Source organism: Phaseolus vulgaris, chromosome 1 (assembly GCF_000499845.2).
Source record: "Phaseolus vulgaris cultivar G19833 chromosome 1, P. vulgaris v2.0, whole genome shotgun sequence".
Lineage (NCBI taxonomy): Eukaryota > Viridiplantae > Streptophyta > Magnoliopsida > Fabales > Fabaceae > Phaseolus > Phaseolus vulgaris.
The window spans coordinates 4,730,800-4,802,888 of record NC_023759.2 but is presented as its reverse complement, the minus strand read 5'-3'; the positions used below and the strand labels follow the sequence as shown (position 1 = coordinate 4,802,888).

At 31.3% G+C, this 72,089-nt stretch overlaps 4 protein-coding genes and 1 long non-coding RNA gene across 7 annotated transcripts; 2 read left to right on the top strand and 3 right to left on the bottom strand.

Moving 5' to 3' along the window:
* Positions 1-4,422: 4,422 nt before the first annotated feature.
* LOC137816745 (two-component response regulator ARR12) lies at positions 4,423-8,942 on the top strand. Its single transcript, XM_068620025.1, is given in 8 exon segments — positions 4,423-4,495; positions 4,750-4,885; positions 5,545-5,697; positions 6,319-6,714; positions 7,049-7,125; positions 7,213-8,212; positions 8,215-8,351; positions 8,672-8,942. Coding segments are annotated over 7 exon segments (1,965 nt in total). The 5' UTR covers positions 4,423-4,495; positions 4,750-4,752; the 3' UTR covers positions 8,741-8,942.
* A 5,358-nt stretch (positions 8,943-14,300) lies between these two features.
* LOC137816744 (brassinosteroid-related acyltransferase 1) lies at positions 14,301-21,166 on the bottom strand. Its single transcript, XM_068620024.1, has 3 exons — positions 20,451-21,166; positions 18,951-19,427; positions 14,301-15,043 (listed from the first exon to the last, which is right to left on the bottom strand). Exons 1-3 carry the CDS (start codon positions 20,907-20,909, stop codon positions 14,543-14,545), a joined length of 1,437 nt encoding a protein of 478 aa, XP_068476125.1. The 5' UTR covers positions 20,910-21,166; the 3' UTR covers positions 14,301-14,542.
* A 13,628-nt stretch (positions 21,167-34,794) lies between these two features.
* Positions 34,795-39,277, top strand: LOC137815410 (uncharacterized). 2 transcript variants are annotated; one of them, XR_011081733.1, is made up of 6 exons: positions 34,795-34,935; positions 35,052-35,198; positions 35,517-35,587; positions 37,340-37,413; positions 37,658-37,737; positions 39,085-39,277. It is a non-coding gene; the product is annotated as an uncharacterized lncRNA (long non-coding RNA). The 2 variants fall into 2 exon arrangements; XR_011081732.1 differs by having other exon boundaries at positions 34,836-35,198.
* A 759-nt stretch (positions 39,278-40,036) lies between these two features.
* LOC137816743 (CHD3-type chromatin-remodeling factor PICKLE-like) lies at positions 40,037-59,846 on the bottom strand. 2 transcript variants are annotated; one of them, XM_068620022.1, is made up of 41 exons: positions 59,240-59,846; positions 59,001-59,138; positions 58,761-58,918; positions 58,298-58,459; positions 57,960-58,171; positions 57,757-57,852; positions 57,533-57,669; positions 57,268-57,444; positions 57,036-57,146; positions 52,392-52,523; positions 52,019-52,162; positions 51,706-51,855; positions 50,347-50,484; positions 50,107-50,264; positions 49,625-49,786; positions 49,253-49,497; positions 49,060-49,155; positions 48,837-48,973; positions 48,536-48,748; positions 48,300-48,407; positions 47,578-47,628; positions 47,404-47,503; positions 47,147-47,289; positions 46,921-47,024; positions 46,414-46,552; positions 46,083-46,252; positions 45,682-45,748; positions 45,487-45,609; positions 45,102-45,211; positions 44,938-45,022; positions 44,601-44,801; positions 44,096-44,249; positions 43,903-44,008; positions 43,735-43,809; positions 43,336-43,397; positions 42,800-42,876; positions 42,180-42,310; positions 41,504-41,885; positions 40,841-40,973; positions 40,598-40,671; positions 40,037-40,476 (listed from the first exon to the last, which is right to left on the bottom strand). In XM_068620022.1, exons 1-41 carry the CDS (start codon positions 59,297-59,299, stop codon positions 40,327-40,329), a joined length of 5,571 nt encoding a protein of 1,856 aa, XP_068476123.1. In that variant the 5' UTR covers positions 59,300-59,846; the 3' UTR covers positions 40,037-40,326. The 2 variants fall into 2 exon arrangements, with proteins under 2 accessions (XP_068476123.1, XP_068476124.1); XM_068620023.1 differs by having other exon boundaries at positions 40,223-40,476; positions 43,903-44,005.
* An 11,091-nt stretch (positions 59,847-70,937) lies between these two features.
* LOC137815356 (uncharacterized) lies at positions 70,938-71,963 on the bottom strand. Its single transcript, XM_068618500.1, has 3 exons — positions 71,863-71,963; positions 71,546-71,781; positions 70,938-71,299 (listed from the first exon to the last, which is right to left on the bottom strand). Exons 1-3 carry the CDS (start codon positions 71,961-71,963, stop codon positions 70,938-70,940), a joined length of 699 nt encoding a protein of 232 aa, XP_068474601.1.
* Between the last annotated feature and the right edge of the window lie 126 nt (positions 71,964-72,089).

Sequence of the window (72,089 nt, the reverse complement as noted above, 5' to 3'; positions counted from 1 at the left end):
TCTTATTTCACATTTAAGATCAGATTTTTTTTTTTTATAATGATTGAGTTTTTTTATCAACAAAAAGAAATATAATAGAAGTATTTCAGAGATACCTCAATCCTTGTACTCGTAAGCCAACTTGAGGCTTCAAAATCTTTAGCTCATAAGACAAAGTTTCAAATCAAAACAACCACCCAAGTCTTCCACTACCCTACCTAATACTTTTTGATACATGAACGACTCAAAACACCAGTCAGAATAAGAAAAACTAGATAGACGAACTTTGTAGAAAACCCACAACCATACCTTCAATTGCACTATTGTGAAGATTTCAATGTGATTTATCCTTCCATCCCTAAAAATCTTATGATTTTTTGTCTCCACAATTCACTAACAACTGTTATTCACACACAACCCCAAATTTAATTCACAACCTCATTGACCCCTCTGATCTTAAAATTTGACAAGTATTTTTTTTGGCTCTCGATGGTTTGGCGAAGCTAACCTACCCACTCATAACACTTAGACCACACTCACCAAGCTACTCTACATGTACATAAAAGATATGATGTTGTTTCCTCTACCTCGCCACATGACCACATGTATTGCTTTCCAAACTTATTCCCCTTCTCTCCAGATTCGCTTTAGTTGCAATCTTATCTTCCATGACCTTCCATGTTGTGAAATGAGATGATGGTTGTGCTTTTATCCTCCAAAAACATTCATACGTAGCTACCTCACCCCATGAGCTTCCTATTTAAGTATTATGTAAGCACATTTAACTGTGAAGTCCTTCATTTGTCTCGCTTTCTTTCCAAACTCATTCGTCCACCTTATCCACTTTTAAACTATACTCTTCCAGAAGACGAACCAACTGCTGCTCCTGATTCCTCTCCCATTCAAACAGACTCCTCCTCCATCCTATCTTCCAGGACCACTCTTGATTATTATTCCACTTCCCTCCTTGCCACAATTTGACTTCCTTATCAGAGTAAATTGAGAAAAGCCTCGAAAAATTGTCCTTGAGACTCACGTCTCCCACCTATAAGTCCTCCCATAAACTTATGTCCCTCCCATTCCCGATCCCCCATTTAAAATTATCCTCAAACTTGCCTTTCCTACCCTCAAGCTTCCATACTTCCTTTAAATCTCTCCACCAAAGTGAATCTGTCCTATTATGTCTGAGTCCTGAGATCCCTCCAACCTTTGTACTTCGATTCTAACACTTCTTTCCACAAACACATCTTGTCATTACCCAACCACCATATCCATTTTCCTAAAATTGCCACATTGAACAGTCTCAACTCTATCATGCCAAGCCCTCCCTCTTCCTTTGTCTCACAAACCTTTTTTTTCACGATACCCACACTATCTTCCTTCCTTCTGAGTCCTATCCCCACAGGAAATTCCTCTGCAGCTTTACAACCTCCTTCACTACCATGGCTGACATTCTATACAACAACAAATAGAGTAAGGGGAAAGATGATAACACTGGTTTTATCAAACAAAATCTCTCTACCATCGAAATAAACTTTCCTTTCCACCTTCCTAGCATGTTCCTCACTCTTTCCACTACCACGTCCCAAAACTTACTCCTTTTATTACTCCCCCTACTAGCATACCTAAATACTTAAAACAAAGTTGGCATGATCTTGCAATTCAAAATGGCCGCAAAACTCTGTATTATATGTTGCTCCCCACCCCTCCATTACTACTCTTCTGAAAATTAACTTTTAATCCTGATGCTAATAAATTTAATTCAATTTTGTTGAACAAAAAATCCGTTTAACAATTATATTTCACTTATTTTTAAGTAACTCATTTTGTAAAGTTAACCTATATGGTCATTGGATTTTGCAAGTCAAGTATTAAAAGTCAACATTTATATTGTTTAAAATGGTTAAGTGATAACAATATATAACAAAAAGAAAAGAATTTTCAAAGAAAGATATTGATGAATTAAATATGTTTTAAATTTCTATAAATGTGGTTATGTTTTTGTAAAACTTTTTATTACTTTTAAAACCTCAACATTTTATTAGTATCTTCTTTTAATATTTGCCATTGGTTATAGTTAGTTTTCTGTTAAATAAAAAGTAGCAATTAAATTGTTAACAAAATAAAAAAATATTAAGATAATTGGATTTTGTTTAGTATGTAATTTAATGAAGTAATGCATTTATTATTTTCTATAAGATAAATATATAATTTACTTCTAAATTTTTTAATATATTATGAAAAATATTTTTATATTTAATTATTTTAAATAATAATTAATTTTGTTAAAATTATTACTTTTTGTTAGAATTATTATTAAATTAATTACATATAATTTTTATTTTTGTATTACATTAAAACGTATATGTATTATTCATTTTATACATAAAGAAATATTATTATTAAATTATAATATAAATCAAAAATAAATTTTCAATTGTATAAGGTTATAAAAGTAAAAGAGTATAGATTATTATTTTGATATGAATATAATTTTTAATACATTATAATCCATTATTCTAAAATAAAAAGAAGCACATATAACTATTTTATTATTTATCTTTGGAAATAAAATCACTGTGATATATTAAAAATATATTATAATCATTTTATAATTATAACATAAAATATAATAGATTAAAAGTGGTTAAGTAAATTATAACTTTTAAAGACATAAAATGAGAAGCAAATTATTAAATAAAAAAGTAAAAATATTATTACAAAACTGTTCACAATTAACTAAAACTGAAAATAATTGTATGTAACTATCTTGTTTATATGAAATAAAAAATAAGTTATATACTTAAAAAATAATATAATATTTTTAACTTATACTAATTTTTATTACTATAATTATCTTATATAATATTTTCTATTTTTTAATATTACACTAATTATAATTAGTGGTAAGGATTAAAAAAGTACTAACAAAATGTTAAATGTATAAAAATAAAAAATAAACATTTTATGAAACTAGACCTAAACAAGATTATATTTGTATGGTTTTAAAACCTATTCAAAGTTTAAATTAATTAAAATATACTTTAAGGAGTAAAATATTTGTATGTTGCATAAAGTTTATGAAATGAAAACATTTGATGAATTGAATTTATAGCTATATTCATATAAAAATACATATTATGTGCCTATCTAACCCTATAATCTCAAATTGGAAATCGAATTTATTATTCCCAATTAATTTGTTCTGATTCTTTGAAACGTCAGCTTCCAAACATTCTGATTGGTTTTCCGTTTTTTGTGGAAACAAAAGGAACACATTTAGGCCAAAGAATATTTGTTTTCTTCTTTGGAATGATTTCCATCAAATCTCAAATAAATTGTAAATTCACAATTTAAAACAAATATTTATTGACATTTAAGAAAACGGAAGATAAAAACTAAATTATGTAAAGTACAATAATAACAGATATCACCTATGCATAAACTTTTCTCAATAAAATACATTTTGATTACCATTGAGTTTCTCACAAATTTGGCAATCAATAAAACCACTTAAATGATAGGAAAAATAAATAAAAAATTTCCTTTTTTTTGTGAAAAATAAGAAAGAATTTGTGTGTGTGTTTTATTGATTTGGTCAAATACAATAAGTTTCTTCTTGAAAAACATTTTTAAACTAGTGATGAAGTCAACTTTTTAATCCTAAATAAATGAGAAAGAAAGCAAAATTGTGAGAAAGATTATATATTGTAATATTAATTAATATTATGTGATTACTAACTTATTATTAGTTATATATTTAGGTTTACAATTTTATATAACTAATATTTGGTCTTCTACTTTTGGCATATTAGTCTTATTATTACTTCTATATATACGAGTATGTTTTTCTTAACATGATGTACCTAGTATATCATATATTTTACTGACTAAAACATGATGAATTCACTTTTTAAAGAAAAAAAATTGTTTTCTTTATAAAAAAACATATTAAATTCCTTTTTATTATTATACACTTAATTTTTTTAAAAATATTATTATAATCTTTCAAAACATCATTACTATAAAAAGTAATAACTTGCCATAAATAATATAATTTATAATTTAGAATAGTAACTTAATAATAATTTAAAATTTAGAGTAAATTACGACAATATTTACTTTTGGCGTAACATTTTTCTCAGACAACAAAATAATGCCATAAAAGATATAATGTATGTGAGATAATTAAGGAAATTTGTTAGTAGGTAATAAAAGGACATAGGTATCATGAAAAATTTGGAAAAACATATGTGTAATTTGTTCTAAACTGTAGAAGGAAAGTTTCAGAGGTTTCTGTGTACTGAAGGCTTGAATTTTCCCTGAAATTTTTGAATAAGTGCTTCTTCTTCTTCTTCCCGGTATCCAAGGAGAAAGGAAGGTCCATCACTATCTTCTATAATATAATTCGGTCAATGTTTCATGTCTTTTAATCAACTTTAACTGTGCACACACCACACATTTAGTTCAAGATTCTGTATCTTTCTCATTCAACAACTGTTGCACACACTCTCATGTAACACATCACATAACCTCAAAAACAAGCTCACCAACTTTTTAATTGTTCTCTCTTTCTTTCCCTTCATCACTCCTACCTTTTCTTTTCTGTCATCGATATTCTTCCATAAAATCTTCTTTTCTCTCTTTTGGGTTACTGTGTTTCATAGATTCTGTTATGGGGTTCTGGCTTCTGGTTTCAGACATATATATAAAAGAGAAAAATCTCTTAAAGTTTCAAGTTAATTAATAGTTGAAGACCCTTTTTTGCAGAAAATGACTGTGGTGGAGGATAGAATGGATGAACTCAGAGATGAGTTTCCCATAGGAATGCGTGTTCTTGCTGTTGATGATGACTCAACATGTCTCATGATTCTGGAGACTATGCTTCGAAGGTGCCAATATCATGGTCAGCATCTTCTACCCTTTATTTAGATTTTCTTTATATTTTTTCATTGCATTATTAATTGTATGTGAATTATACTCTGCTTCTTTTTCCGTCTAGACATTGTTATTTATTTGATTAATAAAAGAATTTGTTTTTAAATCTTAATTTTTTCAAAATTGAGTTTGTAATTTTGATTTGTTTGGGTTTTCATTTGACAGATCTTATAGTGATATGACCTGAGTCTTCCAGATATGTATATTTGTCTGTTAGCTGTTTGAAATTATTGTGAATGGAGTTTACTCCTATTTTTTCATCTGATATCAGTTTTTCTTCTCTATGGACTTTCAATGATTTTGTAAATTAGTCCATTAAACTAATATCTCTCATTTGTCTTTGATACTGTTTCTGAAAGGTTCAGATCAACTAGTTTCTCAATGTTAACAGAGTGTTCTTGTAGTGATTTAAGAATTTGCATATTGAATATCATCATTTTCAATGTTTCCGTGATTGGTTTCATCTGACTTTTTTGTTGTTTATTTAGTTTCAAATATTTGCTCGCATATGAAGTATTGGTTTCATTGGATGCAACACTTTTCCATTGAATTTGGTTCTGCTTGTATCTGATAGTGTGCAATTTTGTCTTTTTATAATGATATTTACTTTAGCTATGGATTTTGCAGTAACTACCACTAAAAATGCAAAAACTGCATTGACTCTGTTGAGAGGAAACGAAAACAGGTTTGACCTGGTAATCAGCGATGTACAAATGCCAGACATGGATGGATTTAAGCTGCTTGAACTTGTGGGACTTGAGATGGACCTACCTGTCATAAGTAAGAAGTGATGATCTTGTTTTCAATCTTCAACAGTTCATTTCTTATTAATATATAATTATTAGTAGTTAGATAGTTAATATTTGTGGATATTTCTCGAATTCGAGTTCTAGTCTTCAGATGCTCTTTTTTATATACTTTAAATATGTACTGTTTACTTCATCATTATCAAAGATCTTCAGTATTTTTGGTCTTGTTTTAGAGCATAAATGGAATTGTTTGCAATGTATTTGATTTGGAATGATACCAATGCATATTGTTGATTGATCACACAATTTAAAGTCTTCTGCAATTCATCACATGATGCACCGTTTTAGATTTGAGAATTATGCTCTTCTAATAACTACGTTTACAATTGATTGATAAATATGAAACTTCAGTGCACATTAAAGGCAAACAACTATTTAAAGTCATTCACGTATCACGTAATATAATGGCTTTTTGAATTCTCACATGATACAAATTTTAAACTTATTAAATCATGTGATTCTAACACCTATGTTCACAATTGATTGATATATATGAAATTTGGTATGGTCGGGAAGATTATCTTTTGATGTGTTGCAGCTTCATTTGGATGTTTGATGAGGCTTTGACAATGTTAAATATTTTTTATACCAGTGATGTCTGTAAATGATGACCCTAAGATGGTGATGAAGGGAATTACACATGGAGCTTGTGATTATCTTCTGAAACCTGTTAGACTTAAGGAGGTACAGAACATTTGGCAGCATGTTGTGAGAAGGAGGACGAGTGATTCGAAGGAGCGGAGCAAAAGCAGCAACCAAGACAAGGCTAATACTGATAGCAATGAAAGAGGTTCTGTAGCAACAGGAAATTCAGATCAAAATGTAAAGTCTTCCAGAAAGAGGAAGGATGAGTCTGACTATGATAACGATGAACAAGAGAATGGCCATGACAATGAGGAGTCATCATGTCATAAGAAAGCTCGAGTTGTTTGGACTGTGGACCTGCACCAAAAGTTTGTTAATGCTGTTGATCAATTAGGCTTTGACAGTATGTTCTTTAATCTACCTATTACTCCAAATCGTGTTATTACATTTCCCAGAGTAAATTACTCCCTCTTGTTTCGGAATTCACATAATACCCTTGCCTCTGGTTTCCACTATTAATAGTTTGAAATACATTACAGTGCCATCTCATGTTAACATTGATATTGTGTGAATACTGAAGAACCACAATAATTGTTAGTAAAATTTACTCTATTTGTTAGGCATTAGAGCTTAATCATCTAAGGCTTTTGATCATTACTAATGCTTTACATCTTTCCTTGGAGTGTTCTAGTACTGAATTTTGCAACACATGATAATGTTAACTATTTTTGTTGCAGAAGCTGTGCCTAAAAAGATTCTTGACTTGATGAATGTTGAAAAGCTTACAAGGGAGAATGTGGCCAGCCACCTTCAGGCATTTTTCCTAATCCTTCTTCTTTAGTTTAATGTAACATAATCCAATTGATATAGGGAATCTCACTGTATCTTTCTATGGGTGCAGAAATTTAGGCTTTATCTGAAAAGAAGGAGCTGTGCGGTGAACCGAGAAGCTAATATGGCGGCAGCCTTAGGCACTACAGATTCATCCTTTTTGACAATGGGTTCTCTGAGTGGGGTTGGACATTTGCAGTCACTAACTGGTGCTCAACATTTTCATAACAATACTTTCAGACCCTTTGGATCTGGGGGGATGGCTGGTAGATTGAACACTTCTTTTGGTGTGAATTTGCATGGATTGCCTACTTCAGAAATTCTTCATTTGGGCCATGCACATAATTTTCACAAATCTATTCATGAACCACTTAAGTTCCAACAAGCCATAATTGGTGGTAATCAGAATGTTATTCAGGGAATGCCAATGTCTACAGGTCTTGATCAATTTCAACGTAAGGGTGTGAACATTGGTGTTAGACCGATTCAAAGCATTTCCCCTTTTCTTGATGTTCAACCAAATTTTTCCTTGTCAAATAAACTCCCAGATCTGATGCCAAAATCAACAATGGGTTGCTCAGCCTCTCCAGTTTTGGACGTCTCAAACAATGCTTTGGTATTGAAAGCTGATGGTGAAAACACACAAGGGGGTGGATTGATATTTGGTCAAACTTCATTAGCCTCTCAGAATTCACAATTCTCAATGCCTTTGTTGGATCAGGGTAGGTGTAGTGATATTTGGTCAAATACTGTTCAGTCATCTGGGACAAATTCTTACCCTCCAACTGAAACTTTTCAATGGAGGAATCTGAGTGGTGCTTCATCCATTACTTCACTGTCTAACCAATCCCTTGATTCACTAAAAGATATGCATTCTCAAGGAGTTCTTTTTGCAAATAATTCAGGACAAATAAGCAATAGTGTGGTGCCATTTCAAGGGTGGGATGACAACAATGATGATAGTTCTTTCCCTTCAACTATTTTTGGTAACTCAGTAGACTCTCTGATTGATACAGATGGCCACACTTCTATTAACTCAATCTACAACAAAAACACGGACTTCAGTTTCTTTGAATTACGGGATTGAGTGAAGAAAACACATTGAAACAACAACAGGGCTACATCATGAACCATAACAAGTCTCAAAACAATAGTGCCGCTAATAATCTTGGTTCTCTGGATGAATTTGTTAGTTCAATGATGAAACAGGTAATCATTATTTTGCAATTTGAAGAGTTCACAATAGATTTTTCCTCATTGTCGTGGTTTTTTTATGTTCTGACTAGTCTACCTATTTATGCATCTGTGTGGTAGTTTTTATTTCTGTGTGATTATATCTGCAACCCTCTTGGTGTATATACATTACTTGTGATAAATAGTTACATACTCTGGATTAAGGTCCTGTTAATTTCCCTTGTTGAACATGGTCATTTTTTTTTTTGACTGTTTAATTGGTTACCCTTTTGTATTTTGCACCTGAGGTTTTCCTCCAATCACAGATATCTCACAATAACTGTTATGTAATGCAGAAACAAGAAGTGAAATTATTAGAAGGATACTTGTGCGACAACAATTACTCTGACGGGACATCCATCTGACACCAAGTTTGGCAGTATATTTAAGCATCATGTCATGCTTGTTGATGAATTTTGTGGCGTGTCAAGTCTTCTTAGTTTACCTTTTTTTCACAGTTTTGTCATTTTGGCAATTTTTCTAGCTATAGAGTATTACTTTGAGCAAGAGTTTTTCTTATATTGTGAAAATGATTTGTTTATGGATGGCCTCTGCATTATAGAGAAACTCTTTGATGGTAATTTGTTAGTGGTCCATAAGCAAGAATAACTATTTTTAGTCACAATAATCTCGGTGTAACTTTTTATGATGAATGCAAATAATTCCCCACGCATTAATATTCGTTTACTATTTCACCAATATATGCGTATTCTTGAATTCCTAGTGTATACGATGAGGGTAACTTGTATGAGATCTTAATATTTAACCCATCATTAGTTATTTGTACAATAATGAACACTGTTCATCGTTGAATTGACTAGAACTGTAAGGGAAAAGATTACTTTGACGCAGAAGAAAAAGTAAACTTGTGTTTTTAAAACTTTAAAGAGACCTCGTGTCTGTGATTCATAAGCATTTTCAATATGCTTTGATAAGATACATCAATTCAAAAAAATTAAATTTCAAACCAGGTACCTTAGTTTTCTCTATATCTAATTAATATATATATATATATATAATTAATACAAAATATTAAAATATATTAAATTGTAACAACTTAATAACTTCTAATTTTTGTAATGCTATATTTTAATTATATATTGTCATGAATATTTATGTTAAAATTTGTAAAAATTGAACAATAATAAAAAATGCTTAATAATTTGCATTTTAGTATATTTGAAAAAATGTGTTATTTGTTTATCTATATGAAAATAAAGTTTTTGTTTATATAATGCATCTATGTAAAAAGATTTTTTTTTATTCCTTTCCTATTTTCCTTTTTCATTGTGACTATGTTGTAAAGAATCATTCTTTACATTTAGATTACAAACTTTATCTTGATTTATAGTGAACTATTCAGTCTTTTGTTTTTACCAAGGAGGATATCCATGTTTAGAATAACATTCATCCATTGTGTGGTTCAATTTATTGCAATAAGAGAATTGTTTAACTTTGCTTATTTGATCTACCTCTACCTTTACCTTGACCACACCAATCATTTCCTCTTCCTTGTGGTTTCTAAATTTTTTTATTCTAATTCTAAGGTTTCCAGGAACCTTGTTCTTGTTATTTCTAGTTACCTTGTTTATCATTGATATTAAGGAGAACCTTTATCTCTAAAGTGGCACTTGCAAGTTGCCTTTATTGTTGAATCACCAAATACAACTCTATTTATGTTAGATAAAGCTCCACAAGGAGGATTTGTGTTTTAACAGTGTTATAAATCTCACTAAGGATTGTTAGAAAACACATAACATATTCAGATTCTCTATATTGAACAAAGATTTTAAACAAAGCACTACTACAAGGAATGTTACATATACAACTAGGTATAAGTCTTAGATTCAAGTTCCTTCCAGAGAATTTTCATATCAGTAAAAAATTTTAGTTACATTTCTTTCTCCTTGATTGATAGAATGAACTTCTTGAAGCAAATCTAAGATCCAAAAAATGGTCACCCTTTGAAAGTATTTCTTTCAAGACCTTCCAAAGACTTTTAGCAATATAAATGCACACAATACTCTCAACAATTTGAGGCGTTAGAGTTCTTGTAATCCATGAAAGAACCATGATATTACATCTTTCCCAAGTCTCGAAAATAGGATCATTATTACCTGGTTTACAAATATTCCCATCAATAAACCTTAATTTGTTCTTGGATAAAAGATTCCTCTTCATATTTCTACTCCAAGTATGATAGTTAGTTTCATTAAAGGGTGGGGAAACAAGAATCATTCCTGAATTTTCTCCAAGATGCAAATAATAGGGACTAGTAGAATCTAGGCACTTATTATCTATAAGAAGAGATTTTGTTAATGATGAATCCATTGACCTTTGAAAAATATTATAAGAAAATAACAAGAAAAAACAACGACAACAACAACAGAAGTATAACAAGCCTTAACCTATTGTGATATCATCTAGAAGATGGCAACCCATTAAAGGAGGGTAAAAACATAAAAGAGATGAAGGGAAAAACCCTAAAAGCCACAACGTTTTTGAAAAGTAGAAGAATCAGAGAAGAAAGAAGCCTCTCGAAGATTTCTATTCGTGCAAAATGAAAGGTTCAATCAAGACCCATGGAGAGGGATATGTTGTTACTGTAGAAGAAGAAGAACACCATGGTCTAGGTAAGAAAACAAAAGCTATTATTTATGTTATTGAAAGATTTTACAGACTAAAAACTTGAACTGAATTACAATGCAAAACTTTTTTATATTGGTTTTGAAAATCCCAATAGAAACAAAATGAAACAGGTAAAGAAATAGTTTCATCTTTTAGGTGTAAGACATTTTCGTCTTGGATATGTTAGACAATCCTCATCTAATTTATGTTAGACAATCTTTGTCTATTGTTAGACGATCCTCGTCTTCTACTATTATAGATGGTCTGATTTTTCTACACACTAGACGATCATCACTTAAACCATGTTAGACGGTCCTCGTCTCGATCCTCATCTTTTATTGTTAAATGATCTCATTTTTTATACATTAGACGAGAGGATCGTCTGGTATATATCAGAACACATAGACTTGTATTCTATCATATTGATTGTTAGACTTATAACTAGCAATCTAGCAAGGATAATTAGAAGAAATTAATATAATTACATGTATTAGGGATAGATAACCAATAATGAGGTCTACTAAGTTAAACTAGAGAAATTTTGTTTACCTTTGTATTACCTTTCTATTTTATTTTATTTATAAGAAAAGAATTAATAAATATAAAGAGGAGACACTTCGGAGATTTCTCAACCCGTATACAAAACTAAGAAAAAGTCTAAAGTTAATACCCTTTCTTTCAAGGAAATTCTTTCGCCTAAACTCAAATGTATTACCTTTCTACGCTGGTGGTGAATTAACAAAGCAATAATATAAAAGGAAACTATTAACCAAACTATGAGGAAGTAATTGGGGAAATGAAATCAAAGGCTATATATAGTGCAGTGCGTGAGTAGTTAGAAATCATATACAAGCATTGCTATGCATATTACCACCAACGTAGACACTATAATACGTATTGTGAGAGGGATAACTTATTGGGCTCCTTGGAAGCCCACACAAGGAGCTAATAGTTAGAGTGCTTCTTCTTGCACCTCCATCCCTTCTTCAACCACCTCCATACACTTTTAAAATTCTAAAATTGTCCTTCAGTAAAAAAGATAAAAATAGAAAATTTGTTTTACTTCGTCGCATAGTGAAAACGAAGGTGCTTGGTCCTTGGTGCTTGGTACTTGTTGTTGCAGTAGTGGTGGTGATAGTGGTCCTTGTGGTGGTAGTGCCAGTAGTAACCGTGGTGGTGGTGCCAGCAGTGTTGTTGTGGTGGTGGTCTTCACGGCTCGTCATTCTCAGGTAAGTCTTCAATCGGTGCTTTAAACACTTATTTCCGGATTGGTTAATCCACTAGATAATCCGTAACAATTTATGCAAAGCAATGAACTTCATGTTCTACACCACTATAATCCGAAATTTTTTTCCAATCCGTAAGACAATATTAAAGTGGTCTGGATTAGTTAATCTGGAGGTCTACCAGATCCGGAACGAACATACTCACTTTTTTGGATTGAGTAATCCGGTACAAAATGAACTATGAATTACATAATCTGGAAGTCATTTTAGAACTTCAAATATGGCTTATGGATTATGTAATCCGAAATGCAATTTGTTGTTATAATTTGACTTACGAAATACACAATCCGGAAGTCACTTTAAAGTTGTCAAATGCATTACGGATTATCTAATCTGGAAGGTATTATTTGACTTATGGATTACACAATTCCTCTACCAAGAACTACAATCAAGAATCCGGAACTAACCACTTTGAATGTTTGTCTTGAATGAAGAGTGATTTGGAGTTTAGAATGGAAGTGAGTGGTGCTGCTTTGAAAGGGAGGGTGAGGGCTCCTGGGAGATGGTGAACGTTTGTTGGTGCTTTGAAGGAAAGAAGGTGAACGTTGTTGGTGCTCTGAAGGAGAGTGGGTGGGTGCCACCACTTGTGCTGGTGTTGGTGCTGGGGTGAATGGCAAAGTGTTAAAGCAATAAAAGTGAAAAGTTAAAATTGGATTTACTTTTAATTTTTTAATATTATTTACTGAAGGGCATAGCAAAATCAAGTTTACTATGGAGTGGTTGAAGAAGGGATAAAGGTGCAGGAAGAATTACTCCAATAGTTAACATGAAAGAATTATTAAATAAAAATTAATTTTAGACATAAAAAGTAATTAGTTATTATATTGAATAAATTATATACTATTTTAGAGATTAAATAATTATTGATATTTAAATTAGTTTTTATTATTGATAAATACTTTCTAAATTAGTATTTAATTAGCTATCAAGGTCTCAGATACCAACTTTATAATCTAAACAATTAATAGTTTAAAACCTAGGTAACTAATTAGATACCAATTTTGAAAATATTTATCAATAATAAAAATTAATTTAGATACCAATAATTTTTTTAGTTTCTAAATTAGTATATAATTTAGTCATAATAACAACTAATTATTTTTTATTTCTAAAAATAATTTTCATTTAATAATTTTTTAGTTTTGGTATTTGTGTTTAATGACACAAATACTTGATAATCACAGCCCGTAAATATATTGATTATGCATATTACTTGAAGTATATTAAGGGTTTTGCATGTAATGTTTTTCTTTTCAAATAAAAAAACCATAAAACACTCAACTCAATATATATAATTTTTTTGTCAAGAAAAAAGTTAGTTTAATCAACACTAAAATATTTTAATTAAAAATTAATTTAAGAATTAGCATTGGTTTAGCCAATTTTAATTGGAATAAAAAATTTACATAGTGAATTAGCTTTCATAATTTTAGAATCATTAAGTCTACAAATCTTGATTTTTTATCAGCAACAAAACGAACGAATAAATATGTGGTATTTCAGAAATACTTAAATTTTTATTAAAAAAAACTATCTATTTTCTAGAAAAATTGAAAATTATTGGCTCAAGACATCAATCTGAATACTACGAATGTTATGTAAATACTAAATGCTATTTGAATCTCTAAAGTAAAAAAGAAAATAAAAAGGGTAGTTTGGTTTGAAAATTATTTTTTATTTCAATTTTTCGATATACTTTTAATTATTAAAATATAGTTTTATTCTCATTTTCTTCTTTTTTTTAAGAAAAAGTTTGTATAAGAAAGAATTAAATATAAATAGAAAGAAAACAAAATGTTATTTTCACTGTTTATATACATAAAACCAATTAAAATAAAAAAAATAGAGATTAATTTCGTGCAATTAGCATAAAATTTCATATCATCATTGAATTAGAATCCATGCAGGTTTTATAAATTTAATACAAAAATAAGATGATTATTATAATATACACATCAATTGTGATCACTCCTACATGAATTATTTATTAAAAAGAGAAAAACAGAAAAGCTATTCAAATAAAACCAATTAGCATATAAACTAAAGTAATGTGAAATCCAATAAAGTGAGAATAACATGGGTATCACATAATAAGATCAAAGTATAAGGATATTATTTATTGACCTAAAAGTAACAGTAGTGTGTTCTAGCTTCTCCCATTCATCTTCCACGAGACACCATGAATGATGAAGTGTTCTCCTACGAGACCTCAGCAACACAATTATTATGATTAGTATGTAAAAGACGTTTGCATCACGCCATGCTTAAAAAGCAGTGACTAAAAGCACTTATATTTTCAGCTTCCAAGCCAATTCTGACGTCAACGCCCATGCTGTCAGTAGGGCTCTGCATGAAGTATGCGACCTGTGGGATGGGAGTGGCAAGAGGGCATGCATAGGTTGCTTTTCCATGGAAAAACTCGATGTTGTGAAAGGGCATTCTTGTCCAATCAGAAACCAGAGTTAGCTCCTGAAGTGGAGGGAGAGAAGAACCTTGCTGTGCTCCTTCTAGTGCCTCAACATAGCTTCTCACATACTCATGATTCACCTTCTTCTTCGCCTCTCTTATTTTCTCAATGATGCGTTCATGGCTTGCGTCTTCCAATTCTCCCATTGGCATCATGATGGAGGCAAGAACATATGCATTTCCACTGAAGCATTTTGGCAATGGGGGTCTCATCTTGTTCCTTATGTCCACTGCGAATTGGAGGCATACTTGTTTTTCCCTTTTCACCCCTAAGGCTTTGCTCCTTGCCTATACTCAAAGTCAAACAATGTGGAAAATAAAACCTCAATTATAACCTCAAATAAAACCTTTGAATAGAGTTTACTCTCTCATTACACAACAACAAGAGAGACAAGTTTTTGGTGATCAATCCAAGGTAATGATTGCTACTAGCAAAGGAGGTTATAATAACAATATTACGACCTATGGCATGGATGGTGGATATGGAAGAGGAAACTATGGAGGAGGATATACTTCTAAAATTTGTAGTTATTGTGGAAAGACAGGGCATACCATTGATACATGCTATAAAAAGCGTGGTTTCCACCTCATTTCAAATTTAAAAATCAAAACCATCATCAAAGTCATGCAGCCTTTCACAATACAAATTTTAACAATAATGAGCAAAATGATGAAGGTTCAAAGTTAGAAGTGAAGTCTCAACAAATTGGTTTTATTCCTGAGCAGTATCAAACATTGTTAGCTCTTTTACAACAGGTCAAATCCAGTGACAATATTTCTAGTCAAGTCTCTGTTGTTCCTTCCAACAAGACAACAATAAAAATAACAAGAAAAGAGAGATATTCATTCTCATATCTTTTACCTTCCTTTTACTCTTTTGTTCTCTTTTATTCATCTCTGTTCTATTTTGTAATAAAGTGCAAACCTCAACCCTATGAGCCAGTTTTATGGGGTTGAGTTAGGCTTAAAGTCCACTTCGTAATAATTTTTTTAAAATAAATTTCGGATAAATTTTAATATCATTTTAAAATTTGGATATGGATTAATTATTTTTGTGTGTTGGAACAAAATCAATTAATATTAAGGGTTAAACTTGATAAAGGTAATTATTCCCACCAAATAATTGTTTTATAGTTTAAATAGTTTTTAGTCATATAAATATCATTATGTATGTAGTCTTTATTATTGTATCTTTAGTCCAAACATTGGCGTGGACGGGTTATTAATGAAAAGATTTCAACAAGAACAAACTTGGTTAGAAGAGGGGTACAACTAAACACTGAAATTTACCTTTTATCTAGAACACCCAAAAATCGTCCAACATTTATTCCTATCTTGCTGACATAGTATTTAAAATTTAGGCTATTGTGGTAAGTGGATAGGGGTCCAAAGTGTTTATCATGGTAATTTAATGACACATTTTCTATAGTTTCATCTTTTAAATCTAAATAAGAAATAAAATCTTATATGGAAAAGCCTCTCGATTGAAATATTTTGGAGCATATGGTAGTATTATCAATGTAGTTTTAGGGTTTATGATTTATGGTTTAGGATAAATGTAGGAAAGATCTTCTATATTGCTCAATTGAAAAACAATTTCCATAGCTTTAATTACTCTTTCACTTATTGACATCTTTGTCCCCTTCTTTGCTTAAAAAGTATTTAATTGTCTTCAAAGAGAGGTTTTTTTATGGGAGGGTTAGAGGTAAGTTAAGGATGTCATAGAAGAATATAACTGGTCATTTGCTAAGGAAAGGAGGGAAATATTTTCTTTGTTTTGCAGGGATAATGTATGGAGGAGGAATGACAAAATCTGAATTCATATGCAGGACTTTAGAGGATCAAGAGATGGATGTTATTTAGAGGATACTTAACAGAAATTGGAAGTTGCAAGTGGGATTTGTAGTTAAACAACCTTGATGACAAAAGTGGGGGTAAGTTGTGGAGAAATGTAGAGTCAATCTTAATAGGGAGGTTCCCTCTAGTACGGTGATTTAATATTTTTTGGCGAATTTATACGTGGAGAACACATTGTGTGAGTTGATTAGGGTCATACTGTGTTGATTATGACTTAGAACTAAATTTTTCTTTTTACACCTTTGACTCTTAGATTAATTATGAATTTAGGTGTCCTGCACAACTGTATAGGGACTGCTGGTTTTTGTCCTGCAGATACTAATTGTTTGAGTTATGTATATTCATAATTGGGTCAGAACATCCTAAAATACTTCATGTTTATTTATTATTTTGCTGATAAAAAAAAAATTGTATGATCATTAAATAATATACCAGCTTAAATTCTTTTTCTTCATGTGATATAGATGCTTTTGATTTTAGTTATTTTAATTTTGTTTAAATAATGTTTTCAATATTTATTTTTCTGTATTAATCCTTACAATTACCCAACCGTTAATCCCTCCTACCGCCCATGTAACAACACATTATTTTATTCAATTTCAAGTTCAGTTTCTCCAATATATTTCTTTTTTATTTGTCTTCCTCTAAATATATATTTTTTAATTTAGTCTTACCCACTTAACAATTAAATAACAATAAACACTAATACATAAAACTATTTAATTAAAGTTCACATGTATAAATTAGATATAATCTTAACCTCTCCCTAAGCTGATTATTCCATCATATATCATAAAATTGAATATATAGGAATTATGTTAAGCATATTTTAAACAGAATAAAATAAAAAAATTTGATACTCACTAGAAATATATTTACACTACAAGAAAATCATGAAATAGAAACCAATTTTTAGTAACCAAAACCATTTTAGAAACTAAAAAAAAATTGGTTTTTAAATTAGTTTCTATTATTTTCTATTATTGTTAAATAGTTTCTAAATTGATATCTAATTAGCAACTAAGGTTTTAACTACCAATTATTTAGTTTCTAAATTTGGTAGCAAAAACTTTGATTGCTAATTAGATACCAATTTAAAAACTATTTAACAATAATAGAAAATAATAGAAACTAATTTAGAAACTAAATTTCTTTTTAGTTTCTAAAATGGTATCTAATTTAGTTACTATTGCAACTAATTATTTTGGTTTCTACAAATTAGTTTTTATTTCATGATTTTCTTATAGTATTATAATATTATTATAATATCAAATCTAATATTAATCGTTAAAATTTAGTATTTATATATAATTATTTTACCAAATATAACCAAGTGTGTAATTATTTTACAAAATTTAGCTAACTAAGTATCTGACTCATTCGATATTTATCACATTTTTTTATATACTATGGAAAAATAAATGATTATTTCTGTTTTAAATTGAATATTGTCTATCAAATTCAAATAGCACGATGAGTTAGTTTGGTATTGTATAAAAAAAGTTTGTCAATTGGTGTAAGAATAAAAGTTTGACATTGGTCTGAATGATTATGTCCTTATATATACCCATCTCTCTTTCTTCCCTCCCTCTCTCTCTCTATATATATATATTATCATATCTAACTATATGATAATAAAAAAAATTATAGACATTAATGGTTTTGATATTTATGAATAATTGAATGAGTTTTTATTTAATAATCTATTTTTCTTTCATTATCCTGTATACTAAAATCATTTAATATTGGTTCAAAAATATATGCAGTAACCCTTGTGACTTTCTTTAGGTATCATGTAGCTCTTCAAATGTTAACCAATATTGGATCAGGTTTATTAACAATCAAGATTAAAACAAATACTTATATAAATTTTATAAAATATTAATAAGCGATTGGAAGACTTAAAATCTCAATTATTTACGATTACATAAAACACATTTGTTTTTCTCATTCTTACAATATTATATTTCTTTTAAGTTTGACATTTGTTATATATAGTTGATAGGCAAACTAATGCATTATTTTGAGAATCATCACACTATATGGGACTAATTCGTTCACTACAACTATTAAATTTTGAAGCCAATTTGACTAAATTTAAATCAAATCTAGTGAGAGTATGTTTGGACAACTTTTTTCTGAGAAAATTATAGAAAAAAATTGGCTCAAACAACAGTGTGTGCTTTAGTGTACTTGTTCTCATGTATGGTGGCATAAGTTATGGCCGAAACAAAAAGATCTGTGTCAGGTTGTCATATCTATCTTTGTCACATATAATGAACCAAAAAAAGCACACAGTACTGAACAAGGAAAAGAGAAAATTGAGATATGAACTTACCTTCCAAAGGTGAGCCGCAAGAACCTCAAAGGTTGAGAAAGGAAATGAACCTCTTTGCATGGGCAAGTGTTTCCTTTTCAAGTTTTCTGTCATTACACCTGAAAGATGATAGGTTTTAAGAACACACTTCTTTGAACTAGAGGGTGTTCCAATTTGCAGAGGAAAACCCTTTTGTGAACTAGCTGTTTGCATTATAAGATGATATAAGTGATCTATTGCCATGGCCCTTCCTTCCTTAGCATTTGAACTTGAATCTGATAGGAGTTTTGTAGTCTCTCTTGGGGCTTCAAGAGTACCACTCAGAAGTATCCCTCTTTCATGCACTGGCTTTGGAACCTCATCAGATCTGCTTCTTCCTTTCACAATTTCTGAATTTGAAGCCCATGCATACAAGAAGTCATAGGTTGCTGGCCCATCAAACAACGAGTGGCTTGTTCCAATACCAATTGAATACCCTCCACAACCAAATTTAGTGACCTGAAATTTATCAAACAGTGTTGTGGAAGTTTCTAATTAATCAATTTCATATTTTTTTCTCAGCGATTAGAGGAATGATCATATACACTAATAGAATAAGAAAGAAGAAAAATGAAATATGTATCAAGTAAGATGATATGGGATGTAAAATCAGAAGATATAGATAAAATTATGCAAGTATATCAATATATATATATTGTAATTTGTTTGTAATCCAAGATGTTTTTCGATGAGGTTACATATTGATTTCTTGAAGGACTAAAATCTACTTAGATATTGACTTTTTGTAAGAGGTGTTTTTTCATAGACATAAATCAGACAATGGAATCATGACAACAATTTGTTTTTAATATCAGGAAAGATAAATACACATATATACATGACTATGGAACTATGGAAGCCTGAGCACATGTGATAAATATCTGATAATGAGATAAATATACTACTTCAGTAGTGATGTGAGATTGGCTGCATAATTAAGATACTAATTAGGGCACAAAAGAAAGACGGTTTATTTTTCTTCTTTCTATAGTTTATCAATTTTGCAGACGCTGTGTTGTCTTAAAAATGATAAGAAAGATAAGAATTAACAAAGTTGTAAGCAAATAAATTATAGGAACAAGAAGATCTTATGATCCGGCTTATTTATTTTTGTATTTTGCTGATAAAAATAAAAAGTTGTCCAGTGTGAAGGGAACATGTCCCATGTTTTCATATAACGATGAGGACAAACCCTAGCTTCTGCCATACTTAACAGAATGGTAAAAAAGTTCCAAACATTTCTTTATAACTATTTCTGGGGAGGATAGAAATTCTGAGGGACCTAATGGAGTGGTATCAATTTAGAAAAAGCCAGAAATCAATTGGGTAATTAATGTGGACGAAACACAATACACAAAACCCTAAGCAGGTAAATTTTATTTTGTGTGTCTTACATCAATTTTACTTCTACATATGGAATTCCAGTATTTTATAACCTTTGTTAGCAATTAGTATTATATTCTACATATAGATTTTTCTTACCTGAGCAACAATCAGCGGCATGTTTGAGAAGTTCCCATCAAAAGCTGGCTTATAAACCAGCTTCTCAAAGAATTCACTGTACTCAGAGAGGTCTCCAAGTTGTGAAATTTTAGCAGAAGTTTCAGCCTCTGCCAGAACTGCACCATGGTTGTTGCACCACAGGTTGAGCCTGCCATCACTTTGATTCGGCCAAAGCCTACCTGCACCAGGATACCATAGAGCCAAGGTATCTTCCAAGCCAGATTTCAAGTTGGAGAACACTGAATTGAGGGACAAGTCCTTCAACCTCTGGTGAGGCAGGTTATTGTAGAAGAACACCAAGTGCATGAGGTGTGGACACTGCCTGTCCAAATTTGAAAGAGTCAAAACCCTCTGAGGTTGCACAAGTTTGGGATTCACAGACACAATCCTTGAAACAGAAACTATGCTTCTAGGATCATTAGCCTGAGTTGCAGCCATGATTAGATGAAATATATGGGATATTATTGCTCTAAATTTATGTGCAACTATTTGGTTTATTTTTGATAAGTGGTGAGATACATAGAAACCAAAGGGTTACATTTATAGAGGGAGATAATTTGCAAGCTAGATTCTCATAGGAGAGAACAAATTATTAATATAGGTTCTTGGCAATAAGCATGTTGACGGTGGTTATATTTTAAGCATTGTGAACTGACTAATGAGAATAATGCTAATGCTAATGCTAATTTAGTGTTATAGAGGCATATCTTCTTTCTCACTACTTAATATTATGCATGGTACTGTAGTGTTGTGTACAAAAGGAGGAATTCTGGTGTGTAGCCGACTGTATGATCTGGCTCCCACTGTTGATCGAAAGTGACCTACTACCTGTCCCTCTATGATGCTAACAACAACTTTGATTATCTTTTCTGTGGGACCTTAATGGACGCTCTCTAACATAATCAGCCCTGGTTTTTTGGTTTCATTTTTGCTTTTCTGTGGTCATAATAAAGTGGAGTGTATATTAAAATCTTACTAATAAAATGGCTATCTGAAAAGGAAAATAAAGAAAGGCCAGGTTTCAAATTTGATCACTTGAAGTTATGATAAATGTGCTTCAAGATGAGTCTCCTATCCCTCATGTAATTTTGTTGCTTTCATGAGTTTTGAGAATGATCATATGTACTAGGCATCTCAGGCACATGGAAAACTTTAACCAACCTTATTTGTGCTTATTTCTAAGAACACTTGCATTGAAAATTTCATTTCAGGTGTTTAATTAAGAGGTATACTCTTCATATTTACGAAAAAACTTGAAGTGTTGCATCCATATTGCACAAAATATCAAGCAAATATTAAGGTAACAGTTTAATTAAGCTAGTGGTAATAGTTTGATCTTCGTATATACTTTCTTTTTTGATTGTTCCTATTAGATATTTCATCAAATGTCTAAACAAAAATATATTTCATCAATATCTCTTAATTGCATTCATTTTCTTAAAATGTTTATGATGAAAGCTCTCATAATATTGAACATATCAACTACTAGTTATATAAAATAAAATAAATATAAGTTAAAGTTTATCACATGAATTCAAATAAACTTCTATACCTCAAAATAAATGAGGATATTTAAGAAATGTTCCAATTAGATAAAAAAAGAAGAAGAGTTCATTACATTCAATAATATCTCCATCTCTCTCACAATTAAAAAAAAACATTGAAACTGTACCTCTAACCCTGTAAAATCCATCGAATTGACAGAACCCCAAAGTGATTTTAAGTTCTGCTTATAGAGCTTAGAGGATTTACATCTCTCTTGTGAATTGAACTCTTCATTTTGTATAAACCATTATCCAATGTATAGACTTGTAATCTTGCCTTTTAGTGAATAAAAAAAATACTTACTCAAACTAAAAGTTTTTCACAAGCTAATAGAGTCAATTCAAACTAGGCCTAAATTATTTAACCCCAGCCAGGTCTAAATTATTCAACCAAATCCTAATAAGCTACAAAACGTCAATTCTCCATGAATGTTAAATTACTCAGTTCCTAAAACATCTTAAACTTTTGGATTAAGGTTCTAAATATTTTTTAATGGGGTCCTTAACTGCATGTAAGTTTTTGTTGATCGAGTTTCTAAAAATTTATAAAACCACTATAATTGTAATTTTTTTCCAGTTTGAAGCTGCTAAAAATTAATGCTAGAAACCTACTTCTTTAAATTAGAGGGACCACTTAAGAACATTTCAAATAATCTATATACCAAATGAGTAATTTAATAAAAATTGTCTGATGTTTCTATTACATATACAATGTTGCAGTAAACCTATTTAGGGTTTGTCATCATTAAAAGAAATCCTAATACAAAGCATAACCATTTGAAGAATATTACACTGGATGAAAACTAGCAGTAATTGTCGTGGTTCCAGTTGCAACTATAGTTTCGTGGTGAATCTTGACAGAGTAAGAAATAGAGATGAATATGACTGATGCAACCGTAATTGTGGAGAAGTGAGAGTTGAAGAAGGTTTACGTTGCGGTTGAGAAGAAGAATATAAAAGCATGAGGCCCACATTAGAAGGGTGATTAGGCGCTTTAGGTGGTTCGTTGCAAGATGACAGAGATTGTATAATCTGTACACAAAGATTGATAAAGGTCACAGAAAACAATGGCAACAAAGGCATGCAATAAAGAAAAAGGGTTTGTTTTTGTGTTTTGTTTGGGAAGAAAAGAGGTTGTGAGTCGAAAGAAAGCAAAGGGTTGGAAAAACAGGTTGGCGTGTCTGAGATAGAGAGGGTTTAGGGTGTGGTGAGTAGGGAAGTTGCTGTTAGTAGGCAAAGCATGCGTGCATTACAAGCCCAGGCCTTGTCTTCTTGTCCCTCACTTTAACAGCATTTCCCTCATTTCCAGCTACTTAGCTTTACACTTTCTTTTTCTTAATTTCCCTAATCTAATTTGATCCCTCACTTTCTCTATTCTTTCTTTACTCTATCATGCCAACCCTTCTTTTCCCAATGCTTCCAATAATTTATATAATACTGCCATTATTGAGGTTCCATGGCATGCAAATTCCTTTACTTTGCAATTTGTAGAACCTTACTCTGCATTCCACCATATGTGCAACTTCATATTCACAGTTAACATGCATTTAAAGTACAACTTATTCTATAGCTGACCATCCATGCATGCACAATGTATAAATCCCGATTTAAGTTTCTTTCATATATTAGAAGATTTTAACAAGAAAATATTATTTTCATTTATGTGAAAATATCCATCAAAGTGACCTTGATAGAAACTTAAAACAAAGTTTGAGAAAGAAATTTTAACTTGAAGATTGCAAGAAAATCATTAAATAGAAACTAACTTTGGAGGGTTAGGAAGCTTGATTAGGAGTTATGGGTTATAAATTTTATCTCAAGTCGTTTGATTTTGCTCGTTTTCTAAGTTAAAATGTGTTGCAAACACTCCATTTTATCTATTTTTTTTTCTTTGCTGATAAAAAAAACTATTTTAGATACCGCTAGTTTGTGTGGGATGGAAGAGGAGACGAGTCATCATTTGTTTTTTGAATGCATAATAGCTTAACTCATTTGGAGTCAATGTTATGCTTGGTTAGTAGTGGCGTCTGTGGATCACAATGAGTCATGTTATCATTTTTTACAATTTAAGCTAGATCGAGCATCTGAACCTATTAATTATGTTTGGAGAGAGCTTTGGATTGCTGTAGTAAGTGAGATTTGGAAGTAAAAGAACAATGTAATATTCAAAGGTGGTGTGGTTGATGTTTCAGGAATGTTCACTCTTGCTCAGTTAAAGATTTACATGTATGTACTGTATACTTTAATCTATTACTGTGTTTTTTTAAACGTTGTTTTCTATCTTCTCTACAACAATGGTAAGACGATTCTATGAGAAAGAACGTAGGCAGCCTCAATCCTTACGGAATTTTACAACCTTCTTCTTCTCAAACTTCCCACATGGGTATGGAGAATACGATATGTTAGAAATCTTTCAAAGGTGGGCTACAGTAAATGAGGTGTTCATTTCCCAAAAACTAAATAGATGGGGGAGAAGGTTTGGTTTTGTGAGGTTTTATGAGGTAGTGAATGTGGCACGTTTGGAGAAGGACTTGGATAAGATCTACATCGGTTATATGAAGCTACATGTCAATGTGCTAAGATATAGGAGAGAAGTATTAGGTTTGTTTAAGGAGGTAGAAAAACCAACAACTTCCAATCCAGGGAAGGAAAACACAAGGAGGTAAGGAAGGATACAAGGGAGAAAAAATATAAGGAGGTTTGGAATGAAAAGAAAATGAATAAATTCTTTGCAGAAGCTGTAAGAGGATCCTCTTCTCAGAAGAGGTGGAAGGGCCCTACCATTGAAACTCAAAGGCACACACTACCATGGATGGAAAGTAGCTTCATTGGGCATATGGCACCAGGTGTAGATTTTTTTTCAGGAAGAGCTAATTAAAGGAGGAATGAACATGATCAAAATAAGATATATGGGGGATAATTTGGCTCTATTGATGCCAGATGAAGGTGAAAGAATGGAGGATCTAATAAAATTGAATAAAGAATGGTTTGATGGTGTTTTTGAATTAATTGATCCATGGTCAGAAGGATATTTTGTTGGGCATAAATTTGTATGGGTAAGATGCACTGGTCTCCCTATCTCATTATGGAACAAAGAGTGCATTGCAAAAGTGGTAGGAGAAGTTGCTTCTCTAGTATTCGTCGATAAAGATACGGAGAATTGGGAAAGCATTGAGTATTCCAGGAAGCGTGTGAGGCTCCTTCGTAGTTGTAAAGCAAGCTTGAACAAAGATATAAAGATCAATGGTGTTATCTATAGTGTTATTATTGAGGAGGAAGCTATATGTGGCAACGAAGGTAAGTGCAAGGACATTCACAACCCCAATGACTTGTTAGACGGCGCATCTATGATGGGGTCATATGTTGAAGAAATTCTATTTTCAAAGAACAACCCGGAAGAAGAGTGGATGCAATTAGATGAAGAGGAGGCGCAAACAGCAGGCCTAGGTCGAAAAATGCAAGTTCCTGTCACATCCCAAGTAGGGGAGTCTGATGAAAATGAAATTTCCATGTAGGTGAACGTTACCAAAGTTATCATGGAAGAGGCAATAAGCGTACAGGGTGGGACCCCTCTGGCTAACCTAGGGTACCTTAGGCCTAAGGTAGTCCAAGATGTTATTACAAACCTGATTGTGGCTGTAAAAAGCATTCACTAAAAAACCCAACATGAGTAAGGCCCAAACACCATCTAAATCAACGCAGAAAAGTAAAAAAGGGTGCGGCACCAATGTTCAAGGAACAAAAAAGGAAGGGCAGACGGGAAGCAAAAGAGATGTTGAAAGCGAGAACGTGGAGCATGCATTACTGGAAGTGAGTGCGGCGACATCTAGAGAGGTGTCGTCGGAGCTGTTGCTACCATCAGAATCAAGGAAGAGTCTGGCACCCTACACAATTCGTGCCCATAGTGGTGTGGAGAAATAGGGTTTGCTCGAAGGGTTGTAAACAGAGGCAACCATATCTAGAGCAAATGGAAGGATAGAGGAACGGAGGAAGGATACACTGATACTGCTACCAAGCTTCCTCGGAGAAGATGAACTGACTTGAGGAAGAGCTGAGGAGAAGGGGTTAAAAAAGGGTGCTTATGATTATAAGTTTAATCATTAAGGGACTAGGAGGGGGTACTAAGACGAAATATTTAAGGAATATAATTGGTAAAGAAGGAGCGGAATTAGTATGTATATAGAAAACAAAATTAGTTGTAATGACAGATGCGAGATGTTTTTTCTGTGGGGGGAGAACAATGTAGGGTGGCTTCATAATAAAGGAGTTGAAGGGGTAGGGAGCATACTAACCATGTGGCATAAGGAAGTTTTCAATTATGAAAGCCATATAAAAGGAAAAGTTTTTATTGCGGTGTTTGGACAACATATAAAATCTAAGGCAAATATAATGATGACCAACGTATATGCTCCATGTAACGGGGGTGAAAAGAAGATTTTGTGGGAGTGACCGACTATAAGATAAAGTCGTTGTTACGTCAAAAGGAAAAATCAAATTGGTTGAAACATGGGGATTCTAACTCGAAATTCTTCCATTCAATTATAAGATGGAGGAGAGTTAGGAATGAAGTCAAAGGTGTAGAAGTAGAGGGAAGTTGGATGAAGGAACCACAGGAGGTGAGGGAGGAAGCAAAAAGGTTTTATAGATTTTCAGCTATAAAGGATTTTGGAGTCAGATTGAGAGCATTGGAATTCAAATTTATAACGAGGGAGGATAATGAAATTTTGTTAGCAGAAATTACTGAGGAAGAAATAAAAGAAGTGGTGTGACAATGTGATGGGTCCAAGAGCCCGGGGCCATATGGATTTATCCTCAACTTTATTAAGAATAGCTGAGAGTATTTGAAAGATGATATCATTAGGGCGGTAAGGCAATTTCGGGACATGAGTAGTAATGCATCATTTATTGCTCTGGTGCCAAAAGTACGTAACCCCTTAATGCTTGATCAATATAGACCTATTTCCTTAGTTGTGGTACTATATAAGATAATTTTGAAAGTGTTGGCCAGTAGAGTAAAAAAGGTTCTCCCATTGGTAATAGACTAAAATCAATCAGCTTTCTTGAAAGAAATAGGGATGCTAGATAGTGTCTTCATAGCCAACGAGGTTATAGAGGACCTAAAAACAAGTAGGAAAAGAGTGTTATGCTTGAAAGTGGACTATGAAAAGGCATACGATTCGGTAAGGTAAGAATTTCTTTATGATAAGTTACGTAAATAAGGCTTTCATGAGAAGTGGGTTAATTGGATCGAAGGGTGCTTAGAGTCAGCCTCGGTGTCGGTGTTGGTAAACGGAAGCCCTATAACATAATTTAAGCCTTAGAGTTAGTTGAGGGCTTAGCGGGGCTAGTAAGACAAACGCTTTTTTTTTTTTGCTCAACAATGAATAAAATAAATTTCAGGGATACTTTAGGGGTATCCCAATCCGTATGCAAAAAAACTAGAGGACTACAACCTCATGTGTTTAACAACAAACCAAACTAACCTCCCTGAAGCAATTTCCAGGGTATATAAAACCTGTTAAAACCAAAAACAGTCTAAGGGAACCAAGCATAAACAGAAAACAACACAAAAAACCAGCAAAAACACAGTAAAAAAACCAGAAAAGTTGGATGCATCAGCCTATTGAGATTACCAAACTGCTTGGCTTTCGGAAGCACTATGCAACAGTCAGTACTTATAAGGTTTACCAGGTTTTAGCACTTGGGAATGCTTCTGTGGGTAACCAGCTACCTTGTGTTTTAACCACAACCATGACTGTAGTTGAGCGTTCTGAAAAATCTCATCATCATCAGGGATCCCTTCCTTAAAAACTAATAACAAGTTCCTTTGATCCCAGATACAACTAACAATTGCCAAGCGTTAAAGAAGAGAATGTTGGAAGGGGTGAAAGTGGGAGATAAAGAGGTTGATGTTTGCATTTTGCAATTTGCAGATGAAACTTTGTTTATGTGTCGAGACTGTTGCCAAAATGTTCTTACAATTAAAGTTATTCTTAGGTGTTATGAGATATGAGCTTGCTTCTAGGTTAAAAATTAATTTTAACAAATCTAAATTAGCAGCTCTAAACGTTGAAAGGAACTCTGTCGAATGCTAAGCTAAGACTCTAAATTGTACACAAATGTTAATACCGTTCAAATACTTGGGTATGGAAGTTGGATACAACCCAAGGAAGGGAAAATTTTGGGAACCTATTGTAGACAAGTTGAGAAATCGGTTAAGTGGATGGAAAGGCAGGTTTTTGTCTATGGTAGGGAAAATTTGCCTTATTAAATTGGTATTTACAACTATTCCTCTTTTATATTTATCATTCTATAAAGCTCCTTAAGTGGTTTACAAAAGGATTATCCGTGTATAAAGGAAATTCCTTTGGGGATGGGGGAAGGAGAATAGAACAATAGCATGGGTAAGTTGGCATAAGATATGTAAACCAAAGGAGGAGGGAGGATTAATGATGTGTGTTGGTTTAATTATGCTCTACTGGCTAAATGGAAGTGGCGTATCCAGGGGGATGAAACAGGGAAGTGGAAAGAAGTTCTAAACTCTACGTATGGATATGAGTCCAGATAAACAAACAACTCCACAAAACATCAATCTAGGTGGTGGAAAGACTTACTAAAGGTGTGCAGTGATGAAGCTACGACGGGATGGTTTCAAAAAGCAATTGGGTGGAAATTAGGAGATGGAGATAAAGAAAGATTCTGGAAAGACTCATGGTTTGGTAATAAAGATCTAAAGTCAGCATATCCCAAATTATATTTGATGTCGCTAAATCAAGGGTTAAAAGTGAGAGAAGTTGGTGAGTGGGTCGGTTTGGATTGGCACTAGAATTTAAGATGGAGACGAAGTGAATTTGAATGGGAAGTAGCTTTACAATAACAAATGATGTCATCTTTGTCCTGTGTTAAGTTAAATATGAATGAGAATGACAAGTTGGTGGGTGTGTGTGTGTGGGGGGGGAGGGGGTGGTGGGAGGAGGAGGAGGAGTTCTCAGTAAAGTCTGCATACGGTTGCATTATAAATAGTAATCGAGATAGTAACTACATCAACTCGTTCTTTAATCAACTTTGGATGGCTAGACCCTACCCGAACGTGCTAACTGCAGCTTGGAGGGCCTTACTTAATAAATTACCAACAAGAGATAATTTATCAAGGGGGGATGCTTTTCCAAACACGCTAGTGTGTGCACTATGTCAGAATGGGGTAGAATCAACCCAACACGTGTTTTTGGAATGTAAGTATGCACATATGGTATGGAACAACTGCTATAGTTGGATAGGAATTCTATTCGAGCAACATAATTAGCTTAGGAAACATTTTGAGAGCTTCTATCTAGATCACATCAACTCTAAACAAAATCTTGTGTGGAAAGGTGTATGGGCGGTCATAGTTTGGAGTATTTGGGAACAAAGAAACAAAATAGTATTTAAGAGCAGGGTAAAATCAATGTTGAGGAAATCTTTCATTTAGCGCAACTCCAATCTTGATTCTGGCTAAAGTACAAGATGAAGTCATTCATGCACTCCCTCCCATAATGAATTATGAACCCAAATTTGTGCATCAAAAGTTGTCATTAAGAAGGAGGGAGGGTGGGTGGGTGGGTTAGACTATGGGGGTTGGGTCAACTAAGAATGAATACAAGAGTCTAAAAGAATGTGGTTGTTGGGTTGTATGAACTGCTTATAGTCTGAGTAATATGACTCTGTCTTAGCTAAAGGCTAGGAAAGGTTATTCATATGTGTAGGATGTGAATGAGCGAAAGGATGGGACCGTGAAGTACAATGGAAGAAGAAAATAACCAATGCAACGTTGGGCTATTAGGTTAGGTACAAGGGAAGGATCTGGAATGTAGTGGGTCGGTCCATCCTCTCTTCTGCCAATATCTTAATAATCTGCCAAGGCTCTGCACTATTAAAGAGAGTCGCATAACTCATAGCAACCGCAGTAGTGAACGACAACAAGGATGCTAGCATGGCTAGTGAAAGAGGAGAAAGCCTGGTGTAGTCAAGTCAAGACCACCAAACACATCTGCCACTGAAGAACAACGGGAAAATCATGAATAAAATGAGAAGAAACCAAGTGTAATCCTAGAAACTATGTTTGCAATGACCAAAACCTGGCCAAATTCACGTAGTGAAAGAAGAGAAAGATGGATTCTCTACAAGCACATAAAGTAAAGTTCAGTTCTGTTAGAAGAGAATCTCTGCAATTTTGTGTTAATTGTAGTAAAGATGGGTGATAATAGTAAGTAAAAGGAGGATTATACGTTGCTGAAGTGGGCAAAACTTGGTAGGATTTCAGCAACTACTTAAAAGAGTTATAGGGTGGATGGGTTAGATGCATCTGTTTTTTTGTTTCTTTTGTAAAAATGTAGTTAATTCTAACAAGTTACACTCTCAATTGATCTTGTATGCTCTAGTCATGTCTGGGTTAGACTTAAAATTCACTTTTTAATATGGTATCAGAGTCATTTTGAATCACTTTTTATTTTATTTTTTTCTAATAAAAATGTTTATAATTTTTTTCCAAACATTCATAATGCAGAATTTACGTTATTTGTGAAACTCTATCTACTTTATGAGTGAATGTGAAGTATCGTCACGCATGACCGTAACATTCAATATATAAATATATATATATTATTTGATTGATGGAGAGAAAAAGATGAGAGATTAAATGAATGTAAGAAAGAAGACGAAAAGATATGTTCTTGTTTAAAATGAAAGACATTCCATTCAATGAGCACAGACCGTATATTGATCTCATGTTACTTTTCTTATTATTCTTCTTCTTCCTTTCTTTTCTGACTTTCAACTTCCAAAGGAAGCAAAGAGAGACCTCAATTTTGTTATTATGGTTTAACCATTCGTATCAAGATATTCCCACCATTGTTACCATTTTTATTTTTTTTTATCAACAACATTAATTCAATATAATATGATTCAACTCTTATATAAAACATTGATTTAACACAAAGTATCTTTTAACTTGAACATACTAAAAATCTCTTCCTTCTTTAGTCATTCATTTCTAAAGATTATCTTTTTTTTATTCCATATACAACAGATTAAGGCAATTCACATAATTTACATAAAAACATTTCTTGTAGTAATTTGGATAGAATTAAACCCCATTCATACTATATTTAAACTTAGAATGGGGATGACTAACCTTGTCTCTAGGAGTAACTTGAATACACGACTTTTTTTGTCTCTTAAATACTTCCTATTAATTTTATTCTTATTTTGTTGAAGAAAAAAAGACTTAAATATCTCGGCTGCAAATCTCCAATGTTTAATATCAATATAATATAAAAAGCTAAGTTTCACATGTAATCATAACTTTTAGTTTAATATAATTGAAAAAGTTTTTCAAAATTGTCTTTCTTCTCCTTTCTTGGAGAGTTCTTATAATGAGAAGAGATATATAGTGGAGATGATGTGAGTTGATTTTAGATTAACACATTTTATTGGTTATTTTTTGTTTATAATTTTTAATTTAGCAATTATGAGAACTTTAAGAAGATTCACATTGGATACGAACTTAGCAAAGTGGTTAAGTAAGTGTGAAGGTTCACTTCAGAAGGGCAAAGAGAAAAGACAATTATAAGGTGACAAATGATGCAGTGGAATTAGAGACAAGGAACAAATAAAGAAGAAGGAGAAAATAAAGAACAAATTAAAGAGAAGAAGAAGACATATATAGAAGGGAGGTGGCGCAAAATAAAGAATAAAAGAGGAAGGGATGAAGAGAGCTTATGGGAAGAAATGAAGTCACGCCACTTGGAGCAGAGAGACTCCAAGATGAGTGATGCAAGAGCCGCCACTTGAGATATTACCCACCCAAGATAAGACTCAGACAACTTGAGCCATCACTTGAGATATTACACACCCAAGATATGACCCAACATGAGAGCTCACAAGTCTCACAAAAATACTCCTGCAGAGTTTATTTACTATTTAAATTCAAGGTGTGAATACATGGTGACCATGGTGAAAACCGCCCAAACCGCCCCTAGAAGGTAAGTCAACTTTCCTAAACCTAGATGCTTTGTCTTGAAAAAGTGGACTTGGCACAAGCGCATTTCGCTAAGTACATTCCCTTTTATGCTATGTGAACCTACTCTAGCCTATTTTTCTATTTGGACCCCCAAAGTGAGTCCAATTTATTTACAAACATGTTTTTGTCTTTTAAGAAGACCAAAAGAAAGAATATTTGATGTTCTGGTCTATGTCCAGTTCTTCTTCTACTGAGGTTCATTTAAAATCAAATTACATTAAAATCGTGCTACAATCGTACAATTTCAATTCATTTTTAATCATTTTTTAAAATTTTGGTACTTTGGTAATTAATGTGTGAAATTACGTTTGATAAGTAAAATATCTCTCTTTCAATTCTTGGTACATTTTCTTAGTTCTTTTCCTTTTAATTTTTTAGGACCTTGCTCTGACACCTTAACCCTCATCTCACCGTCCAAAATTAACTCTAAACCATAGAGAACTTAACCAAACTTCTTCTTATAATATATATTCATTTCTTGTAAAAAAAAAAAATAATTTCGCTAATTATCAACTTATGTAAAACAACTTCCCCTTTAAACATCTATAATATCTATATATCGGTTCTACAACTATTTTATAATATCCAAAATAATTGACAGAAAATTAATGTTGTAAAAGTGAATCTTTATAACCTTTTCTAAGCTTGATTTTGTTTTTTTACATTCTTTTAAATGGAAACTAAGATGTATCATTTCTAATTACTGTTTTGTTTGTTTCAATATATTTCTAAAACACACAAAAAAGAGCATGCCCTCTTTATCCCATTACTTTAAAATCATCTACCAAACAAACTCCTACATGTAATAAAGCTGCTAATCCTAGCATGTTTACTTTTAGTGTTTCTACCAAACATTTTCTTATAAGTATTTAGTTGGAATGATTGAACTTGACTCTCAAGTGAGTTTTTAATGATAGGAACACATGGCCAATTTATAGAGACACATAAAAGAAATGTTGTGAGCACTCTTCCATGTGCAAAGTGATATATAATCCATGCCAAATCAACATAGATTTGATTTTAAACATATCACTCTTACTTGTGATTGTTAAATCATTATGCAGATAGTTTAGTTCTCAAGAGTGGAGTATGAGAGCTTTAATCATCAAATACAGAATAAATTTGTCTATATACAAGAACTAGCATCCAAAGGTTTATTTTCTCTCAAAAGTAATTATTTTAAGCTCTAAGACCGTGTGCATGAGTAAAAAGACGACATGTGTAAGAGAATAATATTGACAAATTGTTGTTATTTGTCTTTAAAATATAATTAGGATAAGTTAAGATATTTTCACGTACTGTTCGCAAACTATGCTCCCAAAAAAGTAAAAGGGCATAAATAAGATTATATAGGTATTAAGAACACATAATTTGATAAGCTGGTTCATTTTGTTATATTATTGAACTGTATTTTGATTTGGGGTTTGTATTTTTTTATTAAAAATATAGATTAATATAATGCTTTATTAGGCCCATTTGTCTTTAATAATGTTTTATATTTATTTATTGACTCTTGAGTACCTTTATTACGTTTTTTTTTTTTTTTGAACATTTCTAATTCAGTCTTAAGTTAGTTTCACATCATGCTTAAACTTACTTAGTTTGACTCAACACTTTTAGCGTTTCTAACTTCATGTTACACCTTGTGTATTATTTTTTGTTCGATTTCACATTTTGAGTATATTTTACTTATCATCATACTCAAAGAATGTTTAGCTTGATCTATTATCTTAAACTGGTAGAGTTGTCTTGCTTATGTTGTCTAAATGCTACGAGTGGATGGAATTGGCGTCGACGGACCACTAGAAATCAACAAAGCATTTTTTAAGTTTTAAGATGAGAGGCATGAATGAAAGTGTTACCAGATTTGTAGTGTGTGGATAGTAGATATAGGTGAACTGTGAAAACATAGGAATAAGAGGATCTTTAAAAGTAGCAGGATAGACCATATTGAAATTTTCACAATGGCACAGCCGAAGGCGTGATCATGGGTAGTGAATAAAGCCCGAGGGATAAGTTTTTCATATTCTGATTGGTGTCTCAACTGGTTTGTGTGAGATTTGTAAAAAATTACTAAGTGTTATTATTGACGAGTAAAGGGATTTGAATGGGTTTTGTAATGGTTTATATGTTCATATGAATGTGTCACATGTAGGTATGTATTATAGAGTAAGGAAGTTAAAAATGACTTTGCATAAGGATTGAGATATATTCCTGAAATATCTCTTATTTCTTATTTTTTTTCTGATAAAAAAAGTCATCTTGAACCTTTTTATTTTGACTTTAAGTTTTGAGTTTCCACATATTAGATACGTTTATCTTGGATTTAGACTTAAAATATCAACATCTGCTTACTCGATCATCTATGACTTGACTTTGGTTTTTTATTAAATTCTCATGACTGGTGTTTACAACCACTACACCATTTTATATCTATGGTAACATTTTCCTAGTAACATTTATTTAAAATGTTACAGTATATCAATTTTAATTATTATAATAACACTTTTTTATATAAATGTCATTATAAATAAAATAAATATATATTTTAATTATTATAGTAACAATTTTGATATAAATGTCACTATGCACAAAAGTAACAGTGACATTTTATAAATAAATATTATAATTTGTAAATTTAAACTACTATTTTCTCTTAAATTTTTTAACTTAGTAAAATTTTTAAATATTACACTTTACTAAATTTATACAAAATATACTCTCAAATTCAACTCAATTTCTCATATTATTTTTCTTTCTCACTCAATAGTGTTTTTTCGAAGTTACTCTTTCGAAGTCACTAATTCTCACTGTTTTGCCCTCACTGTTTACTCTCTCAATCTCAGTCTCAATCTCAATCTAAGTCTCTCACGTTCCTCTTCCTCCCTCTCAATCTCAATCTCTCACATTCCTCTTCGTCACTTTCTCAGTCTCGTCGTTCCTCTTCCTCACTCTCACAGTGCCCTTCCTTTTCTTCAGGGTTTCACTCTGTTCTCCGTGCTTCATCTACGTCCTGCTTGTTCGCTCGGTCAAACGACTACTTCTACGTGCGTGTGTGTGTCGTTGCTACTGCTACGTGCGTGTGTGTCACTGCTATGTGCGTTGTCTCATTCTATTCTCTCGGAGGTAAGATTTCCTCTATTGTTCAAACGCTTCAATTTGTTATTGTTTTCATTTACAATTTTTATTTCTCACATTTGAACCTAGGATTAGTGTTTTTTTAGTAGGTGATTATTGCGATCTCATTTTTTATGATTAATTTGTGTTTGATTTCAGTATTAAAATGCTAATAAATAGTGATTATCTCCTTGATTTGGTACAAGACGTGTTGATTCTAATTTGGCAGTGATATGATAATATTAATTATTTTTATTTGATAGATCCTTTCTTCTAGTAGTAATTGGAGATTTTGTTGATTTGCTTTTTATTTATTTCTTGATGCAGTTAACCCTGCTCCATTTCTAGCTCTTGCTCAAATGATAACTGTGGATCTCTATTTAAGACTACAACTGAAGGTATGTCTCGGAACATCACTGTTCCAGCTGCTATTTATAATCTCTTTCTCCATGTTTTCCCTGCCTTTTCAATGATTTTCAATATTAGGATGTCTTCGTGGAAAACTAGAAATAATGTTGTTAATGAAAGAGAATATGTAACATGTTGGATTTAAGGATAGCATAGCAAATAAGAGAGTTATGCATGTGAAATAATGAGCCTAGCTAGCTGGTATACAACAGGACTCAATTAATTTCTCGCTGCAGTGCCTATAGTCAGTGTTGTGTTTAGCAAATTAAAGTCTACCCTAGATAGCTAGTACCGAAACCAGTGGCATGTCCAGTACTGATAGAAATAGTTTCTGAAACATTGGCAAAAACCACTCCATGGAATTCTAAGTAACATGGTTATTTAGATTCGGTGGATGGTGTAATCAAGAGAGGGGAACCTTTATCGCTGTGTGTACAATTTTGATAACCATGGAACTGAATTTTAACTTTGTCATAGAGCTCAACCATACCACAATATTGGATACATATCATTCAGAATAAGTAGAGGAACCAAACTTTTTAAAAAAAATTCAAGGGGTTTTATCAACTATGCATGCCTAACAGTTACCAGTATGTCTATACTCATAAATTAATTTGACAAATTCAACTCAATTTTAGTGATTCTGTGACAAATCATAGACTAAAAAAATATAGTAATATTATTGCAAACGTGTAATTGGTACGTATAAAGAGAGTGTGAAGTGATGAAAGAAATTAGAGAAGAAGATAACAACATAAAAGGATGAAAATAAGAGTGTTACGGTATATAAAAGTCATATATAATACAATTAGGTACAACACACTTGATGTAACTAAATAATATAATTTGGTAACAACATGTTACATTATTATAATCACGTGAAGTTTAATTTAACATCAATTCATAACTACCATGAAGTGAATCCAAATCTAATTCTTTATATGTAATTGAGCAAATTTTAACGGTATTGACAAAAAAAAAGGATTAGATGTGCGTGAAATATGAGAAACAGTTTTAAATATAAAATGAAAATGATTTTTATGGAGTAAATAAATTGGCAAAACCTGTTGAATGAATAAAAAAAGGCACATGCATGATACCTTTTGTGAAAAAGTGTTTTTTTTTCAAAGTCTAAAATATGTAGAAGTGCTAGAAACTTAGCATGAAAATTGCATCTAAGGCCGACCCCAGTAATAGGCTTTCAAAGTATTTCCTCTGTTTCAACAAGGATATGTAATCATTCATCTTTATAAAAACATGTTGATATATTATGATCTTTTTAACTATTCTAACTCGACCTAACATGATTATATATGGAAATGGAATATTGTGTCATCATAATTTACGTATACTGAATTTTAAATATTAAAGTTTAAAATATTATATCTTATATTTTCTAATTTTTGAAACATGTTTACAAAAATAAAAGAATTGGAAAAAAATGTAAAACGCCTTTCATGAATCTCAAAACTTTACTTAATTCTCAAAAATAGATTGAATGGTTTAATTGGATTGAGTAAAAGACAGGCTAATTTTTATCTTCCTTATCCTCTACCGAGGTACCATTTTTCCTACTTTCAATGCTTCATTGTTATTTCACATCATGTTGGTTGTATCTTGTATTCAAGTTTTGATCTTTTTTTATTCTTAGAATTTAAATTGTTGAATAGTTACTCACCTTTAATTCCAAAGTTCATAGATAATTTTGTTATTAATAGATAATTTTTCATTTTTTTTATCAGGTATTTCATTTTTAGCTTCAAGACAACATAAGCATGGACAAAAATTGGGTGGTAGCACCTAGAACATCTACTAGGTATTTAAATGGTTTGGAATAATATTTTAAGTAATTTAATATTGATTGACTTAATTATGATATTTGAATCGGGCAATAGAACTTTATTTCAATAGAGCAGCCAGACTAAGAGGAAAACTACATTTCAGTACAGTAGAAGAAAGATTATTAGTGTAATTTATTATAAGATCATAGTTTTATATGTTTATTTTGTTTCATTATTGTTTTGTTAATGAACTCCATCTAACACAAGTATTGAAATCAGTGGTGTTCAAAAGAAACAGATTGGAAAAAGAGAACGGAAACCAAAGCTTCATTTTGATGGGACGAATTAAAGTTGATTAGGTAATCAGATTTTTTTTATATTCTTTATTATAGTTGATGATGATTCCATCTATTTGTTTTCATAGTTTCTTCTTTCAATTTGCTTTCTTGTTTACAATTGCTTTATTGGAATCAAACACCTTGAGCAAATAGTTTTAGCATTTGATTGAGTGTCACATCATTGTATTTCATATGATTTTGAAAATATGAACAAACATGTGGCCACCTATAGCTTCCTGGAGTCACATTGCCCTTCCATGTGGAGGAAGTTACTGCAGCCACTGTTTGCTTGCCTCAGAAATGTAACATTGTTGCTTCATTTACATTAATCATTCATTTAAGTGACAGATAAAAGCATTGACAGGAATGTCCTAAAAAATGAGGTAAATTTAAATTTAAAAGCATAGTCAGTTCAAGCATTTATTTTTCTTTTTCTAAACCCAATTGTTGATATTGTTGCAATAAGTTTTGCTCCACTGCTATCTTCTTTCATTCACCTACACACCCTAAAATGGATGACAAAACTTCCCTTTTTCTTGTTAGAACCCTTTTGTGGTGTCATGCCTGCCTACTCACTCTTATTCACAGAATTTTCTTTAATTCAAGATTTGTTTATCATCATCATTCACACCATAGTTAAATAAGTAGAGAAAAAACAAAGATACATTCACTAAATTCTAAACCAAATGTGTGCATTAAAGGATCAAAGAAATTATTAAAATGAAATTGGGATTCTGATTTGAAAATAACAGGTAAAAAATAATGTACAAGTTTTGGTCATAAGTTGAATGTAGTTAATATTTGGTACTATAATGTTTCTTATATTTTTGTAAGAAGGGTACATCTCTCACTTCTGTGTTGTGCAACTATTTGATTGATCACATAGCACTATTTGATTTATTCCTGCCATGTCTTTGATATTGTGTGCATTTCTCAATCTATGACCAATGAAGGCCAATGAGGCATTCTTTGTTGTTCTTTTTTCTTAGTTTTTTAGTTAGTATGACATTAAGAAAGACAGTGTACTTGTCAAGAACAGGAAGTGAGGACAAATTACCCCTTTATTCTGCAAAAAAAAACTACCGTCCACCTATACTCCCCCTATTAGTTGTTCTGACTATCAACACTTCATTTGTCTTTCTTAGGATTTGAGATGAGATAAACTCTTGACAAGTCGCAAGCTATATTTGAAGTGTGTAATTTTAGAATTTTTGTCATTGTTTTTTTTTCTTGAATATCTAAATAACTTATAGTAAATGTCTGCACATGTATGTTATGAGTTTAGTTGGTTCATAACTATTCTTGGTATTTATCCTGTATTGCATTGAATTCAGTTGATATTTTAATTTACCTGTGTTTTTCTTTCAGATTGGATATCTGCTGACTAATGTCACAAATCCAGTGTCACCAAATTTGATCCCATTGGTGAATGACTGTCATTCCCATGAACTGATTGTATGATTGTGAGACTCTAATCATAGTACATACTAAAAATTTTATGTGTGCTAGATGGTAAACAAAAGTGACAATGTATTGACAAGATATTTCTAAATTCATTTTCGATGATTGAAAATCCAATGAAATTATTGACGTTTGTGTTGATAGATTTTTATTACTAGCTTGTTTATAAAATAAAAACATCTAAACATAATTGACATCTTACCATCTAAATCTAAATTTAAATAATTTGTATAATTTTCTAATAAAAAAATTTAGTAACATTTTTATAATGTTACTTTTTATTAAAAAAATATTACTAAAAAAATTTAGAATGTCACTTTATTAAAAAAAATTACTAAAGATTTTGAGTAGTATTTTTATAATGTTACTTTTTAAAAAAATATATAACTAAAAAGATTTAATAACATTTTTAAAATATTACTTATTTATTAAAAAAAATTACTAAAAACTTTTAGTAATATTTTTATAATATTACTGTTGTATTAAAAAATATTACTAAAAAGATTTAGTAACATTTTTAAAATGTCACCTCTTTAAAAAAAAATTACTAAAAATAGTTAGTAACATTTTTATAATATTACTTTCTTAAAAAAAATATTACTAAAATGATTTAGTAACATTTTAAAATGTCACTTTTATATTAAAAAAAAGTTACTAAAAACTTGTAGTAACATTTTTATAGTGTTACTTTTTATTAAATAAATATTACTAAAAAGATTTAGTAATATTTTTAAAATATTACTTTTTTATTAAATAAATTTTACTAAAAATATTTAGTGACATGTTTGTAAATGTATCTATTAAAATGTAAAAATGTTATCAAAAAGTGTTTAGTTACATAGAATATCCGCTACATTTGATAAGGAGTTCAATAAATAATGAGATTTGAGATTTTCATGCTACAAAGTACAACAAATTTCTCTTTCGCCATTAATGGTGGTACAATTCTTAGTTTTGATACATATTTGATACATACAACAGCAATTCTTAGTTTTGATACATATTTGATACATACAACAGATTGCTGATAAAAAAAAAAAAAAAATTCCCCATGTGATCTGAAATCTTGGTATTTCATGCATCTCTCCATCACCACATGTTTAGCTTTGCATTTAACTTCAGAACCAGACAGCAATCCCAGAACTGTATTTAATCTGCAATATCTTTACCATTTAGAATTGTATTGATATCTGCAGAAATGCTTTGGAGTAGACCCAAGTTCTGAATAGCCTGCTGTTGTGCCTGGTCTGTTGCCGTTTCGACTAAACCCATGGCGCTTTCCTCCACAGTTGAGCACATCTGCAAATATAAAGGGATATATAGTTTATAAAAATGTTTCCTACCCTCTGTTACATCATGCACTCATCCTTCATAAATAAGGCACCACTGGTGAAGACCAGTGAAACAAATATATTTGTACCTCATTGTAGAGAGATACTAATTGCAGGCGATCTTGTTCAAAGTCACATGCAGAAGTATAAATATCCTCTGTGTCTGCAGAAAAGTGGAAGGGCAAAAATCAAGTGTCTGTCTTTGGCATGCAGATAGCAACAAGAAATAGCAATAAAGGCTCTTCAAAGAAAAATACCGAAACAAAATGAATATAAAGAGAAAACAGCACTACATAATCTGATGCAAAATAGACAATTGCATAGCATTGTACCAATTCCTTTGACTTGAGGCAGATGATCAGCCACACTTTCGTCAGTCTCAGAGGCGATATTCTCTGTGACATCTACTCGCGTGCCCTTACCTTTATGTTCTTCAGTTTCCAGCTCATTTGGTTTCGAATCTCCCTGCACAAGTTCATGAATTAGTCTGATGCCAAGCAAGTTTTTAGAATTTGGAATTAAGACTCAATTCCACAAAAATGACTGATAAGATGGGAGATTAAACCACCACCCATGAAATTGCTACTGAAGTATCCAAAAAAAGGCCACAACTATTGCAGACAAGGACTGATCAACACCTGCAGAATCAGTTTCTTGTACGAGAACACTAATGTTTTTATGAGAAAAAATAAAACTGACAAAGGAGAGAGAAAGAAACAAATTTTAGAATATAGAACATTATGAGACTCTTTAAAATCTGTTAAGAACTCAAACTAAAACAAAAAACACTTGGAAGTTATTAAAATAAGCAACCAGATTTGTTTCTTTTATGTATCCTAGCACAATTAAACAACCAGCTACCTTAACAGAACGAATCTTCCAAGACAAAAATAGCATGATCAACTAACATTTTGGCCATATATCCATGAATTCCAATGAGAAAAAACTTGAGTAATAAAATAGAAGTTGAGTACAATGGAGTCTAATGCACTTACATAGTATTCTTTTTGGCACTCAGCGTTGAGACCTTTTTCCAAGAGACGAAACCTTTTCTTTATAAACTCAGTCTGTGCTTTCTGAATTTGTTTATAGTCATGCCCCACCACAGACTTACGGAATGCTTGGACTTGCTTCCGACGATGACTAGAACCACGCGAAACACTCTTCTTAGATTTGGTGAAGCTCGATTCCACGTTTGTCATATTTGCACCGTCAGCAGCAATGTCACTCCTAACATTCTCACCGGATGGGGGGCAGCTAGACTGCACATTTGTCACATCAGACTGTAGAACTGGAATATTCAACTCCTGACAGATAACCTTCTGAAGATTCAGATCCTTATCTTCAGCAATATCATGCCACCTTTCATAACCATGCCTTGAAAAGAAAAGAATCAAGTTTAGAAAAGTTACACCGTTAGAGCACAGCAAAACACCTTCTAGATTCTTGTCTCACAAATCATAAAATGAAATGGAAATACCAGCAAAAATGTACAATACAAATTTATGGTATTCAAGCCTAAAACTCTTTCATGGTTAATAACATGCTGTTGGAACTTGGAACATCTTTCACATTAAATTGTTTAAATTCGGAGAGGCGTTTCAGAAAGATAAAATAGAATTCAATTGACCATGCCTACAATGATAGGGAAATTTATCTACTAAAACATACTTCAACATGGCATGCAGTAGCACTACATCGTGCTCCTCCTTCCAGATCTTTGTAGCCTTCAGACCTGGATAGCGTGATAAGATATCATCTGAGAAAAGTGGAGTTTCAGGATTTTCTGATATAAACTTCACCTGTCATTCCAAGACAAAGAAAACATTCATCAGCTAGAGATAATATTAACTTTTGAAAACACCCTTTCAACAAAATAGAAAACAGAAAAGCAATGAAATTAGATGCATAGGTTTAAATTTTTTCACATGATATTGATCACCAATTCATGATCAATAAAAAGAGGTGAAAAATATTAATTTTATTTGGCTGGAGATAGAAAAAGACCGCACCATTCATCCATATGCTATTATCCCAAATATTTTCTAGAATATGGTTGTTAGAATACGTAAATATGGTCATTCAGTAGCTACTTATTACCCATTCTCCATACAATATTAACGTTTAAGTAGTTAAATGTTCCTGAACTGATTTTTAAACAAGAACTCCATTTTAGTAATTTGGAATAATTTTTTTATATTGGTGCAAGGTGGAAACAAAGAGAATAAATAGTATGCTAAACACAAGCAATAAAAAGCTTAAAACCCAAAAGAATTATTTGAAAAACTTACTTTCTCTCTTAGAAGGAGCAGAGCTGCAATCCTTACAAGCACATCTGGTATTTGAAGTCCTTCTTTTGGAACTCCATCTAAAGACACATTGTATTCAGTATTAAAGGTAATAAATTACTTTGCATCACTTAGTAGTATAAGTTTCTCATCTCTGTAGTGAATTGGGACTGCTAAGAATCCTAAGCCCTTTGGGCCTTCATAAGAGTAAGAGGAAGAAATTCTGATCGTGCAACGATACATTACAACAATGCATGGATGGCTAGGATTATTTTTCATCAAAAGTCATGTGATTGTTTAAAAAATTCATGTGAAAAAACCTCAAATGATTTTTTTTAATCTTAATCATTCAAAATAAGATCTAATGTTCAGAATAATTATTCCTCAACTAAAACAAAAGCTTCATAGGAATTGAACAGAAATCAAATATCAAAGATTTCAAAAAACTCTCATAAAATCTAACGAGCAGAGAGGGAAAATAAGTGAACTGAGAATAACAAAAGAAACTGACAAAATATCAGAGCAATAAGAATCCATACCTGTGAATGTAGGGGAATCAGTAATTTCTTCCGCAATGTGAGACAAAAAGAGTTGTCCATACCTGTTCAAAAGAACGAATGCAAACAGTTGATGAAATAGTATGAGAATAAATTAGTTTTGAATGAAACTTAACATGCAGTTCACCCGAGTATTATTATGCTGAAACAAGCATTTAGTAAGCAATAACATCATGTTAGTATTATTATCTTACCCGAGTATACATATACACAATATTCTTATCATTATATGCCACTATTTTAGTATTCATATGGGCTCAATTGTCATGTAATTCCCCCTCAAAGAGAAGAGGATACAATAAAAGGTTTAAGATCAATAGCACTAAAACAAGCATAGCATTAAATTATGCAACAACAAAATGGAAAATGAGAGATAAATACATGTGGATTTCTTCAAAACTCTTCTGTTTCATGCGGGCAGTAAAGTCTGACCAGTCAAAATCACCCACTCCAAATCTGTTATTGATTCACCAAATCAGATTAACAACAATATTTCTATGTCATAAGGTTAAAAGAGACTAGACATGACCATAAACAACAGGATATAACCTCATTAAAATTTGAACAAAATCAGCCCTTTGATTTCGACTAAAACCAAGTACTTTCAGCGATCTTCCTTTCCCTTCCATTACTGGAAGTGGCTCAGGGCTCTCTGCTGTAAATGAGTAAAAGAAAATTAAAATCACATTCAAGGACAGATATTGAAAGTCCATCACTATTACTAATCAATATTGATAATTACCGCGATCTTTGGTTTTGTGAGGTTTGGTTTTGTGAGGCCTTGTGGTAGTATCAAATGAAATGGAATCATCCTCACTAAGATCCACTTCATAATTGTCATCTTTAACATCTTCACCATCGGAGCTTAGATCTCCCCAACGAGTAGAGCCTTCTCCCTTAAAAGAAATCGTAGGGGAATTGGAAAAATCGTCAATATGATACAACCTTAAACACAACTAAAATATGATAAAAAAAATTAACAAATTTGAAAAGGTAAAAAATGTGAGCCCAAAATTCCAATGTGAGCATCTATATGTGAATTTATATGTTGAAGATCCCATAAAGACTAGAGATATGATCAAATTTGGTGAGGTTAACTTAGACTTAAAATCTACTTTCTGATATGGTATTGGAGTATAATCTACCATGAGTTCTTGGACTTATCATATCACCCATTAAGTTGTTATGGGATATACCTTTCTTACAAATTAATACTTGTTAGCAGCATAAAACACTGCATAACATACCTGCCACTTGGTGCAGGTTCGCTTCCCTTTGCCTAAGGCATTTAACTCTTCAGCTCTCTGTTGTTCATATCTTTCTTTCAACAGCTCTTCCCAGTGATTTGCTTTTTTCAAACTGGCAGCAGAGGATTGATTCTCAGTTGCTACATTTTCTGCCACCTCCTCTGCTACCTCAGCCTCCTCGATGTATTCGAAATTTGCTACCTATAGAACATGATATATTTAGTCAATACAGCAAAGAATCTGAAATAATGGGAACAAAGAGATTCTAAGCAATTATTTCATAGAAAAAGAGTGGGAACACAAGAAAGCATGTGCAAAATTATATAATGGAATAAACCTTGAAGGCCTTCAGAAATCCATCTTCATCTTCACCATCCAAAGCAGGCGCCTCTTCATTACCAACTTCATCACGATTCAGCAACCTATTATGAAGAGAAACACATCAAATAAAATTCTTAAATTTAACCATACTTTACATCAGGAATGAATGTTCTTGATTACCTATCGATTGCATCAGCATCGTAATGAATTTGGCGAGATTTGCCTGCTTCATCATTTTCATCAGCAAATAACTCTTCTGAGCCGTATCTTACAATATCATCTAGCTCCTCCTAATCACGATTAAATAAGTAGTTACAATCAAAACTTCATAAATACCAATTCTTAACTGGATAAAGTTCAATTTTCATTGTCAGGAATTCAAACTATCATTTGTTTGACAAAAGAAGAGATTTTATATGTTCCTGGTCCATACCATTATTGATTATTTTTCTTAAAATAAACACAATACGTAGTAAGATAGCAAGTAATTAATCTGAATTACATGTGTTCCTTGGAAATGAGAGTGAATTACAACATACAACGTCATTATAAATGTAAAATTTACCTGCTTGATGTTTTCAGACTGCAGCTTCCCTACAACAAGGTGTTCTAAGACCATTTTCTTTTTGGTCATCTGAATCATCTTCTCTTCAATTGTTCCCCTTGTTATAAGCCTATACACCATGACCTACAATAGAAGAACTACTGTGAGCTTTCTGTCAACAATAATCAACTACATATTAATGAAAACAACTCCAACCTTCCTCGTTTGCCCAAGGCGATGCGCCCTGGCCATGGCTTGCAAATCAGCATGAGGGTTCCAGTCGCTGTAGTTTAAAGTAGGGCAGATCAGTCAGTTGTAGGCAAAAATTATTGAATTAAAATACACAATAAACAACAGAAAACTATAGAGAACAGAGATAGCAAACCAGCTTAAAGAGAAAGGATAAGAACACTATACTACTCTATTTAAACCAAAAACTTAATGTTTCTGCTTGATATGGATGCCAGAATCAAAATGAGTATAGAGAAAGTTGTATGATTTAACAGTACACTGTCAAGACTATGAAAAATATCTATTAATGTGATTTGAATATGTGTAAAAAAGGTGAGGGGAGGGAAAAAAAGGAAAAGAAATGTTGAAAACATGTAAAGCTTCACCTGTCGTATAGAATAACTGTGTCAGCTGTAGTAAGGTTTATCCCCAACCCCCCAGCTCTTGTAGATAGAAGGAAACAAAATCTTGAAGAATCTTCAGCATTGAACAAATCTATCTTTACTTGTCTTTCAGCACCTCCAACCTTGCCATCTATCCTCTCATATTGCCATTGCTAATGTTTAAAAGAGAAGGAAAACAAATTCAACATCATACAAAATAAATTTTTTTGCAAATTCTGAATGAACAAAACAAAAATTACATGAAACAGTCCCTGAATTTATCTCCTTTTATCTTAAGTCAAAGCATGCTGTCATAGATGACTAACTGGCTTACCCTATAAGAACAGTAATCTTCCAGCAAGTCAAGCATTCTCTGAAATTGGGAATATATAAGGACTCTATGACCTTGCACTTTAAGTTTCACCATCAACTTGTCTAACAATTGCAACTTCCCAGATGATTCAAGTAATTGCCTATGAAATAGAAATGAAGGAAAACGATAGTAAATCAACCATAATATTAACCAATAAAAAATGTTAATGTTAATGACTTTAAACATTAAATACTTTAGCTTAGGTGCAAAAGTTAACAATTATAAACTTCATATACTTTCTCTTTTACTTTGACAGGAACTTGGTTTAAAGTTGTTTGGATTTCCATACGGTTCAGATTGGTTTAATTGTATTCAGAATGCTGCATATGAAATGGTACACACTTTGTAGACTAAATCAAGTTAGGATTGCAACCCATAGTGATACATTATCGTTCTTTCATTTAATTAAAAAAGAATCAATGTTTCAAACAGATAATGGCACTCAGATAATATAGCATGTGAGCTTACTCATGTGCCTGATTGTCATCATTAAGAACAGGTTGAACTCCTTGTAACATGAAGGGGTGGCAGCACAGCTTACGCAGTTCCATAACAACATTGATAAGAGAAATCTGCATTAAAAGTATACAAAACACATGAGAAAAATATTACTGACATGTTCATTTTCATCCTCTTAAAGCTAAGTTAAGAATATAACACCAAAAAGTTCAGTTCATCAAAAAATGAATCTTACTTGTGCACCACCTTGGCGGGTTAATATCTCATAATTACGTGTCAAAATTGCCTTATAGTATTCTTTCTGTAGACTGCTTAATTCAACACGTAAAATAAGTTCCTTTTTTGGAGGTAGTTCCGTCAACACATCCTTCTTCATTCCTGCATGGCATAAAAAATTTGAATCCAAATTTTAGATATTCATATTTTGTAAACAAATTACTAACTAGATCATCATAACTGTGGAATAAGGAAGATTCTAAGATAGATGTATACTTCGCAAGAGATGTGGTGCCAGCATTTTATGCAGTCTCAAAATCTGCTCCTCTCTGTTGATATCCTTAAACTCTTCCTGGAACTCCTCTAAACTTCCAAACTATAAAAAGCCAAACAAAATATATTAAAAACTTACAATCATACATTCTCTTAGAATATAACTCCACTACTAACCTTTCCAGCATCAAGGAAGTGCATAAGCATAAAAAGTTCATCCAAATTGTTCTGAAAAGCAAAGAGCAAGTTGTCAAATAGGTTTCAAAATTTCATTGCATGTACCATAGGCAAAAATAAAAGAAAAAATAGTAAGAGCTAGTTCAAGGGTTCAAAACAATGTCATAAATACCTAACAAACACAGTGCAGAGTTCATAATCAATATTCATTTTATTTTTTCTGACCAAAAAATAAATAAGCAATAAAAGAATAAAAACATAAATAAATGGTCAACCTCAACACAATTGAGTTAGTGTGATAAGTTATTTTATAAACATCCCTTTATTTTCATTCTACTACACAAGTTTCCGGATTATTACATATAGAAAGGATGAGAATGTAATTTATGTTATTTTTATCAATAGAATATTTTTTATAACATAATTTAATTAATAAAAATAAAAGAGCCAATAATGGTGGTGCTACATAATTTTGTACTATTTTTTAATTGTTCATTTGCTGTTACATCTTTTTCTTCTATTCCTATTGACTGTTTTCCTATTTGTGTGTTCCATCCACCATGAAAGAATTTAGGAAAATAAAATTCTTCACTCTAATCACCAGACATGCTTTGTAAGCATTAAACAGAAACCCTAATAAAAAACAAACACCCATGTTAAAAGATTCTAAGACATCATAAGTAAATCATCAATGGCACAATGGCATGAGTTTAAGAATAAACCTGAAGAGGAGTTCCAGTCAAAAGCACACGATGTTTGGTGGAATATTGCTTCAAAGCAGAAAACAATCTAGAATTTTTGTTTTTGAGACGGTGACCCTCATCAACTATCTGCATTTAGATAAAAAAAATCCATTTGTCCACATTATTCACAAAACCAAAAATAAAAATAAAAATAAAAGGCATGCTTTAATTTTATCTAAATGGTTCTAGAACTTGAATGATGACTAGAAGTGTACCATGCTCTCCCACTTTATAGGTTTCAAAGATGATGAATCAGAATTTATCATCTCATATGAAGTCAAAAGGACATCAAACTTTATCCTTCCTTGTTTGCTGTCATAAACACTCTTTTTAGATTTATTTTTCTTTTTCACATTTTGATTCTTCGGAAAGTAAAACTCATACTCTCTGATTATAGCACGAGCATTAGCAGATCCAAAATACATAACCTGCACAAACCAACATACACTTAGAACAATAACACTTAAACCCTAAACACATAAATGGAAATATAACTAAAGAATCACATATGCATACCACATTCATGTGAGGTGCCCAAGTTGCAAACTCACGTTCCCAGTTTCTTAATGTTGAAAGCGGAGCAACCACCAGATGTGGAGAAACATTCTCTTCAAAAAGAGATGCTAAGAAAGCAATACTTTGAATGGTTTTTCCTGAAAAAGAAAAACTCAGTCTCTAAGATGACACTACTGCTTGAAACTCCAAATTAATAATAAAGGGATGAGAGACAAATAAGTACCAAGTCCCATTTCATCAGCAAGTATAACATGAGTTTGCTTGGACCATGAAAATCGTAAGAAGTTCAATCCTTCAAGCTGATAGGGATGCAGTGAACCTTCATATATGAAAGCAGGTGATTAAGTTCGTCCAAATTTGATTAAATAATATGAAACATAGTATTGTTGGAAGAATCAATCGGTCAAAATACATACCCCCTGAAAGAAATTGTGGACTACTTTCGTACTGCAAAAACTCTTTCTGCAGATTATTCGATTCAGAACCAAACTGAATACTACTTTTCTTACTAGACGAAACTTTCCTTGATCTAGACTGAAATGTGTTGAATCTTTCTATTTCTGTTTGAAATGCAGAGATATCTGCCTCCAGCTCCCAATAGCACTCATCGTATGGAAGCTCTTTCCACTTCACAAGATATTCCTTCTTGTCATCGCTACCACTGTACCATTTAAAACAACACACTCCATGACTCAGTCTAAATTTTAATCATGTCAAGTTAGGAATATGTTCATCACATATTAGTTTTCAAATAAGGAAATTGGAAATAAACTTTGTTATGGATGAACCTGCAAGCAATTATTCGATCAACCATAGTCCATTCAGATCTAATGGGAACAAAATCTTCATTAGGATTCTTGGCTGCTGCCATACGACGATGGAAGCTGTTTACTTTGATCTTTAGACCCGGCTGAGTCTTGTAAGTCTTCAAAAACTCTTCCTCGGGAACCCTAAAGAGAGAAAAATTGTAACTGGTAAATAGATCATATATAAAAAAACTCAGATCCAATAAAAAAACTCAACATGCAGTTTTGAAAAGTGAAATCAATGAACGAGATATTCAAAACTAACAACTGTAGTGATACAATAAGAGTGAGCAAGACTGCAAGATTCAGATCGAATAAAAACTCAACATGCAGTTTTGAAGAGAAATCAATGAACAAGATATTCAAAACTAAAAACTGTGGTGAACAATAACAGTGAGAAAGACTTCAAGATTCAAAAAAAGGAATAGAAAGTTATGAAATAACAAAATAATCAATGAATCTACCATGTGCAGTGCAAATATGAGAGTCCCTTCCACTTAACAAGATATTGCTTGACAAGAGTCTGCTTTGACTCCAACTTTGTTGCATCACTCTCACCAGCTGCTACCACAGAACGCATCTCACAATCTAATATCTTATCAATACCATTCATTGGGCTAGCCTGCAAAAGTAGCTGATATTATTAGTACAATCGTAAAGCCATCACTCAAGCATTACATTTGTTAAAGGTATCATAGACTTACACACAGAGGGCACCTCCAATTGTCTCGAATGAGGCTTCTAACTGGTGAGATTATACAACTTGGATGGAAAGAGTAGCTGCATGTTTCACAGCTCAGAAGATCTCCTTTTTCTCCACAAGCTTGACATGCATTCTCTTTCTAGTATTCCGAAGGATAGAAATATCGAAACATGGAATGAAAGAAAAAAGTGAGATATTTACATGTTTTACGTAACAAAATCAAATGAGCATTGATAATACCTGTTGCAAGATACCAGACATATGTGTAAAAACTTGTTTTGAGCAATGGTGGGAAATCATGGCTAACTGGGGAACCTTCACCGTGTAGGCTAAACAATGTTTGAGAAAGAAAAAAACTAGAGCTCTCTGTATCACTCTCAACAATGGTGTGAATTGTCTTGAGTCTTCATGTCTTTATAGTAACAGTTTAGTCACTATATTAATTAATTTTTATTTTTTTCAAATTAGTTTTTATTTCATGATAGTGATGTGGTTGTTTAGTTGTCATCAGTTGTTAATTGGATGTTCAAGTAATTATTTTAAATAAAATCATAATATTGATAATTCATTTTTTTCTCTACGTTCATCTTACAACTCTTAATATTATTATTTTAATTATTTTTTACATTGTTTAATTATAAATTTATCCTTTAACTGTCACATCAAGAGTTGTATTACAAATGTATCCTTTATTACATTTTTTTTATTAAAACTATCACATCAAAAAATTATATAGAACTTAAGAACTTGTGAAAAATATAATTTTTCTTTTATTTTTAGTTAAATCTCACTTTTAAATGTATAAGGAATGTGTTATGCAAATAACTTCTTTTAGTTTGAGTTCAGAGGTTTTATACCTTTTTATTTAAGAGTCGGGACATTTCTCAAATGCTTTTTTAATTTAATTTATTTATTTTGATAAAAAAAAATAATTGTTTAGTTAAATAAAAAATTTATAACAGTTGGAGTTTCATTCAAATACTCTTTGCCGTTTAAAAAAATCATTCAAATACTCTTTTTAATTTTATTTATTTATTATTGATAAAAAAAATATTTAATTAGATAAAATTTCGATGAAGATCAATGTTTATATAGAATAAGCATAATCATGAGATTTGAAATTATATATATATATATATATATATATATAAACTTTATTTAAGTGATCTCTAGAAACTAAAAACAGCCTTGAGGTACAATTAAAAGCATCCATAGAGATTGCAATTGGTAATGGCAATTAAAACGACTTTTAGATTATTGTGCTTGTATTTTTAAAATTAATTGTAACAATATAAAATAAAAAGTATAACTTAAATCAAAATTAAAATTGTGAACTCAAGAAGGAAAAGAAGCAACTTACAGTGTCACTTCTTTCAATTTTCACAAGGTTTTCTTCAAGGTTTTTGCTGAGTAAAATACCAGCATCTTCTTCATCTGGCTCATAAAGAATATAATTTGGCTTCTTTTTACAGGATCTTTCACGAAGCCGCTCAACCAAGCCACTCTCATTCTGCCATGATCAAAATTTCTCATAAGCAAGCACAAAGAACATCAGAACAATTTTTTATATCATCATCAATTATCAGAGATATGCATGCAAACACAATGAAGGAAAAAAATATGACCTAAATAAGTTAAAATTGTTAGCACAAAGAGGGAAGGAAGCAACTTACAGTGTCACTTGTATCAATTTTCTTGTTTTTTTGTTTAGGTCTCCCACGTTTCCTAGGGAGAATAACTGAATCGTCGTCATCAGAATCATCAATAGTGTATTTTTTCTTCCTTTGACTCGATCTTCCACGAAGCCCTTCAACATTCTGCTAAGATAGAATTTTCTCATAAGCATGCAGAAATATACAACACAATATCAGTTAACAAAAAGGTTAAGAGCATAAATAGTATATATCAAAGAATTTTAAACTTTTCCATTTCTCAATTACATAAGTTTAATAGGAAGTTCAACATTGGTTTCTTCTGTTACAGTAAAATATCATTAACTATCAATTAATGATTAAGCATTTCCCACAAAAATGAGAAGTAACTTACAGTATCATTTCCATCAATTTCCACATCTTTTTCTGTAGATTTCCCATGTTTTCTAGGGGATATAACTTGATCCTCCTCATCTAACTCATAGAAGCTGTAACGGGGTCTACATTTGGATGAGGTACTCATCGTCTGGTGAAAAAATATAGAATTTATGCATAACTAAGAGAGAACTTCATATCAATTAAGAGGATATTTAAAACACCTTGCTATCGAAAAAAAAATTATTTAATACATCTTACCATACCAAAGCCATGATTAAAGACATCATTTTCGTATCATAACATACAAAATAGATAGAAGAACCAATTTCTGTGCAACAGAAGTAATAATTCTTTTCATGAAAAAATTATAAGTCATTTTCAGCTTTCCATGTTTATCTCCCAGTTTAATTCTGCAATTATTTCCTTTTCCATAAAAAATAAGACTATGGTCCATTCCTCTTAATAATGCAGGTGAAATAAGGAGGGAAAAACAATAATGATATATAGGTCATCAATAAATTTATTGTTTGCTGATAAAAAAAATCTCATGCATCAATAAATTTATTCTTTGAAAAACATCATTTCAATCTCAGATTAACTCTAACAAAATTCTAAAACAAAACGGCTTACATAAATAAACAGCATTTGCAACATACATTCACATAAAACAAAAGAACAGCATCAACAAACACTAAAAACAATCCAAAACATGCAAACCAGAAGGATTCAGATCAAACTACGAAACAACTGAAAAAGAAAAAAGACAAAACAACACATCGGAAGACCATCTGGATGCTCATTTGAGGAATCTTGTAGAACAAGTATGCTATCCAGGGTAACATTTCAAGGTTTAAAAAACGCAGACAAGAGTGAAACCCTAGAACCTCATCATAGTCATGCAAGGTTCCGTAATCAAGTTTTCAAGAATACAGAAGAATTCATAAGACACCAACAACAGTGGTTTTGAAAACTTACAAAGAATAATAAAAACCAAATTTGTAAGGAAGAAAGAAACAACTCAACCAAGGACTTATAGTGACTAAGCTAACAGCAAAGGACTATAATGGAGTGAAGATAAGTTGGTGAGAACTTTAGAAATTGGAAGAGAAAGAGATTTGAATTCAAAAAGAAGCAAAGAAAGCTCACTTCTTACTGTGAGCATGAAAGTAGAAGAAAGAGTGGAATAGAGACATGATTAATAGGTACGAGGTTGTTATTAGGTTATAATAAAAAAACTAATATAATTATATTAATATGTTTTATCTTTTAAACATTATTTACAGGTAAAGAATAATATGTGTTTGTTGAGAAGTGACTTTTCTTCCTCTAGTGTTATTTTGAACCTTTTGAAAAAGAAAAAAAAAAACATTTCACTGTGTACTTCTAAAACTGTCATAATGAATAATTATTTTTTTCAATTTATCTTGAAATTTTTATATTTATTTATAATAATAAAAATATTTAAATAAAGGTGGAAGAACATACATAAGAATAATACCGAAACTGTATCTGTTTACAGAAAGTTTTGACCAAATTTGTTTTAAGCCCACAAAAGTATTGTATTATATATTTTTTATTACAAAATCATATATTCATATCATATATAGTATTAAGTATATAAATTAAATCTCTGAAATCAAGGTTAGAATGTTTTTATCAAAAGAACAAGAATTGAAGTATGTAAAAGATGTAAAAAATAAAATTAGAAAGTAATACTACTAATAGTATAGATCTTTGTTAAAAATATGTAGGCATCAAAGTATCTTTAGATAATAAAATTTAATTTTTTTAAAACCTTGTAATTATGAAAATTAATTTCGTATTCAAGAAAAAAATTCTGACTAAACATTAAATGTATATTAATATAAATAATAAAATAACTCTATTTCAATATGTTTGTGTTACTTAGTAGTTACAAGAAGATGAAATGTGAGTCTAAATATATATTTTAGTAGTTTTTCTTATATAAATCAAGGAAATATTAATTAATTATTAATTATGTCGTTTATTTATACGTGATAAACGTGTGCATTAATTTCATCACTTACATGTACAAAACCCTAATATATTTTTATTACTATTGGTAACTTTGCATTGTCCTTAGAAGCCGAAAATGAGATGATTACACGAAGTTGAATAACTCAACTTGTATTAGTAACATCTCCCGAGACTATTAGGTTTAATGCAAATGTCTTTTTTCTTTTAGAATCTTACGTGTAACAAACAGTTGCTTTAAAAAATAATTAAATACTTAAATATTATGATTTTATTGAATTAAAAAATAATTTTAATAGAAAAATGAAACTTATTAACAAATCTAAGGATATGAATGATCACCTCTATTACTCTATAAGTCAATGTTACACTTCATATACTTATTACCAAATAAAAATATTTTAGTAATCTGTTATAAAGCACTATCCATTATAAAGCATTAATATCAAATCAAAGACAGTTATTATGGCTGATTTTATTACATATTATTTATCAAATAATATAATATTTTGTAATACAAGTGTTGTGAATAACTTTTTATTCTTTCAATCTAAAAATATATATATAAACAATAAAATAATATATATATAGTTATAATTCAATGATAAATAAAATTTTCAATTTATATAACATTATAGTTTGATATAAATATATTGATGTAATTAATGTTAACATGGATTAATCTGTATCTATTTTAAAGGATCAAAATTACTTTTCAATTTCACATTTCAATTTCTTTTAATTTTATGATCAAATATAAATTACTTTTTAAAATTATCCGTGCACATTGATGAACATAGGTTAATAATTTAAGTTATGAATTTAAAAATTTATATTCACCTTATTAAAAAAAATTCTGTAAGGATAATACCCACAATGATGGTCATAAAATCTATGTTATGCTGCTTTGAGTTGGCTTCAGGATTAAAAGTCAACTTTTCAAAAAGCCAACTGGGAGAGGTGGGCATAAGGCAACCCCAATTGTGAATATACCGTCTATCCTTGATTGTGAGGTTATGAAGGTTCCTTTCACATACCTGGGTATGGCGTGGGCAGTAACCACAGGAGAACTAATTTTTGGGGGCAAAGTCATTGAAAGATAAGGAAAAGATTGGACAGGTAAAAAGGGAAATTTCTATCTTTGGTGGGGAGAATATGTATGCTCAAATCTGTTTTGTTGTCAATACCCCTATTTTATATGTCGTTCTAAAGTCAGTGGTAGATACCATCAAGAATATCTAGAGAAAGTTTCTATGGGGGGAGGAAGGTAAGAAGATAGAATGGGTGATATGGGAAAAGGTGTGTGAACCTAGAGAGGCGGGTGGACTAGGGACGAGGGACGAAGGAACCAATAGTACATTGAATGAGGCTCTTTGGAGCGTCATTAACTACTGCCTGGAGAGTTTTGATTGACAGGCTTCTGACGCGAGCTAATTTGAAGAGAATGGGGTTAGTCCTGGAAAGCAATAGGTGTGTTATGTGTGGGAAGATGAGGAAAGTGGAAGTCATGTATTCTTTGGATGTAGAGCAGCTTAGAGAGTATGGTGCCTCTGTAGTGAATGGGTGGGGGAACCAACAATATTTCATAAGGAAGGCAAATCTCATTTCCTACAGTTTAATCTGAACTGGGCTACACAAGAGATAAACAGATCTTAGAGTTGTATTTGGATTGCAATGGTCAGAGAAAATTGGAAACAAAGGAATCAAGTCATTTTTAAGAAATTTGGGTCCCTGATTGGATCCTTTATCATGTTATATGTTGTTTTTTCATTATCTTGATATGTAACTGGTTTACCTGTTATGTGCATTACCTATTGGTTAGAATTGTATTTCTCTTTATCTGTGTCTATTGGGTGGAAAGGTCATATGGTAGGGATGCAGGGACAATGATTCTCTTAGTAGTGGAGTCATATATACGTTACAAAAAGGACGACGTTGAAGAAGGGACAAGGAAGATGTTAGTGTAGAAGCAGTTTATTAATCAGAAAACGGTTATGGGTTATTTTTGCTGCAGCAAGCAGGACAAGTTTGTTAAGGGGTCTGTTAGGCAAAAAATTGACCTGTAAGCCCATGTCCAAATGTTGTCAATCTTGGTCAATGTTATGCATGCACGTTTTGTGTGATTGGTAGACCAGCCTCTGGTGCTTAAAAGATGTGGATGTGTGAAGAGTGTGATTCAAGGCAGTGAAGTGCCCATGGAAGTAGATTGGCAACAGAGGTCGGGCTTCACTTTGGCAATAAAATGTTGTACACAGGGTAAATGTTTGGAATTGTTGCAATGGGAAGGGAGCTAGCTAGACATCAAGTTTTAGATTGTTAAAATTCCAGTAGCTAGCTAACAATCAAGTTTTTTGTTTTGCTGGTTTTTGCAAAACCAGTTCTGTTTGGGTAGGGGTTGTTTAAGTAGTTTAAGATTCTTAAGTTAAGTAGTGTGTCACTTAACTTTGTTTTTCTTTGTTGATTGTTTAAATTAAGAGCATCTTATGTATAAAGATTGAGACACCCCTAAAATATTTTATTTTATTCTATTAATTCATTGCTGATAAAAAAAAAACATACTTTCTAAACATTAAGCAACCCGAATAAAAACCAACACCCATGTTAAAAGATTCCAAGACATCATAAGTAAATCATCTAAGGCACAAATGCATGAGTTTAAATAAACCTGAAGAGGAGTTCCAGACAAAAGCACACGACATTTGGTGGAATATTGCTTCAATGAAGAAAATAGTCCAGAATTCTTGTTTTTGAGATGGTGACCCTCCTCATCAACAATCTGCATTTAGATATACAAATCCATTTGACCACATTATTCACAAAACCAAAAATAAAAATAAAAGGTATGCTTTAATTTTATCTTAATGGTTCTAGAACTTGAATTATGACTAGAAGTGTACCATGCTCTCCCACTTTATAGGTTTCAATGATGATGAATCAGAATTTATCATCTCGTATGAAGTCAAAAGGACATCAAACTTTATCCTTCCTTGTTTGCTGTCATAACCACTCTTCGAAAAGTAAAACTCACACTCTCTGATTATAGCACGAGCATTCGCAGATCCAAAATACATAACCTACACAAACCAACATACACTTAGAACAATAACACTTAAACCCTAAACACATAAATGGAAATATAACTAGAGAATCACATATACATACCACATTCATGTGAGGTGCCCACGTTGCAAATTCACGTTCCCAGTTTCTTAATGTTGAAAGTGGAGCAACCACCAGATGTGGAGAAACATTCTCTTCAAAAAGAGATGCTAAGAAAGCAATACTTGGTATGGTTTTTCCTGAAAAAGAAAAACTCAGCCTCTAAGGTGACACTACTGCTTGAAACTACAAATTAAGAATAAAGCGATGAAGACAAATTTAAGTACCAAGCCCCATTTCATCAGAAAGTATAACATGAGTTTGCTTGGACCATGAAGATCGCAAGAAGTTCAATCCTTCAAGTTGATATGGATGCAGTGAACCTTCATATATACATAAACATGAATGCAGGTGATTAAGTTGGTCCAAATTTGATTAAATAATATGATACATAGTACTGTTGGAAGAATCAATCGGTCAAAATACATACCCCCTGAAAGAAATTGTGGGCTATTTTCGTACTGTACAAATTCTTTCTGAAGATTATTCGATTCAGAACCTTCCCTTGATCTAGACTGAAATGTGTTGAATCTTTCTATTTCTATTTGAAATGCAGAGATATCTGACTCCAGCTCCCAATAGCACTCATCATATGGAAGCTCTTTCCACTTCACAAGATATTCCTTCTTATCATCGCTACCACTGTACCATATAAACAACACACTCCATGAGTCAGTCTAAATTTTAATCATGTCCACTTAGGAATATGTTCATCGCATATTAGTTTTCAAATAAGGAAATTGGAAATAAAGTTTGTTATGGATGAACCTGCAAGCAATTATTCGATCAACCATAGTCCATTCAGGTCTAATGGGAACAAAATCTTCATTAGGATTCTTCGCTGAATCTATACGATGATGGAAGCTGTTTATTTTGATCTTTAGACCTGGCTGACTCTCGTAAGCCTTCAAAAACTCTTCCTCAGGAACCCTAAAGAGAGAGAAATTGTAACTGGTAAATAATAATAAATAAAAAAACTCAGATCAAATAAAAAACTTAACAAGCAGTTTTGAAAGAGAAATCAATGAACAAGATATTCAAAACTAATAAGAGTGAGCAAGACTACAAGATTCAGACGAAATAAAAACTCAACATGAAGTTTTGAAAGAGAAATCAATGAACAAGATATAAAAAACTAACAACTGTAGTGAACAATAACAGTGAGAAAGACTTCAAGATTCAAAGAAAGGAATAGAAAGTTATGAAATAACAAAATAATCAATGAATCTACCATGTGCAGTGCAAATATGAGAGTCCCTTCCACTTAACAAGATATTGCTTGACAAAATTCTGCTTTGACTCCAACTTTGTTGCATCACTTTCACCAGTTGCTACCACAGAACGCATCTCACAATCTAATATCTTATCAATTCCATTCATTGGGCTAGCCTGCAAAAGTAGTTGATATTATTAGTACAATGGTAAAGCCATCACTCAAGCATTACATTTGCTAAAGGTATCATAGACTTACACACTGAGAGCACGTCCAACTATCTCGAATGAGGCTTCTAACTGGTGAGAGTATACAACATGGATGGAAAGAGTAGGAGCATGTTTCACAGCTCCGAAGATCTCCTTTTTCTCCACAAGCTTGACATGCATTCTCTTTCTATTATTCGGAAGGATAGAAATATCAAAACATGGGGTGAAAGAAAAAAATTAAATATTTACATGTTTTACGTAACAAAATCAAATGAGCATTGATGATACCTGTTGCCATATACCAGAGATATATGTAAAAACTTGTTTTGAGCAATGGTGGGAAATCATGGCTAACTGGGGTACTACCTTCACAATGTAGGGTAAACAATGTTTAAACAACACCAAAGATAAAAGGATGTGGGGTTGTATGTGGATAGGGGTGATAGGAGAAATATGGGAAAAAAGGAATGTTATCTTGAAGAATGGCAGAGTAGATTGTGTCGAGATTTTCACTTTGACACAATATCTAGTCAAGAATGCTTGAGATCTCTCAGTAGAGGAGGAAGGGAATGTGAAATATATAACAGAAGAACTGTGTGAGGTTATGAGATACTTTCAAGTAGGTTGCAATTTTTTGGGTAATGCTTATTTATAATGGTTGTTCGTTTAACCGGAGCGGAGCGGAGTGCTATTTAGTGAAGGAACCAATTAAGTATATGGTCTAATAAATTGTTTGGGCTGACATTACTATTAGGAAACAGGAGCCTCATGATAGAATGAAAGTATAGATAATATTTAGTCAAAAAGTATATTTGTATTTTGTACGAATGATTAACCTAAAGGAGGATAAACTGGTTTAATAAACTTTGAATCTGGCTGAATGAAATAGAAAGACAGCATAGATAGGAAACTATGTGATATGTATAATAGAGACTTTATCAAAATATGTATTTTCTTTGGAGGTGTGGTTAGGGGACGAGCTCCTTTATGATATTTATTTTGCTGTTTAATATTGATTTGGAATATAGGAATGTAAAAGGTTGAAACACTCAAAAGTGTCTCAATTATTTAATTGATTCATGGCTGAGAAAAAAAAAAGAAAAACTAGAGCTCACTGTCACTCTCAACAATGGTGGGAATTGTCATCTGACTCTTCAGGTCCAGTTGGCATTTGATTGTTTAGTTATCATAAGTTGTTAATTGGGTGTCCAAGTAATTATTTTAATTAAAACCATGATATTGAGAATTTACTTTTCTCCACATTCACTGACTCTAATAATATCTTGCTATTACATACCTCAATGGTGTGTATGGACCTAAGGAATGCTTAAGATTTCTCAGTAAGTAGAGGAGAAAGGGAATAATAGATGACAAAATGACTGTGTGAGGTTATGAGATATTGTTTCAGGTAGGCTGCAATTTTTTAGGTAATGTTTATTTATAATGGTTGTTCGCTTAACGGAGTGGTATTTAGTGAAGAAACCAATTAAGTATATGGTCTAATAAACAATTTGGGCTGGTATTACTAACTTTATCTCTTTAGCAGAGATTTTTTTGGTGGGTTGCAGGAAGGAAAATAGGAGTCTCATGATGGAATGAAAGTATAGATAATATTGACTCAAATGTATATTTGTATTTTGTACGAATGATTAACCTAAAAGAGGGTAAATTGACTTAATAAACTTTGAATCTGGCTGAATGTAATAGAAAGGCAGCATAGATAGGAAATTATGTGATATGTATAATAGGGGCTTTATTTGGGCTGGTATTACTAACTTTATCTCTTTAGCAGAGCTTCATGAAAGTATAGATAATATTGACTCAAATTTATATTTGTATTTTGTACGAATGATTAACCTAAAGGAGGGTAAATTGGCTTAATAAACTTTGAATCTGGCTGAATGTAATAGAAAGACAACATAGATAGGAAACTATGTGATATGTATAATAGGGGCTTTATTTGGCCTGGTATTACTAATTTATCTCTTTAGCAGAGCCTCATGGAATGAAAGTATAGATAATATTGACTCAAATGTATATTTGTATTTTGTACGAAGGATTAACGAGAGTAAACTGGCTTAATAAACTTTGAATCTGGATGAATGTAATAGAAAGACATCATAGATAGGAAACTATGTGATAGGTATAATATGGCTTTATCAAAAGATGTATTTTCGTTGGGGTGTTGTTAACGATGAACTCCTTTATAATATTTATTTTGCCGTTTAATATTGACTTGGAGTATATGAAGCGACTTTTTAATATAAAAGGTTGAGACACCCAAAAGTCTCAATTATTTAATTGATTCATGGCTAAGAAAAAAGAAAAAAAAAACTAGAGCTCACTATCACTCTCAACCATGGTTGGAATTGTCATCTGACTCTTCGTGTCGAGTTGGCACTTGATTGTTTAGTTGTTTGGGTGTCCAAAGTAATTATTTTAATTAAAACCATGATATTGAGAATTTACTTTTCTCCACATTCACTCCCTTTGTCGATAAAAAAATCATTAAAATACTCTTAGTTGAGCATAATCATGAGACATGAAATTTTAGTTGAGCGAAAATGATGGAAGAGGGTCCGGCACCAATCCATTGAAAGTCCATCAAACATGTCAAATTGAGGCAACCATTAGAGTTATGGTCAAGAGGGGTCAAGAGGGGTCAAGAGGACGCATTTTACATGCCATAAACTCTAGTGTAGAATAGTTTTTAAATTCTTGTCAAAATTAGCATAGAAATTTTATTTGTAATTTTTCCGTAGATGAAATTTGGCACCTAAAAACCAACCTTGGTTAAATTAGGATTTCTAAAACACCTAATTTTAACCAAGGCCGGTTATGTTTAAACAAGACACATTTTCCACATTTTCCATATTTAACATGTGCTAAACGTTTCCATCACATGTTAAATATGATACATGTGCTCCATGTGCTAAGTGTACAATAGGCGTCAATTTCAAATTCTTTTTCATTTGAAATTCCCTTCAATTCTCTTGTTCAAATCCAACCCTCACTTGCTATATAATGAGGTGTTTAGGTCATGTAAATTCAAGATTAATATACTTAGTGAATTGCTGTTAAATTGTGTCAATTTCACTTCTTACTCAAAACCTCCTAGGTTAGGCTTTTAATCTTCACAAATTCGTCCTTTCCAAGTAGAGTTGGCCTCACCACTCTCAATCTCTACCTCTCATGTACCTTCAAGGTAGCCACCACTCTTAGAAGGACCTTGCTTCATCTCCAATCCATGATGTTTCCGCCATTCACCAACAAAATCCGAAAACTATGAAAGCATATCTCCATCAATAAATATATATATATATATATATATATATATATATATATATATAAAAGCTAACCAAATCACTAGATAAAATAATAAAAGAAATCTAGATATGTTTGTGTTACCTCATACATGTCTATTAATTATTATTTAATAGTTTCAGGAAGATGTGAGCCTAAATATCTATTTTAGAAATTTTTCTTATACAAACCAATCAAATATTAATTAATTATTAATTATGTCGTTTGATTTATACATGATAAACGTGTGCATTTAGTTTCATCAATTACACGTACAAAACCCTAATATATTCTCGTTAGTATTGGTTGCTCCTAACAATTCGGTAACTTTGCATTGTCGTTAGGAGCCGCAAATGAGAGGATTACACAGTAGCATCTTCCCAAGGCTATTAGGTTTAATGCGCACGCATGTGATGTCTTTTTTCTTTTACAATCTTACGTGTAACGAACAGTTGCTTTAAAAAAATAATTAAATGCTTAAATATTACGATTTTATTGAATTAAAAAATAATTTTAATAGAAAAATGAAATCTATTAACAAATCTAAGGATAGGAATGATCACCTCTATTACTCTATAAGTCAAAGTCAAGGTTGCACTTCATATACTTATTACCAATATCTTAGTAATTAATCTTCTTCATTATAAAGCACTATCCATTATAAAACATTAATTTCAAATTCAAAGACAGTTATTATGGCTGATTTTATTACATATAAATAATGTATCAAATAATATAACATTTTGTAAGTGTTGTGAATAACTTTTTATTCTTTCAATTTAAAAAAAAATCGTATAAAATAAAATATAATATATGTATATAGTTATAATTCAATAATAAATAAAATTTTCAATTTATATAACAGTATAGTTTGATATAACTATATTAATGTAATTAATGTAAACATGGGTAAATATTTTAAAGGATCAAAATTACTTTTCATTTTCACATCTCAATTTCTTTTAATTTTATGATGAAATATAAATTAATTTTTTAAATTATCCGTGCACATTGATGAACATAGTTAATTACATTTGAGTTATGAATTTAAAAATTTATATTCACCTTATATTATAATAACTTGTTTGTTCATGTTTTAAATTAAATTGTTTCAATGTTGAAATTCAAATATGATATACAACCAGATGTATTGTGAGATTGAATTTTAATGACAATAGATTATTAACATCATTAAATAAAAATTAGTTTTAGATACTAAAAAATTAGTCACTATATTGATTCGATTAGATATTTAAAATTGTTTTTATTATTAATTGATAAAATAGTTTTTAAATTGGTTTCTGACTATTAGTTACTGAATAGTTTTTAAAAATATTTTACCTTTATTTTGTAAGGGTTCTTGGATGTATACGGGTTGGGATACCATTGAAATGTCTTTTTTTTAATTTATTTTATTTTTGTTGATAAAAAAATTTGTTAGCTACCAAGATTTTAACTACTAACTACTTAGGTTCTAAATTAATCTCTATTAGTCTTTTAGAGACTAATTTAGAATCTAAAATATTAGTAGCTAAAACACTACAAGAAAACCATCAAATAGAAAATAATTTTAGAGAAAAAAATAATTAGTTATTATGGTGACTAAATTAGAGACCATTTTAAAAACTAAAATAATTTTTAGTTTCTAAATTAGTTTATATTATTGTTAAATAGTTTCTAATAAATATTGATGATGTTTTAACTAAAATGAAAAGAGTTTTGGTAAAATTTGAAAATTTATTCTTTTGTGTATATTTTTTCCTTCCTGGTAAGAATTTTGCATGCTCTCAAGAAAATCATGAAATAGAAACCAATTTTAGAGATAAAAAATAATTAGTTGCTATAATGATTAAATTAATACAATAAATAGTTTTTAGAAAAAAAAATATGAATAACAAAACTCACAATAACTAAATTGTCTTTTTCAACTTAAAGTTTCAAAATATAGCAAACTATTTGAAGCATAATGGTATATAAAGTATTTGAAGAAAATAAGTAGTGAAACTTTTAAAATTATTTACAAAACAATAAAAAAAAATTATCAACAAATAATAAACAAAAAAAAAAGATATTTACATTAAAATGTAAATGCTCAGCAATATCTATTCAAATTAAGATATTACTAACCTCATGTCATACAACTATGTTTTAAATAAAGCAAACATAATTCATATAACAAATTAATTTACTACGTACTAATTATGGATGGTAATAATTTGACACTATAATTTTTTTCACACTCCCACTTAATAACCAAAAATATTATTATTTTATTTTTATTTATTTCAGTAGTTAAATGTATTATTTTATGATTAGAACAATTGTAAAGTGAAAATAAATTTTTTAAATAAAATGATATTATTATTGGTTGTTAAGTTAAAAAATTTGTATAGTTAATTTCAGTATTTCTTTTTGAACCATTATGAAATCGAAAATATGATGAGAGTTTTTTAATCAACATAATAAAAATAAGAAAAATTATACTTTCATTACTAAAAAGTTATATAAATTTTTGATGTGACAGTTTTAATAAAAAATATTTAATAGATATATTTATAATTAAATTATATTAAAATATTAAAATAATAATATTAGAAGTTGTTGGATGGATGTAAAAAAACGAGTTGTACATGTATCATAGTTAAGAAAAACAATAATAATATTTTAACAACCTTCTCTAATATAATGGTATTTTCGTCATTTCATGCTACAACGGATTCTCTTTCACCCCTGTTCTTTTCCCATCACTCTCAGCCTCTTCTCACTCTTCTTCTCCTTGGACCTCTTCCTGCTGTTGTTCTGGTGTTCTTCATATCATTGTTTTTTTCAATGTCATCGCAGGTGGTTTTGTCGTGGCTGTTGTAGATCTGGTGCTGTTACTGGTCGCCACCATTTATGTCCAACATGGCTCAATCTTGTCCTCATGCGTGTGATAGCGATTGAACCATTTTCTTTTCTTGAACTTCAAAAACTAGGTTTGGTGGTTATTGGGTACGAGAAAAAAATCAGCCTTTTGGGTTTTTGGTATTGTGCAGAGCGCCTTGTGCTTTTATTTATGTATGGTGCAGAGCAGCTGGTGGTATTGTGCAGAGCACCTTTTGGCCATTGGATAGCAGGGCTGTGAAACAGCAGCAGATAAAACAGATCAAAGTTTTGTTTCGTATGCTGCATGGAACCTTTTCTGTTTTTCTTTACCTTTTAAATTCTGGACTTATCTGCAGAAAACTAAGTCTGAAAATGAAATTTAGGGTAGGTGAATAAATCATATTTCATTCCATTAATGCAATGCAAATCAAGTATATTTTTAGAATGCAATGCAATCAGGATAACAACTAATATAATCAGATTATGCTTCATTCAAATTGAACAAACCTAAAACAATGCATGTGTTGTCAATTATAAAAAAAAGTCAACCTTAAAAAATAATTTTGTAAACAATTTCTCAACATTAAACCTATTTTTTATATTTTTAATAATATGATAATGGCAAGTTATATTTTCCGTAATTTAGTAAAACATGTAGATTGTTGGAAAATATCTTTTACATTTTTTTATATTATAGTTAATATTCCTTATAAAAAGAAAAATTGTATATAATTTTTGAAATTCTATCAACTCAAGTTATATAAAAGCATATTCTATGTCATGGGTTTTCCAAAATGTCAAACAAATAATGTGGACGTCACATGACAAATTATACAAGAGAAAAAAAAAAGTTTCCTTGAGTTTTATGAGACATGAGGATTCCACACTAGTTTACTTTTCCAATAACGAGAGACTTATATAAACGGAAGATATGAAATTACTTTGGTTAGAATCATAATTGTCATAATATGACATAAAAAAAATTTACATGTCATATGTTCCTTAATTAGATTATGCTTTTTTTAATGTAATATTAGTAATATTATTGAACATAAAAAGTTACAATACAACTTCTAATACATGAGTCTAACTTTAATGTCATATGTTAGAGTGGGTACAATATAAAAAGACTAAAAATATCTTGCAAATAGTGAATAATTTAGTTGAATTCATACCTTTCTTTCAAAAAGGATAAATATCTTTTTATAGTATCATTGTATTATTTTGTTATAATCGAAGACATATGGGTCATTGATTATAGAAATATTGATTATAAAAATTTTGGAGTACAATTTTTAATGTAAGTGGATAAATTAGGATAACAGATCTTATAAGTCAACATATTATAAGTAATTCATACTAGAAATTATGTTTATGTTTATCTGTGTTACATTTAATTCAAAACGTGTTTGCTAAAATATGTTTTCAAATGCTTGTGTTGTAGAATCGTCTAGTGGAGTAGAACATCCACGTAATTCATTTCACTTACAACACCAATTATAAAGTAAGCTGTCACACATTATTTTTTCCTATTTTGAATGGATTTTGAACCTTTTACTTTGTTTCAGAGCAATTAGATAGCTTAGCAACATCTCTCTCGTATGTTCTTTTACTATGTATTCTTTATAGGTTATGTTGTATGACATTGTTATGTAGTTATAGAAGTGAAAAGAAAGAGATGAAAATGTGTATAAATGTTTTACTTAAGACGGTATAAATTTAATATTTCAAAAGGGTAAATTTTGAAAGATGAAAATGTGACTCAACGGTATTCTTAATACAAATAAATTTTGAAGGTGGATTTTCAAATGTTGAGTGGAAAATTGTCCTTAATTGTGTGCTTCGAGGAACATGCGAAACTGATAAATAACGATAGCATGCAGAGTTGAATGATTTCAAAGAAGAGAAGAGGAAGAGTTCTGACATAAAATAAAGAGTGATCACGCCACCCAACTTCAAATGGGGTTTTCAAGCTATCTTTGCTCTTTCCAAAAACAACCTATTGAATGCTTCATGCCACCCAACTTCAACAGATACCTACCTGCGTTTTCTATTCCAATCAAAACTCACAGCTTTTATTACAAACACTCTTTCCAAAGTCAACCCATCAAACAACTTTTTACTAAATCAACTTCCAATTAACACGTCTTAATTAATTAACGGTACGATATTTGAGAATAGCAGGGTTGTAAATTGGTGTGAGCTGTGAATATATTATTTTTTATTAATGTTTTTTTAATGAGTAAATAATAAATAAATATAAAAAAATATAAAAGACTATTACAATTCTTATAAATTGAACAATTTTTTTAAATATTTTATTGTAAAAACAAAACATGTTAAAATAAAGCAAAAAATTCATTATTATTGTAATAAAATAGAACCATGCAAAACAAAAAATATTAAACAATACCACTCCACAACATATATTATAAGAAATTAGAAAAATATTGTAAGTTTTTGAAAAAAAAAAAATCCACGCAAAATTACTTTTATTATAGGTTCAATATTAAACATAAAATATGGAAGTTAATACTTTTGATGCTAATACTTTATCATAGGATTGAGTGGTTGTTGAAATAACCAAAGCATATTAGATAAAAGGAGGAGGAAGATGTTATTCTCCTAGATCTTCAAAATTTTGCTCTCATAACTAACTTGTGTTACCATCTCCTTTTTCAATTAAAAATTAAGAAAGAATAATGGAACTAAATTAACCAAAGTAGATATGGAGTTCAAAACTTGGATTGTGGAGAATCTGAAGTTCGAGATTAACAAGCTTGAGTACCACAAAGAAAATCCAAGTCTAGTAAAAACATCGTACAAAGAAAATCAACGTTCCATGAGTACTTGAACACTTAAATTTTATTTTTTTCTATACAGTTAGAGTACCCTAATGTTTCTATTTATTGATTTTGTTTTGCTAATTAATAAAACGTTCAATATTAGCAAATTTGAGTTTAAACAAAAGAAAATTCATCAAAGTTCGGTTTAAGACTTACGTCTCTTGAAATGAACGAAATATTAAAGGAAACGAAATATAATTTATTTGTAGATTGTGGAATAGTTTTCATGTAAAGCTTGTGTTTGTAATTTATAATGCGAAGTTAGGATTAGATTTCATTAAATCATATTAAGTATTATCCTAATTGTATTTAGATCAACCAACTTAATTATCTAAATTTTATAGTAATTTTACATATAACATATTAGTTAACTTAATTAAACGTTCGAAATATTTTTATTTTTTTTTCATTTAAGTACATGTAGTTTTGATTTTTTATTGTTAATAGGATGGTATGATCATTACACCATCCATAATACAAATTTGTATTCCAGATTATAAAATTTGGAATGGATAATTTTAGAATTTTTTAAAATATGAGATTGCATGAAAAATATATGAGGTGCAAAATGAAATTTTTAGATATTTAAGTTATGCAGATTCTGCGAGCCAATTCGCCCTGCCCTGCACTTGACCTGTGTGGACTGCAGATTATGCTGGACATACCTAAATGGGCCAGCAAATTGGAATAGACAGTCCGTTTCATATTTTTTTCTCAAAGATCAACGAGTTAACCTGCACGATCCACCCACTTTGTCATTCCTAATTAAGTTGGTCTTATAGCCATGCTAGGAATTAGTGGTTATGGAATATTGTGGTGCCAAATTTTTTTTACTTCTTACATTTTGAATTAGTTATTCAATTAAAGATGATGTTTAGAGGATTCTTAAAATACATGAGCTACAATAAATAATTTTTTATAAAGATTAAAATATTCTTTAAAATACATGAGCTAAAATTAAAATATTCTTTAAAAAAATATTTTAATTAATTAAAATTTAAAAATAATAAATATTTAAGTAATATTCATAATTAATGTAAATTCTAATTTGCTGGTATCCACAATTATTTCTTTCCTGATCTCTGTTTTTCTTTTTCTTTATTTCTTTCTTAAAATCTTCAATTTTCTATCCATTTATATAAAATTAGGAGGAAAACTATATAAAATGATAAGGGTCTTCAACATTAGAAAAATGTTATACACTACAATATTTCTAACCACTACATGGCCTATCAATTTAATATACAAATTTATATAATGAATTCTCTTTCTATATATTGGGAGTAGCAGAAAAAAAATTGATTAGGGGGGAATAAATGGAAAGACGAAGAGTTACCATAATATGATTTAATAAGCAAGTGAGACGTTAAAGTATATAATAAATGGATTTACTATTAATAACTATGTGTATTAAATATATTTTTGATTTATTCATGATAAACCATTTGATGAAGTTGTTGAATTCGGAATCATAAACCTGCTCTCACATCACCTACCCCATATAAAGACACCCGAGCATATTATAATACCATTACATATTTACATTCTCAAAATAATATAATACATAACATTAATCTTTTTAAATTATTTTTATTTAATTTTTTAGGGTTTGCTCCAAAGCTGTTATAGTTTTTGTGGACAGAGCTGTTGTTTGGTGCTTGCAGGTTTATATTCTTTCAGGCCCAGCGGCTGGAGTTTGTAGCTCTCTTGGGCTTAGGTGAAAGCCCGTCGCAGGTATGCAGTATGGGCCATCAAGTGCAGCAAGCTTTGCTACATTGCAATGCTGGACCTGATGTAGTCCTGTGTTCAAACATGGAGCTACTGGTTTTTTTTGCTCTTTTGGGTTTGCCATGACCCTTTTGTGGGCTGGGGTTATGTTATGCTAGTAGAGTAGGTGTTCTTTGGTGGCAACTTGCGTTTGTATTTGTTTATGATTTTTTGTTAATAAAAAAAAAATTTGAACCTGCACATACACAAATACATCCGTTCCCAGCCTTCAAAAATTTATATTTTGAATATAACCACCTTTTTCTCCTATACCCACATTACCATATACCAATTACACTTGTCTACCCACCCTACTCCTTCTTTCCCTTCACTTCACCTACTAGGCCTCTCCTATTCTTTCCCTACTCTTTTAAGTACAGCATTTCAGACACAAAATAGGATTCAACTACTAATCCGAAAAAGAACAATAAAAGGATTTCATTCTATGTTTCAAGCATAACCTTGTGTCATTTAGAAAATTTCTTCCACATAAACTTTCCTTTGCTTGAATATAACTCTATTCATGTGGTCTTATATACTCCACACAACAGTTACCCATATATCTTTCCACACCTTCAAATGAACCAAATGAAAATTCTCAAAATGGTATTTCAAATCATTGTGTTGGACGCACAAGATGTCAATCCACCTGAAGCAATAGGTCCAAACCTGATACACTATTTTACACTCCAAAAACAAGTGTTGGTTTGATTCTCCCCCATACATGACAAAAAGCATAGTTGGGATTACTAATCATGACCCCTCTCTCAGTCAATGACATTTTTGTTGGTAATCTATCCAATAGAACCCTCAAAGTCGTAGTTAGTACATTTGACAATGCCTTTAACATCGATAGATGTTTAAAAACATCATTGTAAGAACTTGTGACGTAATTAGATAAGCATTCATAAGCTTTTTTGACTGAAAAAGAACCCGAGACATCTCCTTCCCAAACTTTTTTGTCCTGCTTCTCCCTATCAATGTTGTTAAAATCATAACTCGTAGGCGAATCAGAGAGGAAAAAAAACTCATAACTCGGGGATCATAACTCGACTAGGAAGAGTTACTATTCGAGTTACTATACATAAGATAATTAAAAATAGACTCGTAATTTATGAAATGATCCAAATATATAACATAACTAAATGGTCTAAATGCATAACATACTTAAAAGTAGATTCAACATAATGTTTAATACAGATAAACTATCCAACTAAATCATTCACATTAATCATAGGATAATCATCTTGGTCTTCCAAAAGATTTTCATTTTCATTATCATCAATTGAAGGAACTTCCAAATCATCATCAATTGGAGGAACTTCCAAATCATTTGTTGCTCCTCTACTAGTATCATCTTCTCCAACTTCAAGTAATATGTCTTCATCTAAACCATATAATGTTTCATTTTCCTCCACAGTCCATTCATCATCAGAAGAAATATCATTAATAGTATATTCTTTTGTTTTTCTAACATCTTTCTTCTTCGTCAATCTTGAATTAGTCATCACAAACACCATTTCATTCATAGTCATTTGGTGTAAACGATTTATTTTCTTAGTGGGACCTAAATAATTATAAAACTAGTTAACACATCATATGATCATCTAAAAAATAATTATGAAATCACTTTCAATAATTTAAATTCTTACCCTTTCAAAAGCACTCCAATTACACTCACAGCTAGATGAACTACAAGTCAAACTCAGTACTCTAATTGCAAATCTTTGTAGTTTTAGATGTTGATCACCATATAATTACCACCATTGTGATGGAATTTTGGTCTTGAGTCCAAGCTGAGCTAAGGGAGTACCATACAATCCAGACTTGGTCTTGAAACTCTCTAATTGAACATCAATTTTACCCATCACATCAAGGTCTCTCACCAACCTCTCCAAACATTCATACAGTCCACGTTTCACCTCATAATCAACTTTAAAGTCAGGATGATAGTGTAACATGGGATTAAGATAATAGCCTACAACATGCAACGACCTATGCAATTGGTTGTCCCATCTTTGATCAATGATTTCCCAAAGGGGAGTGTAGCTAAATAAGATAAAAATAAATAAATTAATCTCCAAAACAAGTCTATATATCTAATTGAGAAATCAAATATAGGTAAATTACCTTTTACTAACTCCATTGAAGAGACTTTGTATCTTCTCTTTTGCAATATCCATCTCTTCATAAATAAATCTCATGGCTGGTTTCTCATCTGAATCAACCATGTGCAACACTTTAATCAGGAGGAAGAACACCCCTCAAACAATTTAAAATATTTTTCCAAAATCCCTTGTCCAATATCAAATTTTCCACCAACATTACTTCCTTTGTGTTGGGAAGGCAAATCTCAG

Bases quoted from the DNA above. Each gene is read 5' to 3' on its own strand.
- LOC137816744 (XM_068620024.1), bottom strand. From the start codon at position 20,909: ATGGCTGCAACTCAGGCTAATGATCCTAGAAGCATAGTTTCTGTTTCA. The intron at 19,428-20,450 runs GTAAGAAAAATC...GATAAATTTCAG, and splicing joins TGCCGCTGATTGTTGCTCAG to GTCACTAAATTTGGTTGTGG. The intron at 15,044-18,950 runs GTAAGTTCATAT...CTTTGAGTATAG, and splicing joins TTGCGGCTCACCTTTGGAAG to GCAAGGAGCAAAGCCTTAGG.
- LOC137816743 (XM_068620022.1), bottom strand. From the start codon at position 59,299: ATGATTTCCCACCATTGCTCAAAACAAGTTTTTACATATATCTCTGGT. The intron at 58,460-58,760 runs GTAGATTCATTG...CTCTCTCTTTAG, and splicing joins TCATATTTGCACTGCACATG to GGTTCCTGAGGAAGAGTTTT. The intron at 58,172-58,297 runs GTTCATCCATAA...TATATGGTACAG, and splicing joins GATCGAATAATTGCTTGCAG to TGGTAGCGATGATAAGAAGG.
- LOC137815356 (XM_068618500.1), bottom strand. From the start codon at position 71,963: ATGGTTGATTCAGATGAGAAACCAGCCATGAGATTTATTTATGAAGAG. The intron at 71,782-71,862 runs GTAATTTACCTA...TATCTTATTTAG, and splicing joins TTCAATGGAGTTAGTAAAAG to CTACACTCCCCTTTGGGAAA. The intron at 71,300-71,545 runs GTACTCCCTTAG...ATAATTATTTAG, and splicing joins GACCAAGTCTGGATTGTATG to GTCCCACTAAGAAAATAAAT.